The following is a 72089-nucleotide window of genomic DNA, read 5'->3' as shown; positions in this document are numbered from 1 at the left end:
GATGATGGATTGTCATCGTCATTGTCATCACCATCCAGATTCCAAGAACCATCATCCATTAATTTATGGCAAATTTTCATCGCCGCACTATCCATTTCCCAAGAGCCATCATAGTCATCCTCATCCATCAATTTCCAATCTACGATAGAGCATTTCATCATCCATTCATCAACCTTATCATTCAGTTATGAAGGGCTATCATTGTCATCATCGTCATCCCGTTTCCAAGGTCCAACATTGTCATCACCATCCCATTTCCAAGGGCCATAATTGGCACTCATCTGTTGATGAGTAATTTGTTGTCATAATTGTCATTTGTCCAAGCCACACATGGACAACGATGACTGAATTTAGTGATGATGATAATGACGATGATGATGTTGGTGAATTAGTCGCTGCCCACCAACCCTTCTTAGTTCAAATGGGATCCCATTTTCCATATCTTATCTGAGTCCAGACTATTTTTAAGTAAAATACTTTTCAAAAGGAGAATATTCTTTCGAAGTCATGAGCTCGCACCCAGCTTAACCTTTGTTAAACTTATAATTATGATTTCTGTTCTCATAATTTTCCCCTTGTTAATTTTTTGATACTATCGCTTGCATTGCTTGACCAGAGTCTGAGACTTGTTTTCTTCAAAATTTCAGATCCCAGGTTTGGTATTTCATGCTTAGGAAAAGTAAATGGAACCTTCGAGAACGACAAAGATCTGATGATTCAGTTCTACCGTTTCATCGCTATGTATGGACTTCTACCTCTTGATAAGATTTATCTTCTTTACCAACTGTTTGTTAATTAATAACAAGACATGTTTTCTTAAAAAAATGGAATGGTTCATAATTGTACTAAAAAAATTAAAATATAAATAGAGTAATAGAATGAAAAAATTAAAAATTAAAAAATATAAAAAAATAAAAAGACAAACAAAAGAAAATAATTGAAAGTAAATGACCTGACCGGTGAAGAAAGAAATACATTATTAATACTTTTTCTTCAGGGAGATTCCTTCATTCCCTTATATTTTGGTTTCTCCCAGGGAAGAGATGGCGTGTGATGAAGCAGAGCTTGAGCCTGAAGAGTTTTCTCGGAGGATTCTCTCTCACCAGAAATTGCAAGAGCAGGTAATTTATGTGATTATATATTTCCCTATTATTTAAAATATATTAATTTTTGGAATTGTCTTCTGTGTATGCAAAGGTATGTAGTTCTTTCTTGACTCTGAATTTTTTTCCTGACTTGGAAATTGTTTCAATTTGGCAGCAACTGGCGATGCTCAAGGATATGCGCAGATTCCCTCCACACAACCAGTCCATTATACTTCAAGAGGTGTGTGTGTCCTCTGTGCCTTTCAGTGCTCTTTCTCTCTCTTTCTCCCCTCTCTCTCTCTCTATTCCCATCTAGTTTCTATCTCTCTTTCTCTCTCTCTCTCTCTCTCTCTCGCTTTCATACACACATCCTCTCTTTTTACTCTTATCCTTGCTCCCTCTCTTTCGTCATCATCATCATCATCTCTTCCCACACATCCCTTCTTTCCATCCTGCTCTGTTCTCTCTTATTCTTTAATCTTTAATTTTCCATTCTCCTCTCTCTCTCTCTTCATATTTCTCTCTGGCCCTTTATTTCTCTCGCTCCCTTTCTCTCCATTTCTCTTTCTCTTTCCATCTCTCTCTTTCTCCCTGTATCTCTTCAGTTCTCTCTTTTTTTCTCCCTCTCTTTTTCTTATTTTCTATCCTCCTCCTGTCTCCCTCTCTTTCTCTTCTTTACTATCTCTCTCTCTCTTCATTTATGTCTCTCTCCCTCTCTATCTCTTCATTTCTCTTTTGATCCCTTCTTCGGTCTTCCTCTCTCTCTTCATTTCTCTCTCTTTCTCCCTCTCACTATCCATGTCTCTCTCTTTCTCTCCCCTCCCTATTCATTTCTCTCTCTTTCTCTCTCCCTCACTCTTGTCATTTCTCTTTTTTTTCTCTCGCTATCCATTTCTCTCGTTTTACATCTCTCTCTCCCACTTCATTTCTCTCTTCCTCTTTCCCTCCTCATTCCTCTCTCCCGCACTCTCTTCATTTCTCTCTTTTTCCATCTCTCTCTCCATCTCCATTTTTCTCTCCCTCCCTCTCTCCTCATTCCTCTCTCCCTCACTCTCTTCATTTCTCTCTTTTTCCATCTCTCTCCCTCTTCATTTCTCTCTCCCTCTCTCTCTCTCCTCATTCCTCTCTCCCTCACTCTCTTCATTTCTCTCTTTTTCCATCTCTCTCTCCCTATTCATTTCTCTCTCTTCATGTCTCTCTCCCCCCCTCTCTCCATTTCTCTCTCCCTCTTTTTTTGTCATTTCTCTCTCCCTTTTTTCTCTTCACTTCTATCTCTCTCCCCTCTCTTCATTTCTCTCTCTCTCTCTTACTCTTTTCGTTTCTCTCTTTCTCTTTCTCGTTATCCATTTCTCTCTTTCTCTCTCTCCCCCTCTTCATTTCTTTCTCCCTCTTTATCTCTTCATTTCTCTCTTTCTCTGTCTGTATGTCTCTTCATTTCTCTCTTTCTCTCTTCCTCTGTCTGTTTCTTTTAATTTTCTGTCTCTCTGTCTCTGTCTGTCTGTCTGTTCATTTCTCTCTTTCTCTCTTCCTCTGTCTGTCTCTTCATTTCTCTCTTTCTCTCTTCCTCTGTCTGTCTCTTCATTTCTCTCTTTCTCTCTTTCTCTCTTCATCTGTCTGTCTCTTTTAATTTTCTGTCTCTCTGTCTCTGTCTGTCTCTTCATTCTCTCTTTCTCTGTCTCTGTCTGTCTGTCTGTTCATTTCTCTCTTTCTCTCTTCCTCTGTCTGTCTCTTCATTTCTCTCTTTCTCTCTTCCTCTGTCTGTCTCTTCATTTCTCTCTTTCTCTCTTCCTCTGTCTGCCTCTTCATTTCTCTTTTTCCCTCTCTCTTTATTTCTCTCTGACCCTTCATTCTCTCTTCCTCTCTCTGTCTCTTCATTTCTCTCTTTCTCTCTCTCTCTCTATCTCCCTCTGTCTCTTCATTTCTCTCTTTCTCTCTCTCTATCTCCCTCTGTCTCTTCATTTCTCTCTTTCTCTCTCTCTATCTCCCTCTGTCTCTTCATTTCTCTCTTTCTCCATTTTATTGGTCTCTGCTGGCTGTTTCTTTCTCTCACTAACCCTGCCATACCCTGCCAGCTACGCCGAGAAATGGAGGGCTCCAAATTCGAAGGCGCCGCCGTCCTCTCACATGAACAAATTGAACAGGCCGTGCGGTCACAATCCACCTGATCCGTCTCAAGAGATCCCCAACTGATCCACAGTGTCTTGATATTTTTCAGATAAACCCCCCTCTGGAGTAAGAAGAGCTTCTATCCCCTCATTTATTTTTGTATTGTTTCTTTATTGCACTTTGATATAGATGCTGCCATTGTCTGCCCTGTAAATTCAAATCTTATTATCTTGCAAAATATTTCTTGAAAATTTTTGCTCTTTCAATAACATGTCTTGGCTGTTGTGTAATTCAGTCCACTTAATTACAACAAGGTTCCCTTTGGCTTATTTGGAGATCTTCAAAGTATAACATGAGTTTAAGTGACTGTCAAAAGGGTATTGTTGGAAAGGTGATGTTCACTGATTCTCTCTCAAATGAAGTGTATTTTAACCTTTTTTATTGGCCAGAAACATAGTGACGTGTACGACTGACACGAGTGTCGTGCTCGTAAACTTATCCAGCCGTGCCTTTGATACGACCTCGGTAGATTTTGAGTGTTCGAAATACTTGCAGGCCTGGACAGAGCGTAAATATCTCAATTTACACACAGACCCCACTTGTTTGCTTGGATATTTTAGCTTTCAAATCGAGATTATAAGATAGTAGTGTCAATATAACTTTCTGATAGTATAGTTGATTCCCATGTTTTCGCATGATTTTTGTTTAATCAAAATTATGTTCATTGAGCATCCCTCAAATGAAGTAACTTTTATGTTTGAGGTGTTTTTCTCTTCATCTAGATGATAAAATAACATGGTCAATGGAGCTTTTCATATAGTAGGGTTGGTTCCCACATTTATTAAGAAAAACAGTGATGTTCGTCAGTCATCCCTCAGATATATCATTCTTTAGTTTATCTATAGGCCTGTTTCGTCTGTCTGTATTATATAATAAGATTGTCAGTGGAAGTGTTTTATATTATACTCGAGTCCTGCGTTTTCTTATGCTTATATGCAAAACCAACTTGCATGCGAGGACAAAATATATATTAAATCTTAATTTATAATGAGTCTTGAAAAAACCGGAGAACTAGTGAACTTAACCACAAAATAAAATAATAAGTGTACCTATTGTTTTTAGGAACATAGACTAGAAACATACTCTAAAATAAGGGAACTGTTCTTTATAATTTTTTTCATTGAAGTAAAAGTAAATATGAATTATTTATCTTGAAGTTGGCCCCATGGTTTCTAGAGAAAAAAAATATGATCATTTGTCATCCCTCAAACTTATTATTTTCTGTTTACCTGCCTATGTCTCTCCTGTGCATAATATAAAAAGATGAAAGTCAAAGGAGCCTACTTTCATGCAAAGATTACATATACTTTTAACATTCATGTTTGATAATTCCTCAAAAAAAAAATTAGAGAACTACTGAAATTAACCACAGGTTAAAATACAAAACGTTCTTATAATTTTTAGGAACTTAGACTAGAAACACATTATAAAATTAGGAAACGGCTCTTTTAATACTTTTTTCAGTGAAGTAAATAGGGAAGTTACACTCGCTCCACGTATACAAACTCTAAACTTGTATAGATAAGTCTCTTATATATATATATCGAGGGCACGACTGGATTGGTTGTACCCGGCAAGAGGATACAAATTAGGAAAGTTATTGAAAATTACTTTTTCATTAAAGAAACTGGGAAAATTACATGCTGAAAAATACTTTTTTATTAAAGAAAGTAAGAAAGTTGCATGATGAAAAATACTTTTTCATTAAATTAAGTATGAAAGTTACAGTGGGCTCGCTCCACGCCTATAAACTTTCTCAAACACAACTTTTACATGTATAAAAAATTATCCAAGGCGGGTGTGTTTTTTTCGAATAAAAAATGTGACGTCACTGGATTGCCACGTGTACAGGAGGCAGGAAAAAACTACTCTTTTAGATAAGAATGCCACCCAATCGATCCAATCCCTCGTAACCAGATCACGCCACGTGGCAATGACGTCATCACGGCCCGTCTCGTCCGTCGGATCTGGAAATCGGACGGTGGACGATCGAGATCGGCGGTTAAACTAACAAAACGGGAGACTCATCTTTGACGAGGAAAAAACAAAAAAAGGAAGAACAGAGGGACTTATCTGAAAATTACCATTCCTTAAAATCCCTAGTTTTTATCTTTGTTCAGATCTTCTCTTATTCTTGTCCGAAATCGCAGAGAAATTTGGCTGTGGAATTCGATCGATCTTTTCGGAAGATCGTTGGAAATCGTCGGAAGAAGGTGATCTTTGATCGAATTGAGGATTAGGGTTTCTTGTTGATCTGGAAATGGGGCGGCAGGAGGATCTGTCCAATGTTCTGGACGAGTTCTGTGCCCTTGTTTTCAGTTTTCTGGGGGTATCTTCCAGTTCGGAGACGCGTAGAATGGTGTCAGGTGGGCGTGATTGTGGCAGGCTTCGGGCGTCGCCGGCGGGGCTTGTTTCTCTGCTGTTGGGAATGTCCACCGCTTTGATGTTGTCTGGTTCGGTGACGTTTATGATTGGATTTGTGCTCATGCCTTGGGTCATTGGGTTGGTGATGGTTCTTCACTTCGTCGGGATGATCTCGAATTTATCCGTTCTTTGGCGGTCGATCTTATGCCCTAGCCCGCCTTCTCCGATTCGCCATCGTAAGACACCCTTTCTTAATTCCCAGTGATATTTGTCTTATCTAAATTTGTTCCTGTTTGCTGGTCTTGTTTCTTGGTTTCTGATATAATTGGTCTACGTGTTTTGCAACTCATAAAATCTAAAAAAAACAGATCGGAAATAATTCCTGTGCCCAAAGTTTGCCTTCGTGGATTCGTCATCGAAAGATATCCTTTCCTAATAATCTGTTCCTTTTTTCTAACATTCTTGATTTCTGATATAATTGATCTTATTGATCATTTACGTCTGCGTTTTTTGCAACTTGTAAGAATTCAAAAAAAAGGGAAATAATCCCTGTGCCGATCCCTGCCTTCGGGGATCTGCCATCGTAAGATAGCTATGACAAACATCCAATGATATTTGTTGCGTCTAAAAATTTGTTCCAGTTTGTTAATCTAGTTTCCTGATTTCCAATATGAACAATCTCATTGATAATTTATATCTGCATTTTTCAACTTTAAGAATCTCAACAAAACTTGGAAACAATCCCTGTGCCCAAGCCTGCCTTCCCGGATTTGTATTCTTTGTTACGTCTAAAAATCTGTTCATATTTGGTAATCTAGTTTCGTGATTTCTGATATGAGCGATCTAATTCATCATTTACTTCTGCGATTTCCAACTCTTAAATTTTCAGAAAATTGCTGACTCGAACCAAAGAACATAAATCATTTACATCTTGTGTTCTGCAATTCTTAAAAGCTCAGAATTTTTTGAAACAATCCCGATCATCCGATTCCAATTTTCTTGGTTGATTTTTTTTTTTGAATTTCTTTCGTGATTGACATTTCATGTCCTCTTGGGTTACTTAGAACCAACGAAGGACAAATTCTTGGACAGGCAAGGAAACTTATGCGGCTCTAGAAATCACTCTACATGCAACTCCTGAGTCCCTTCGACCATAAGTGAGAATGATTATAAGTACATGTCAAATAAATGAAAAATAAGTTGTTTTCCAATTCTGAGCTGCATAATTCTGCAAAGATGAATGCTAAAAGAACTGTATATAGTTTGACACTTTTGTTTATATATTATCTTTCTTATACTTTCGCATGTTCATGTTGTTTTACACTTCAATTCATGGCGGATCTCTCTTGCAGGCCATCTATCATCCAAAGTTACGGTTTTCTAGCACATGAATGAGACGCTGGTCATGGCGGAGTTCGCAGGTCCTTTATTTTTTATCCACTGGGATCGCCATGCTGATATCATCAATACCATGATTATGACCATGATCATGATCATCATCCTATCGCATGAATTGGGCAGATATTAACACCCCTGTACATCTTTTTTTTTCTTTGAGATGCTCAAATTTCCCCAGAGGTCAGTTCTCGTGTTCCTTTTTGGAATTCGATGGAGATCCCTGGTGGAATAGTTGATAAACTCACATGATATTAATATAAATTTACAGCGCTCTTTCTGTGTACAAAATTTCTCCAGAACTTTCGTTCCTTTCGGAATCCAATGGAGATCCCATGTGGAATTGTTGTTGGATAGGGAATTTTCATCATTTATTGTAATTTATTATCATGATCATCATCCTATCTCATGAATTGTGCAGATATTTACACGATTGTTGGAATATTTTTGGGATGCCGATAATATTCTCTTTAGAATATTTACCTGTAATTGTTTTTTTTTAGAAGAAGAATTCATGAGTATGGGTCGGAGTTGTGTGTTCCCATGCGGAAAAGATGGAGAAAATTTTAGTTTAATGCCGGGGCCCTCGTCTCTCTAATCCTATTTTTGTTTTATACCAATCTGAATTTGGTATATTTATGTTCTTATTTCCACTTCTTCCCCATCACCTTGACGGGCATCCTTATTTTCCATGTCAGTATCCTCCAAATTCTCTCTCTCTCTCTCTCTCTATCTAAAATTCTACTTTTGTTTTTTACCAATCTGAATTTGGTATATTTATGTTTTTCTTTCCACCTCTTCCCCATCACTTTGTTGGCCGTCCTTTATTTTCCATGTCAGTATCCTCGAAATTCCATCTCTATCTCTCTCCTCTCCCTCTAATTCTATTTTTGTTCTATTTTTGTTCTGAATTTGGTATCTGTATGTTTTTCTTTCCATTTCTTTCCCATCACCTTGTCGGGCACTCTTTATTTTCCATGTCAGTATCCTCCAAGTTCCATCTCTCTCTCTCTCTCTCTCTCTCTCTCTCTCTCTAATTCTATATTTGTTCTATACCAATCTGAATTTGGTTTCTGTATGTTTTTTTCCAATTCTTCCCCATCACTTTGTTGGGCATCCTTTATTTTCCATGTAAGTATCCTCCAAGTTCCATCTCTCTCTCTCCCCTCTCTCTCTAATTATATTTTTGTTCCATACCAAAATGAATTTGGTATGTGTATGTTTTATTTCCGCTTCTTCCCCATCACTTTGTAGGGCATCCTTTATTTTCCATGTCAGTATCCTCCAAACTCTCTTTCTCTCTCTCTCTCTCTTTATATATAAATATATAGAGAGAAACAGAGACATATATAGATAGAGACAGAGAGACGTGGGTGCCCGTCCACTCGTCAAAATTTGGGTGACTTTTTTCTTTGTTGAGTGAAGGAATAGGATTCTGAGGAGTGGCCAGTTATTGCCCCACCTCTATCTCTATTGTTGTCCACACGCAAACTCCATTGACTAGATGTAGATTTATTAATGTTTAAATAATTATATGCATGGAGAAATGGACAAAAATAGTATCTGGATATCTAGATAGATAGATAGATAGATCCGTCTGGCTCGCAGAGTGGATACCGCAATAAGGGAACTCCATAGTGAAGCATGAAGCTGTGAGAGCAGTTCAGAGTGGGTGAACATGAAAGCAAGTTTGTGAAAATGACCCCACTGGGCAGAAAAAAAATGGGGGAAAAGATATATCACATGATGTGATTATACCACTTCATATGTAAAAGTTATGGGCATTGGGGAAAATATATAAAAAGAGGTAGGTGATAGATGGTAGATAGATAAATTCATTCATCAAACTCCATTACATTAAAATCTCAATTGGCCACCACCCTGAAAAACTTTTCAAAGGTCAAATATCAGTTTCTACTTCTCAGAAATTGCTTTTGAAATTTCTCGGAAACCTATTTTTGATTTAAAATTTCATTCGAAGATAAGAATTTTAAAATTATTTTTAAGCACTGAATCCAAAATCTATAACCATGCCATTGTTATCTTCTTAGTTAATGTTTCTTGGTGTCAATTTTCAGAGTGTAGCCTTAAAGCAATACATGTCAATGGGGTCAAAGTAATTTGGAAGAACAATTAATGCATTTTAATTTTTTTTTCAATCAATGGATAATCTTCCAATTTCTTCGGTCTATTCATATTCAAAAAACATATGATGTGCTGCTGAAATGATGGATCATGATCATGACTACTATTTCCAAAACGGCATATGCAATTTATAGATATAAATGTTTTATTATAATTGATTAAGAAACCTAAACACTAGATTTTTTTGATCCTATCAAATACATTCTTTCAATATATGCCACTAACCTAATAGGAGGATGCATTAGGCTTCAAATTTTATTTTTCTCATTTTAATGATATATTTTAAACTTAGTATAAAGTATTAAGGTACATAGGTTCTTGAAAATACGCAAAAATTAGGTAACATCCAAGTCACCATGTAATTTTCTTTGAACTTGGTACAGTAGAATATTAAATAAGTGATACATATACCTCCTATTTTTTTTGCTAGTCCCTAGAGTTTCCAGAAGACAATGCTTCATTCCCTGTTTGTTACTGAAAAACCATATCCAACATTATTGCAACACATCTTTTCAACACTTCACTTACCCACTTATTACACAATTCTCCTTTATTTCCTTGAGTTATCCTTTTCCAAATATCTGTGCCACATAAGCTTATACAGTTGATGAAATGCTATGGGTTCAGCTGGAGAACTTATCTAAAATGCCTTAGATTTGATTTAAATTTTTTCCCCATATTTAAGAATCCGACTTCAAGTTAGCTATCTGTTATCATGTCTCCTCCATAAGTGGGAATTCAGCTTAATATGATATTGAATTATTCTCTCTTTCATAAAGTCATAATTGATTATTGATGTATTGACCATAAAATAATTGATTCAGCCTTGTGTGCCTGTGGTGTTTATCATAAATCAGAATATACCTTATCCCTATTGAACATATAGTTCACCTCATAGTGAAGATTAATTATTGGGCTCAAGATTTTAAGCTCAAGATTTATTCCTGGAATTGTACGTTTTGATTAAAATATGAAAGATTTTCATTTTTTGGCGACATTTGTTTTGAGTTTGAACTGATGAAGTGTTTAGGACATCGAGATAAACATGAAAAAGAATGGTGCAATATAAGTAAATGACTTTTCTCTATAATATAACCAGCCTATACGAAGTGAATAAAATATTCACACATGCCTTTTTCTCTAGAGATCCAAAGAAGCGGTCTCCCATGGACACTATAAATAGTATATAGTTGCTACACAAACCTCAAGAAGGAATAAGTTATAAAATTCAAATCAACTACCAACTGTTTTTAAGATATTTAAAAATTAATTCTAAAACAACCTAGGAATTGGGATAAGAGAGAATTTTTCAATATAATCTTTTTATATATAATTGAGGTACTCCTTGATCCTGCATGGGGAATGGTCCAAGACTGATGCCTCAAACTCTTGTTATCTAGTGTCTTGGCCAACAAAGCCTATGCTCACTTGTCACACGGTCAAATCTCGAGCTAGGTCTCTTACTTGAATCTGGCGTGTGCCAGCCTCAGTGCTCGGAGCCAAACACTGAGCAGCCTTGATCTCTTGCAGCGGAAGTCTTTGAAAATGCTTAAGATCACATAGAAAGGGTTAGAGGAGATGGTGGGGACGCAGACCCGCCGGGGAATAGGATCATTGCATTAATATCGTAAAAGATTACATCATCATTGGGGACAATTACATGGGGAAGACGAGGGGTGATACAATGAACGAGACGAGGCACCTTGTGCAAGGGTAGTGTCGCCACACCGCCTCGAGGCCGTAGCTCCGCGCGCGGCGCCCGCTCTGCCACTACACAAGTGCCCTGGGCCGGGTGCCGCGCGCCCGCGGGCATGGCGATCACACATGTCACCAGCACCCGCGTCGACACCTTCGTGCGCAGTCTGCGCGACGCGCTGCATTAGACGCCCCAAGATGAGCGCTGTGCGCCCACCACTACCCGGGGGAGCACTTCGCGCCCTCTATGCCGCCTCGGCGCTCTCAGTGCGCCACATGCCTTAGTCTCCTGGCGGGATGTCTCCCTACCCCCCGCCCCACACACACAATGCGCGCGCTGCCCGCGCGGCCATTGCGTGGCACCACGCACAACTCCGTGCGCTGCACTCGCGACACGCCGCTCGGCTTGCACATCCCGCACCCGCGCGCAACGCTTCCTGCTCCTGTGTAGCGGTGGCGCCCGCGTGTGGCGCTTGGCACTGGCGCGCTCACGCCTTGTCGGCCCGCGCGCCCAGCACATGCAGACTTCACCTGATCCGTCCCGCCTTGGGCGTGGACAGGAACGTGCACCGTCTGTAGTGTATCACCACATACAGGGGCAATGGTCTGAAAGATCAGGTTTGGGCATCGCTACCCATAATGACTCAGTCCTTTAATGTCGTGAGTCTACAACGCGGACATGCCCTCCCAATAAGCACACAAGCCTTTGGGCAGGGAATGCCACCTAGTTAGGGGCCTAACATCACTATAGACGGGTGATACACCAAAACATAAATAAAATAATTAATGATTACCCTCATAGGTTCACCTCTTGATGTTGACCACCAAGGATTTTTTGATATTATTCTTCTTATCCAAAAATAGGCACATATGATTTCTAGAATATGCCCTATTGAATATCAACTCTTCAAATAAATTTCTATTATCCATTCAATTCAATCTCACAAATCTCATGATACACAACTCTTCAAACTTTAATTTAATATTATTTTATATCTTAATCACATATCCGTTTATTTACCCTCAAGATAATATAAATAAATATATAAACAAAAGTACATTCATTCAAAAATATAAACTCAATTATAATCATACTTTGCGTCCAATATCAAATGAATAAAGTCAACCACTCAATTTTCCCAATTCAATCTTAAGGACGAGCGTAAATTTAATTATTAATCAATATTCCCAATGAAATATACAAACTATCCCAGTGATATATAGTTTTATATTCAAATTAAAATGAATCAAAACCATAAAAGTAATCCTTTATTTGTATTTCTAAAATCCTTCAGTATCAGGATACACTACTTCTAATACTTCTCCCTTTTATGCACACAATTTCCAATCCCAAACCACACTATCCCAGTGATGTTGTGCGAAGAACAATAGTTTGGATCATACTGTCCAATTCTTTCACAATATAACAGTGGGAAAAAGAGAAGAATGAGGTACACTGTATATTCAATTACTATGTCCCATCAGAATCATATAGTGTGGATTTTTTCATGATCTTAATGAGACATAGCCGTGACGATTGAGAGATGAGGGATGAGCAACATCCCTGCACCAAGAAGTCCTGTCTTATTATGCCTAATAATTAGGGCTTATTGAGACTCTCCACGTTTATGCTTCTCCAACCTGTTTTTCCAATTTTCTGCCTACTATCACGACCTTTATCTTGTTCCTCAAAATACCTTTTAGTTTTTTAAAAATATATTTTTAGCTATTTCATAAATATGCTTGAATTCATTTCACACTTAATCTATTTTATTTAATCCTCTGAAGGAAATATCAAATATAAAACCATATATTTATGTATGATTGACATAGGTATAGATATACTACATGATACCATGAATTCTTTCAATCAATATAATGCATAAAGTAATGATGGACTTGTCAATGCATGACAGGTATAAATGTTAACTATAATTAATTAAAACATTTATCTATTGCCATTATTTCCTATTCTTGTTCTTTATACCTTGATTTATTCTCACATTATTTTACCAGCATGCCAATATTTCAATAAATATAATTGCATAGATGCTATATATTAAAGTCAAATTATATATTTTATATCAAGAGATTAAAAAACATCTAGAATGTAATATATATTAAACATATCTTTGTGAGTGTTACTACCATTGTTCTTGATGGAAATATGTGCATCCAGAAAACCAATCACACATTCCATATCTAGTATGTTAATTAATACAATATATTCATTATATTACACTTGTGTTTCCTAAAACGAAGTCCATGAATGCGTGATGAGATCATAATACAGATATCATTATTCTTTAATCATGTGTTCATTTATTCCTATTCAAAAGATACTTGAGAAGGAAATCAAAATATATGGATAGAATAGCAATATCTAGCTTCACTGGTATGATGAGTATGGCTGATCCCATAGCCATTACTATAGAGACACAAAAGTCAATATGGGATAATCTGCATTTGGTATAAGAGGAGATAGCTTGAGGGAAACCATAAGATGAATTCTTTGGCCAACATAGTGCAGTACCAAAGAACAGTTCTCTATTGCTTCCCAAAGGCATCAGTACTAATTTGGATGATCTATTAGACTTTGAAAGTTGCCCATAACCTAAGTCATCCTAGGACTGTGAATCGGATGAGGGAAAATACTTACATGGAAAACGATGATAGAGAGGTTCTATGGGTAAATTGGTACACTTAATTGTCTCTTCTAGAGCACAAGGTGTAGCTTTGCAACCTATAGTATGGAAAGTCAACTTATAGAGTGTGTTCAATTCATCCATCAATAGTTAATCTATATGATGATACAGATAATTTATTTGGAATCCCAAAAAATCTCATTAGACCACTGAAGTTGTTAAGGAGCTGATTAATGGGCCTGTAGGGTCACAAAATTTAGGGGCTTTATGAAAAATTACATTAAATATAAATGGGGGAAGCCTCTGAACAAAATTATCCTATGGCTTGGATTATTCAGGTGCCCACCATTCTTCTCCCTTCTTCCCTTGGTTCCTCTTCATTCCTGATGGGATCAGAGTGAAGTAATGATGACAATTGACTCCTAATGGGTATCGCCAAGATGGAGGAGGTTCAATGTGCTGAGGATCGTGTGGATACATCTTGAAAATAGACACGTGAACATCTCAACACGTCTAATTCAAGAAACTTAGAAATCATGGAAACAATCTGAAGAAAGGTGATTGAATAATTAGTTTTATGATTTTGTTATGATTCCACTCACAATCTTCCATTCCATGAATCATGTAAGTTTCTTCTTAGTCATGATACTAGTTGCATAATGTTCTTCCTTCATTTCTATCCCTGAACATAAAACACCATAAACTCCGGAAAAAAATTGGGAGTAATTTTTTCTTCATAGGTAAATTGAAAATAATTTTGGGTTTCTTTATGGACCAATTTTCAGGTGTAAGTTCCTGGAAACCCTATTTCTTTAACAAGACAACAAGTCTTATTAAAAAAAAATGAATATGAATGATTTAGAATGATTTTAGATTCAAAAGATAAATAAAAATTTTAAACTAAAATAATCAGTATTAATGTGCCCAATTAAGTATAACTCCTAAGTAGAACACCTTTGAATCAGTTAGAGATATTAATGTGTTTTAATACCCAAAATTTTAACCACCTTTAGCCATGCAGTTATGGATCGAGAGAACATTCCAAATCATCGGAAAATTCCCCCCCTTTATTTAATTAGAATAAGAGCCCCTAGATTTACAACTAAAGTATCAATTCTTATGAGGGGATTTAGTTGTATCTAACACGATCGACTAAAAATGAAGTTTCTTAATTAAAGGGTTTATACCAATATACACATTGTATCGTTCATCCAAAAGACAATTCACTAACTGTTTTATTGCATATAATCTAATTAAATAATCGTGTAAATATGTATGAAATCATTGGTGTGAGTATTAGTGTTATCATTTGTTTGGTCATATGATTTCATATTGACAAAAAAGCTTAACTAGAGATATAAAAAATAATATTCTTAATTTCTTAAAAATTCAATATCCGATCTTTAAATATTAAATCATCAAAAGAGTATTAAAAGTCAACTATTTTCATAAATATGAATATAAATATACTATCTCCATAAAATTGAAATGTCATTTTTAAATTAATTTAACAATGTTTCTGATATATATATTTTAATAATTCTCATGGATGAATTGAGCAAGGTATAACCACTCTTTTGAAGGGTTTGTGCAATTTTTATATGGACCAAAAAACGATCAGCCATTTTTATTGCATAAGTTTGTATGAAATATTCTTAATAAATATGAAAAATATTTTAAACTCCAAATTTCATCTAATATGTCTAAATATAAAAAATAATTTTTTAAAAAGAACCCATAAAGTGATTATTTAAATAAAAATTCTATGAGTTATAAAAGCAATAATAAACATAAATAAAATTTAATTGTACATTTTTAACTTACAAGTTTCTTATATCTTGGTAGATTTTTTTAAAACATTTAATTTTTTCAACGGTATCTAAGATTTATTTCGAAGTTATTATTTATTATAATTTTGAGAAAACATGCTTAATATATTTTTATTTATTTTCACAAAACTGGACGTTGTTCTAATTTAAAAAGCGTGCATATTTTGTATCAGTCAAGAAACTCTGCGTAATAGGTGTTCATATAATGAATATAGGTAAAAAATGTGAGGTCAAATTTTCATTGACTTAAAGGTGAATGAACTATCACCTTATTACTGTATACATTAGATATAGCTATTTATCATTTACATTTTAAAATATTTAGTTAATAATCAGCTTTAAGAAGGAATTTAATTTTTTTCAAGTAGAAAGTTAAAAAGGGATCGATCAATAAGTCTCGAATATCATTGTAACAGTGATAAAATTTCATTTTGAATACTTTTTGGACATTTCTATCTTGATGGATCTTTATAAAATTAAAATTAAAAAAAATTAAAGCCTTGTTGCATTTAGAAGTAGTTGTCTCGAAATCCATAAAAATAATTCGTAAAAAAATAATTAGATAACATAGAAACCTCTGTTCTATTTGATCAAGAGAAAATTTTATTTTTGATAATATTTCATAGTCTAGTAGTAAAACATTTACAATAAAAAAACAAATTTTAAAGCCATAATGTAGAGTAGCTTGGCACAGAGCATGTCAAAATATAATTTCAATGTACTTATAATTTATGATATAAATATCTATGTGAATATATTTTTTAATTATTTTTTAAAAATTATACTTCATCATAAAACTTATAGATTAATGCATTTATAAATATGAACACATGATTAATACAATTATATTATCATATTGTCAAATTATAATAGTTTTATTCTTTGAGAATGTTGAAAACTTTTTTGAGATTAATTTTTTATTATATGTTTTGGTTAAGTGTATGTATTAGTTTGATTATTTTTATTGCATGAATTAAGTTTTTTAGAATGGGGATGGTTTCTGATTTGGTTTTTTAGAAAACATCTAGAAGACAGTGTGAAGATAAATTTGGCGTAAGCTAGTTAGATATTTTTTATGTTGTTAAATAATTTGAATGATAACTCAAATGGTCATTTATGAAGTGTGAAACCATTTTTCCTTGTTTTATTGTAGCCGAGAGGCCCTACACGTGATAAGGCCCATTAAAATGTGGAAAAGAGGGATAGCTGCATAGATGAATCGTATAAAAGAATTGGAAGTTGGTTCTTGAGTGGCTGAAAAAAGCATTTGTTCTCAGTGCTAATGTTCTGTTCTCATTCTTGGAGCTTGCTCTTTGGTGCTCTTTCTCTCACCCGCTAAGGCTTTCTTGTTTCTTTGAAGATATTCAAGATCCATGATTATCTGGATATTCAAGAACATATCTTCTAATCATGGATTGTTAATTCACACATCCTGTGAAATCATCACATTTGATTCCTAAGGATTATTATGATATGTTGAAAGTATATGTGGATCCAAATTTAATATTCTAATAATCCATAATTCTGTGAAATCTCAAATCAGGAAGATTTGTTTGAAATATGCGTCCAAGTTAAGTGCATTGTAAGTGCAAGGGGATTTTGTCGATGAGTATTGGGCAGTGTCAGAAGATAATATTGAGGAAATAAAAAGAGGCATATTGGGGAAATATAAATAAAAAATTAGCCGAGTTTTGGGGATTAAGTTGGAAATTTACATCATGCTTCTTGTGATCTTCATCTAGATCCTATTGGGTTGTCTGGAGGAAAAATTATTTCAATATTTTGAGGAATCATTTGGGATCCATTTTAAGACAACTTGATAAACATATTCAATATTATCTTAAGGAATATTATTGAGAAACCTTGATTTAACTTGAACAGAGTTAAAATAGTGACACCTTTTGTGCCATCCTTGATCTCTTATTGGACCAAGTGTTAAAGTACAAGGAAATCTTTTGGAAGAAAATTAGGACTTGTGAAGATTCAATTGAGTTGTTGACCTGGAGTTTCAATGTATCTAGGGAATGTCAAAGGTAAAGAGGGGAAGTCAAAGTCAACATTTGTTAGTTTGAGCTCATCTATTTATATTTGTTAGTTTTTTTTAATTAGATAATCTTGAGAGGTCTAAGGATAGTATGAGAATTCCCTCTACTTGTCTAAGGGGGGCTGCTTCAATTACCTATGTACTCCATGTCGAGGTTGTGGTAACCTCATTCACGATGGCTAAGGGGGACAAGTGAAGTGACCTCAGTCGTTCAAAGAAGAGGAGGTGGACAAGGCACACATTTTGCAAGGCTAAGAGGTCCGGGGAGTGGCAAGTTCTTCAAAAACTTTTATTTTTCTTGATATCAATGTAAAACCCCATTTCCAAATATTTTCTTAAGTGGCTTTGAACTCGGGATAGGTATTTAGTGAATTCCAAGCAGGGATTTCCTCGAGACAGGAGTAAGGCCCTAGCCCTAAGATGAAACCTAGCAACGTAACCCTTAATGTAACCTTAAACATGAAATTTACCCCACCCCCCAGGTGTAAACCTAGAAACATAAACCAACAAACGACACATGCGCAAGGAGTCTCACTTTACAACCATATACTTAGCCAGAGTCAAGGTGATTTGTGACACTAGCGTAACCTCTCTAGTTCTCTTTTGTCTTCTAACTTTGACCAACAATGGGTCCCAAGAAAACTTGGATCCCAAAATCACTTCTTTCACGTGATCTACTAAAGAACGAGCCATTGCAATATTATTTTACATAGATTGAGGGATCTGTTTGTAGATCAACCTATATGGATGTATAAAAAAAGAGAGGCAAAAAATCCCTAAAAATTTCAGCCTGAAACTCATATATCTTCAGATATCTTGATTTGAACTTGAATCATTCTTGGATTTTGTCTCTTCTACAAATCTGATTCCTATCATTGCACATAAAGTTTGGAAAATTTTAAGAATCTTTCTTCTTTCCATTTTGATCATTGGTTTAGACCATCAAATGGTGCATGTCTTTGCCTTCTCTGAAGAGATGACACTGTAATCTGCATCATTCTCTATATACAAGTAAAAAGAGACATGTACACGTCTTCAATTATTTTCTGATGCATAAGAAAACACCTCTCAATTTCACTGAATTGTAATCCACATTATGCCTTCTCCTCAGGTTAGAAATTCACATGTATATACTTTTTTTTCTTCGTGAAGTCACATTTATTACAATTGAAATAGATGCATTTTTTTCATTGAATAATGTCACCTTTCACAATGAAAAAGAAGATTTTTGCGAGAAATGATTGGCCAATATGGCATCGTGCTTAGAGACGCCATAATGATACATTTTTTTTGAAAGTTTTTGTGACAGCCATTTTCTATAGCCAAATATTAGCTCTAACATAAATGTACAAGATTACAACATGTGGAAACACATCAATAGTTCTTCGATAATTTTATAAAATATATTCTCACTTATAAAAATGTTCTATATATATATATATATTCTGACATACAAAATCATATTATACATGATTTGAACATCAGAAAATCCTAAGAAAATATGTTCTGACTTAAAAAATAATTTTCTTCATGAATATGATGCCCTAAAATCATATAAAATACCAAAAATCCATAAAAATAAAAAAATCATATTATACATGATTTGAACATCATAAAATCCTAAGAAAATATATTCTGAGTCAAAAAATAATTTTCTTCATGAATATGATGCCCAAAATCATATTAAGTACCAAAAATACAGAAAAATATAAAATCATATTATACATTATTTTAACATCAGAAAATCCTAAGAAAATATATTCTGACTTAAAAAATAATTTTCTTCATGAATATGATGCCCAAAATCATATAAAGTACCAAAAATACAGAAAAATATAAAATCATATTATACATTATTTTAACATCAGAAAATCCTAAGAAAATATATTCTGACTTAAAAAATATTTTCTTCATGAATATGATGCCCAAAAATCATATTAAAATTTTAATTATTTTAAAATTATAAACAGGCATATATAAATATTTTAATGATAATTAACATTAAACATAAATGATATTAAAATAATAGTTATTCTGTTATCGGGGAACTTAGGTTGGTTACCAAACTGTTTAGAATATTATCTCATGGTGAGAATACCAGATATTACTAATCCCATATTTTGTATCCTCTCTAGGAGCTTGCATTATATTCCATCAACATATTCATCATCTATATTATGTTATTATAGGATTTTTGATAAGTTAAAAGCACATGGAGAAAGTTTAATTGAGATTGATGTTTGAGGTAATGTAATGATATCTCCAGAAGTGGATCCCTAGATTCAGGATTGAAAATTTTCTTCCTTGATTTTTGATTGTGCTCCATTGGTGATGACCATTGTCAACATGCCTTACATAAGCTCCATATCCTGACATGCCCCATTACCATGGCCACATCAAAAGCAGATCTTACAAAAAACATGATTTGCTTTAGATGTGGTCATGGTAATATAAAATCAGAATTTAGAAGACATAAGAATATGATACTTTAAAACACCAATTTCAACCTCCCTTACCAGTATTTTTCAGTATCACTAGTTCCAACAGAACATATGATCTATTTTTTATATTACCATCAGCCAAGTAGTTTGTTAGACTTCACATAATAATGTATATTACCTAAGTTACTTATATTAGAATTCATATCTTATGCACCTAAAATTTGAAATATTCCACTTACAATGAATTATTTATGTTACTTTCATGGATATCTATTCTAAACATGATCCCAAATCTCATTGTCCATCTTCAGGAACATAAATTATGTGTATCTCCTACCACACTTCTTAAGATCTAGGAATGAGCTCAAGAGTTATCTTGCTTCCACAATTTTTAATATGGGTCATGTGGATCAATGACCCTAGTTAGAATATCAGATAATCCTCGGATGTTGATGATCAGATCAACATATTTGCTTTAATGCATGATGTAAAAGAATTCATACTTTAAATATCATAAACACTAGGGTAAAAAAACTAAAGATATGCCTCATTTTGTGACTGACAAAGCTCTTATGGGAGTTCATGCTTAGGTATGGTTAAACCATGCTCAGTACAAAAAAATTGCCTCAGTCATTGTCCCTTTGTCGTAGAGTCAAAGACATGTGAGATATGGATTAAACATGTCTGTAACATTATCCTTGTGTGTCAGGCATCACTATTGAATGATTTGATATCAGGTCAGATTCATCATCTTCCCCAAAATAAGATATGTTATGTCACCCTCCAGTTAGTTTTCTAGATGAAAACCTTTTTTCTTTATATAATAGAAGCCTCGTAGAAATATAGATTAAAATGGAATTAATTATTATTTCGTGTAAAATATTCACTTAATAGCATACTTAAAAACACACAAATTTATGAGTCTAAATAAATATAAAAGGTAGGAAATGACTTTAAGTAAAAATATGATAAACTAATGAAAACATGTTTTCAACTCCTCTCTATCTTCTTGATAACATGACAATCTTTTTAGTAACTACCATTAATTCTGCGCTTATAAATCATGAACATATTTTTTTATCATCATAACTTCATGAATACTCTTCTGGTTCCTCTGAAAATAACTATCCTGACTTCATAGAAATCAAGGACTTTTAAAATGAATAAATATTTTTTAGTGTCATGGTTGTAAGATTACAAAAAGTAAATGGGATAATTGAGTATAGGCAGGAGAAATCCATTGGAAAAGAACAACAAATTGGCAAACACATGAATTAGGGAATTACAGAATAAAATCTCAGTAATCATCTCCTACATATAAAATCCCCTTCTTCTCCCTATGTCCTCATTCTAGATGTGCACTAGTAGATTCTGGTTTGTAGGAAAAAGGTTGTCCAATCTCCAGGTTGATAAAATTGGTTGATCTAAAGGTTTTGAACATATTACTCTTTTTAACCCTTTTTTATATATCATGGAGGACTATACGATAAGAGATGAGGTTGAGAGCTCAAGACATAACAATATATATCATAGGAACTTAGATTTAATAGGTATCCATCATCTTCATCTATTTCGTCCATTTGCCATCACTTTCTCTCTCTTAAATAGCCACTTTCTTTATCTAGAACCAAAATTATATAGCTCAATTTTTGCAAAAAAAATATAAAAGGAAACATTAACTTCCATTCCAAAAACTGCTCACTAGAGTTGCTCACAGCAACCATACTTACTCCCATCTCCCTCCATGATTGATTGCATACCCTAGGCCCACCTTCAGTCCACCTCACTCTTGGCACATCTAGATCCTATACATGCCACCAGCATATCCTACACCCACCTCTAGCATCTTGGATTCTAGGTCTGTTATTGAGGTAACACTGAAAATATTCATGCAGCACAATACTTAAAATGGAATTTTAGTGACACTTAAAACATGCTGATCAAATGGGCTACATGCAGATTGGATCCAAATTTTTTTATTTCCCCAAACAAGAAGTGTTGATCGTCTCAAGTGTGAAATCCTTGGAATGTCAAATCATCTCCATCTTAATGATATACATTATCTCTCCAACATTCTCATTCTATTGTTCCAATCACATCATGAGTGGAGAGGGGCCAAGGGGAGAAAGAAGAGGAATGATGGCACCTGAAAATTTTTTCCTAGTTGAATTTTGTTCAAGGCCTTCCCTTGTTTGTACTTAACGAGGATTTCTCATAAAAATCCTAAAATTTAATTATATCTTCCAATATCCAAAAGACCATTTGTGTGTGACCCTTGAGACCCATGAAAGACTCCAGTAACATAATAACCTTTGTTGGCTAAAATAATTAGTTGTCTATCTCATCATGTAGATTATCAACTTAACCCAACTGATAAGTTGGGTTTACAGCCCTTAGGATGCCAAGTTACACTTTGTGCTCTAGAAGATACAAATGCACAAGGAACTGTTGTTTCATCATTTAATTTTTATGTTTAGTCCCACATCCTCTTCTTACACCTAATGTTGGAAAATCAATTCAGAATTGATTTAATAAACCATAGATGGTCATATCACCTTGTTTGAGATGAAGAGAAGTCAAGGGGCACCCAGATCTGGTTGGTCGTGGTACCTAAAATGGGTGCCGCATCTATTTATACTTCTTTTGAAAATTTCACAAAAAACCCTCATAACTTAAGTTTACCCGATAGGCCATGTAGGTAATACTTAAATGACCAAATAATATTCATTGGTTAAACTTATTTAATAAACTCATCAAATAAAGATAAATAAATCAAGGATCTTTTAACCCAATCTGTAATTTGAGTTTCAGCTCATGGGGTGCAAAGATACATCTTGTGCTCTGAAGATGTAGATTAGCGATCTCCTAGATGAAACCTTTACCATCATTGGTTACTATAAATATATAATTCTTCATCTTTGTGATACTCCCAAATGACTTGAAGTGCTTTAACTTTCAAACCCTAATCCATTATTCCAATTAGTACTGATGCATACAGGGGATTATTGGTGAACATCTTCTCCAACATCTTTACTAACTTGGCTAGAGATTTAATGCATCTTCCTCCTTGAGTCAGTCCCCTCTCGTACTGAGGGCAACCAATCATATCTTGACCACTCAATCACTTTCATGTACTTCTTACTAAATCAAAACTAAGACTAGGTGATGGAGGACCATCGAGAAGCTACTGTTCAAGCTCGCCAACAACCACGACGTGACGCCCGAGCCGTTGCGAAGAACCCAACCTTCAAGTACACAGCTTGACGATTGATCGGATAATGTATGCAGTTTATTTTATTTATAAATTTATTTATGTGTAAGGATATTTAATGGGACACCTGTTTAGGCCTAGTCTTGTTCTATGTTTTAATTTGTTTTAAGTTGGCCCATTAGGGGAAGGTCTCTCAATTGGACCATTCCCCTAATGTTCCATTAAGGCACCCACCCTTATTTAAAGGGGGTATGCCCTAATGGAAGACCAGATTGGCTTTGGAAAAGTCGTATTGGTGTTTGCTTGTTTTTTTCCTGTTCAATTTCGGTGGGTCCCACTACCTATCTGTAGGAAGGAACAGTTATGGTCGACCATTCGACAGTGAAAGATAAATGGGAACTGCTACTGCTGCTATTCGACGGTGAGATCTCCACAGAAGGGTCTCTATATTGCTGAGAACAACGTCAGAATCCCTCTATTCAGTGGATATGAATTTCTCTCATCAAAATCTCCACCGAGGACCTGTCTGCCATCGTGTGGATTGAATCGATTGTCACCTTATTGCATCAACTTCAGGACGTCATTGTCCCCGAACTGATTGTTGTGAATATCCCTGATCATTGGATTTCCAAAAACCGCAATTGATCACAACAGTCAGCTGTGGCGGACAGTTCTCCAACCATATTTGACAGCGATGAACTCAGGCATCCAAGCTAAGAGCATTCTTTACTATAATCGCCAACAAACTGTTGGTTTCTATAGTCCTAGATCTAGATGAACAGAACAAAACGATGCGCAGAGGAAGTCTTTTTTGCGAATCGAACGACATCAACATAAACATTGAAACGAGTACCTTTGCACGAATCTCATTCGTGATTTCTTCAATCCCACACCGAGACGAGTCGAGCTGCTCAAGTGTGCAGCCTCTAGATGTATCCACGCGCTCCTCGGCGCGTCGGATCTCCTCCTTCTCGTTGACCAGCCCCGTTCTTTCTCCGTCGGCGTCGTTACGTCGTCTTGATCACATCAAGGATGGAGAGGGGGTGTGGGGCGAGTGGAGAAGAAGGGGAAAGGCCCCTGAACAATTCTGGCCTGGGTGAATTTCATTCAGGGCCTTTCCCTATTTATACTAAGTGGGTATTTTTCATAAAAACCCCCAAAACTTAAGTATATCTTCCAACGTCCAAAAGACCATTTGCGTGTGACCCTCTAGGCCCATGTATCAGTCTAGTTAACGACTCCAGCGGCCGAATAACCTTTATTGGTCTTCCAAATTAATTAATTATATCATCATATAGATTAATTAACGTCGGATTGATTTAACCCAATCGATAGGTCGAGACTCCAACACGTGGGGTGCCAAGCTACACCTCGTGTCCTAGAAGATACAAAGGAGTGTGTATCGACTCACATATGGAACATGTTCATCATCGGTTACCGTGTATGTATAATCCCTCATCCACTTGACACTCCTTGGACGACTTAGGGTATGGTCAACTGTCGAACCCTAATCGGTCATCCGAGTTAGTACTGATGCTTTCGGAAATCATCGGAGAACTCTTCTCCGATATTTCATTGCCTTGGCCAAGGACTTCGATGCATCATCTCCCTTGAGCTATCACCTCTTATACCGAGGGTGGACGATCCCATCTTGACCACTCAATCGCCTTCGTGTACTTCTTGATGCACCCGAACTAAGACCGTTTAGAATCCCATGATTAGAGACTCGTTGGCCATAGCCAAAGTACAATCGTCCGTCCATAAGACGTCTTTGGTGTCTCAGGTCTAAGGACCACTTACACAACCGTGACGTGAATCAACCTGATTGACAGTTCGGTATAATACCATTCAGGGATTCGTACGGATCAATTCACTGAACTCTTTCCACTAAAGAGCACCCACTATCTATCCTTAGTGTCTCCACACTAATGGCTACGGGACCGGCCATACTCATCATATGAGTGAGGCTAGATAGTGCTATTCTATCCGGATACTTCGATGTCCTTCTTGCTTATCCTTTGAATAGGAATGTTTAGAATACATGCTTAAAGACTAGTGATCTCCGTATTACGATATCATTATAATTCACTAAGTCCGATCATGTATTCATGGACTTCATTACACGCACCACACGTGCACTATAATGAATATGTTCTAATAATGCATATGGAACGAGATGTGGAATGTGTGATTGGCTTGCCCGCCACATATATTTCCATCACGAACACCTTTCATAGACGCCTGAAGTCAACCTCTCTCTATCTCTCAATTGCTGAATACGACAACTCATCGGCGGTGCATCATCGACAATTCTGATGTTTTCTAATACTCATTTTTTAGACAGCGACTCTCAGGTCAACAATACTAGGTCTTCTCTTCAAATAAGAAGTGCAAATCAAACTAATTCGGAGTCACTTGGATTGCTGCTTTCTCAAGCTGCAATCGACGAATTTGGCAACAGGCTTCTTTGGGATTGGTTATTCCAAAGTTTTTCATCGACGGCGGGGTTCTCTGCCAGCTATTCCCAAAATCTTCATCGATAATGATGTCTTCTGACCAGGTTACTTTTAATTCCCCATGTAACCCCTTTAATTTCACACCTTAGATATTTTCTTCAGTGTCGACGACATCGTCTCATTGCCGGAGAGATACCTTTCTTTTGAATTTTCATTCTCATCGTGAGAGTAGGATTCCCTTTCCTTGGTATCGGACTAGATCTGTTAAAAGCGATGTTCATGGACACATACAGGCAGTGATTTGCTTCCCTTCTTCATCGGTGTTCGTGCTGAACTAATGGGTCATTGGGAGCCTACCAGCCCTAGACTTCTCGTATCATCTCTAGATCTTCATTTTACATTGGCAACAATAAAACCTCTTTACGTTATTTTAAAAGTTGCATCCCTCAAAATCCTGGTATCGCGTATTCATCTATTCTCTGTGTTGTAAATCAATCCGACTAATTCTTTGAATTGGTTTACATCACTAGGGTGAATCATATGATAAGGGGCTCATACCTTTGATTCAAAATATAACTTTCTATCCATAATATGTGTTTAGCATCTCATGTCTAATGATTACTTATAAGACCATGACATGAATCAACATGATTGGCATTTAGGTATAATATCATTTAAGGATTCATACTGATCAATTTAGCAAATTATTTCCCTAAAGAACACCCACTATATTTGCTTAGTGTCTCCAAATTAATGGCTACATGATCAACCATACTAATCATGTAAGTTAGATAAGACCATGTGTATATTTCTATAGAGTTTGACATCTATTTTGAGTATATTCAATTAAGAATATATAGAATACATTTTTAAAGACTATTGATAAGTGTGTTATGATCACATCATAATCCACTAAGTCCTTGCATGTACTGGCTTCGTTAATAAACATCACACACAAATCATAATGATTCAACATTTATTTTCAATGAATTTAAGTATGATATAGATGTGTGATTGGCTTGAAGGCCACATAATATCCATCACCTTGGATGACTCAGGGTATGATAACCTTTCAAAACCTAATTTATCATCCAAGTTTGTAATGATGCACTTGAAACTATCCAATAATTTATCTATGATATTCCCCGCTTGGCCAGTGACTTAATTGCATGATTTTCCTTGAGATTTAACCTCTTTCATTGAGGGTGTATGAACCCATCTTGCTACTCAGCCGTCTTTGTGAAATTGTTGTTGCAGTTGAGCTAAGACTGTTTGGTATTCCATGACTAGGAACACATAAGTGATAGTCAAATTGCACTATACATTCACTAGACATCTTTCATGTCCCATACAAAGGAACACTTAGACAACTGTGAAGTGAATTAACCTGATTCACATTTTGGTACAATACCATTCAGAGATTCATATGGATCAATTAATTGAACTCTTTCCACTAAAGAGCACCCACTACTTGTATTTAGTATTTCCACACTATTGGCTGTATGATTTACCATATTTACATATTAGTGGGAATAGATTGTGATTTTATGTGAAGACACTTCAATGTCCCTCTTGAGTATATTTTGAATAAGAATTTTACTAATTCATATATAGGACTAGTGATTGTTGTCCTATGATATCATTATAATTCGCTAACTCAGGTCATGTATTCATCGACTTCATCATAAGCATCACACATGCATTACAATGAATATATTTGATAATTCATTTTTAGGGATTTTAAATTTTAATTTTTGAAATAAAAAACCCAATAAATTTATGATATTTTCATAGTCAACACAAAATAACCAAGTATAGAGAGAGAGGGACAATAGGGTCAAACCATAGAAAGGAGTGGCAATTATATGTGAATTAGGTTTTCATGATTATAATTGGAGAGGCGAGAAGATAAAATGAAGGATACATGACAAAATGGAGTGAATGATGCAGTGAAAATGATTTATATATATTGATGAATGTGAACTCCTAAATCTTGTTTTCAAGATTTAAAAATTCATGATCAAAAGTGAAAAAATGTAGGGTTTAGGAATGATAGAATCAAAGTGAAGACAAAGATAAATGGAAGAAATTATAATTCTTAACTTTTTTGAGATCAAACATCTATGAAATGATGCTCACATCAGGGATAGATCATTCGTGACATGTTTATGTCACCCAGATTTTGGTGTGTTGCATTGAACATGAAGATTGATATGACGGGGAAGAAACTTGCTTTTTGAAGAGGAAAAAACTGAAATTTGATGATATCAAGGCACTTGTTTCACAAGGCTAGGCAATGCTAAGAGTACAAAAGAAAATGTGAAAAATACTATCTTTTGCCTTATTTATAACATTGGATATGCTGGATGTTTAAGGGGTGAAGAGTTGTGTCTGCCAAAAATTTTCATCCAAAACCTCCATCAGGATCAAAACTTATCACCATTTGAATTTTCAGCATTCCTGGATGTCCATTTTTGTTATTGCTTTGATCTGATGGTGGTTTTTGTCATTGATCTTGTAACTAATCATTGGGAGGGCTAGGATTGCACCATGTTTCACTCTCTGATTGGACGAATCATTTGATCAAGATCGTAGGTGATTTAAGTTGTCCAATATCCTTCATCAAGTGTGGCATTAACTTCAACCATCAGCTTAGATAGCTTGATGATTGGATCAAGTGCGGATTGTTAGATCCGCTGGATCATGATCAAAACACATTAGATTGTGGTACATGTGCACCTACAAAACATGATAAAAGGGAATAAATCAAATCAGTAGTCTGATCGGGATATACCATCCCATGTGTGGTCATATATCAGAGTCTCTGAAAAAGAAGAAACAAAACAAATCGAGTGTTGTCATTGGATTTTCAAAGGAGCGGTCATGTGCAGCTACGTGGAAGCAATGATCCATTATCAAAAAGTGAAGTGGCACCACCTTTTTTTGATCCAGATTGCCTGGATCACATCCAAGGATTGTGTGGTCCTGATCGACCGATGCCCATCAATGCTCCAGATGTAAGCCACATGTCTCGTCCTCTCTTGGTACACCAAGTGGCATGCCTACTACATGGACCTGACATGTATGCCCTGCAGTTTTTGATACATGTTGCTGATTTATTGCTTAAAAATACATTTAAAATATATAAAAATTCTGAACATTCCTCAAATTTTTTAATGTTAATATATTTCAAAATAAAATTAATATTTGCATGAAATATTTTCCCCATTTAATCATTATCAAGTATAATTTCCACTCCATTCATAATTAAGCTCAAAATATTCTTAATTTATTAAAAAATAAGTATATAATTGAATTATACAATATTTGGGAAATCTTCATAAAAACGTGGTAACATTCATTAAAATGATGTAAAATTGCCTTAAAAACACTGAATAGGCATGGGTTATCATGTAAAAAATGCATGTTATCAATATTTTTTAATGAAAACTGAAAGATATATGTAATGTGTGGTTGGCTTACTGTCCACATATATTTTAATCACAACCCACCCTGCACCCATCACACGTATATCCTATGGCTATTGCCTCGTGTTTGTGAATGCTGCTAGAGCATCAGTGACTACCAGTCAAATATATGAGAAATTTATTATGCCAATCATCATTTTCATCATCTCCATGACATTATCTTATATAAATTAAATTAAATATATGTTAAAAATATGAAAAAATACATTTCTCTCTTTCTCAAACTTCTTTTCCCAATTCCAAACCTAGATAAGATAAGAAATTAAATTTCCACCTCAATATGGGGTGACTATTTTCTTGTACTATAATTATGGTAGAGTAACTAGGGCAAGAAAATATACATATTTTTGTTCCAGGTCAGATCCAATATATGGCTTTCTTATACCCATGGCTACATATGAAAATATCGTGATTAGACGAGATAAGAATTTAATTGGCCTTTTTGGATGGTAAATAATTTAGACACAGTCAAATGAACTTGAATATTTCATTCATGAACATAAAATATAATTATTAAATCTACTTAAAAATCAGATCACATTCAAGGATCAGAGATCTAGTAGGAGTAAAACTTGATTAAGCACTTAATGATCTTAAAGAATCTACAAGTTCATGTTATGAAAGGCTTACTGTTATGCTTATCTCCAAATATTAAAACAATTTGGTGTCAATAGATTTTTGTTTATTGATATCATTGTGAAGTATGTGATCTTAGTTTAAGGCCAACAAAAATGACATCGATTTTTCCTTCCAAAGAAATTTATTATATTGGATAAATTTTGATTCCATTTTTCGAAGGTTTTGAGGACACATCTTTAGTCAAATTCTACTCGAAGTACATCTAGCTAGTCATCATCCCTAGGTTATGGAGTTCATTGATCTGTCATCTTTCCGTCATATGATACAAAACTTCTTATCCTCAGTTGTTACATAAGAAAAAATTTAGATGATAAAGTTGTGTGGGATTTGATTTTTTAACTCAAATTTGTGATAATAAATAAGGGTTTTTTTTCCTATTCCAAGAAAAATATAGGAAGGATTACTCATACTATATAGTTTGAATGAAGTTGCATGTAAAGATACTCAAAGGAGCACTCATACTAAATTGGATTATGATGCAACTTAAAAAGGGATTAATAAAGTAAGTTATTTGGGAATTATAGTATACTTTTTCTGTTTGATGGCCAATAGGCCAGAGAACTTACTTAATACATATGTTCCCAGTTTCAAAGAAATCTGTAAAAATAACAAGATAAATTCTTCCTATACTTTATAAATCTAAAAGATACAATATAGTTAGAATTTGATATCCAAAAATAAAGAGTTAAAGTTTGGTAACTATCGCCTCTCAGAATTTTGTGGGAGTATCAGTGAAATAACTCCATAGTACATGTGCATTCCTTGAAGGATCTCTGACTTTATGGAGACCTAGAAAGAAGAAAGGCATTCATATATCCACATGAAGTACTTAGTACATAGTGAGTGGTATGGTGTTACCCAAATTTTTTTTCGCTATCACCATCTAGAAGATTAAATAATTTATTCAAAAATACTCTCATTTGTTTGAAACTTCACCACTAATTTGGCCAAGAATCTAACCATTCATTTGTAGCACAAAGCACATTGTTGTGAGACATCAGATCATTAGCAATCAAATCAATAAAGGCAATACTTGTATTAATTTTTTCAACACTTGTCTCCAACTGGATGGTACCTTCACCAAACCTTTAATCTAGGAAAGTATTATATCATTTGATGATAATTAGGCATGAAGTATTATATCATTTGATGATAAAGGTCATCCCATCCCATGCTTTATTTTTATCATTATTATTTTCATAAATTTAAATTAATTTTATTTATCTGTCAAGAAAAAATTAAATTTCATTTTAATCTCTTCATCTGGTTACACTTAGTGGAATAAAATTATCATAAATGACATTAAATTAGAAGGATCAAGTATTAATCTAATTAGTTTTTAAATTTTAATGTCAGATAATTACTTCTAATTAGTTAAAAATATAAGTAAAGTTGAATATTTTATGAATCATAAATATCAGATAATTACTTCTAATTAGTTTTAAAATTTTAATGTAATTAAAAAATTTATCTCCTAGTAGTTTCTTGATTTTGAAAACTGCTTGCGTAAGCCCTAAATTTGTTTTAAATGACCTATTTTTACTATTGAGTTTTTTCTGATCAGGTTGCTGAAAATATCAGATATAAATTTGAATTAAGAATTCTCTAAATATTTTGTAATTCAAAGTTTTGGGTGAATATTCACTTCAAAATTCAAAGTTCAAGGGAAATATATGCTTGAAACGTTGGGATTTATTCATAAATAATTATCCATCATATTTATCCAAAAACCTTCAAGTTAATTATAAGGATAAATGTTTAAGAATAAAATAAATTATCATTGAATATATATCTAGAGGAAGAGGAAAAACTCCCATCACCTTTAGAAGACAAAGTAATTACGTCCCATCTATTCAAGAAAGCATATCAGAGGTAAGTTTGTATAAAAGTAGCACCCAAATCTTTACCATGTAGGTTTAAGTGCCAAATATGAAGGAAAGTTCGATTTTGAAAGGATGAGGGTCAGTTTCAACTCCCAAATTAAGAATATAATTCCCTGGAATCGCATATATGAAAGTTTCATGGGCTAAGGGTTAGTTTGTTCAAGTAAATTGACCAGGGTTCAACCTTTATTGGATACAAAGGGTGCGCATAAGGCTAACAAGTAATGATTAGGCCAAAGTGGCCTAGATTACTAGTTTTTGTAGATTGTATAAAATTGTTCTACCTATTTATTATATAAAATTATATTTACCCAAGTATCAGGAATAATTTGAATAATTTTCTTAGGCATCAACATACGGGCCAATGTATCTTGGCATGCGGGCAAACTAAAGTGGTGAATAATATAATTAGCTTAGGCATATATTTCATGGGTTACCGAGCTGAATGCTAGTAATTTTATAATTACCTCAGATATATAGAAATATCAAAAAAAGTAGGCATTTTTTGCATCTCATGGATGATTTTATTGATAAATGAATAGAGGAAAATGTATACAGATATAAAATTAATACTTTAATTATTTTATGTACCTAAATAAGTATTATATAGTGAGGTACTATTTTAGGTGTCCATGCCAAGTAGACCTGGGTGCCCCGCTTTCTTCCCTAATGTCACTCCACTCTCTCCACTCACTCTATTAGAAAGACTTGATGGTTAGGAGATCAATCAGATCTTCAAGAAGAGTTGGAGGAAAAGAAGAGGAAATCCATTGTGATATTGATCACATTGATAGATTTAGAGATCGAACATGTGAACGGCTTGAAGAGTATTTCCTAAGGAGAAAGTCAAGGTTGGAATTGGTTCCCCATAATTTAATGTGATTATATGACCTTTATAGAATACTTATATACATGTTCATAGCTTTCACTGCATGAAAAAAGGTTTTTAAGCATTCAATCAAAGCCAAAGAACTCAAGAGTTAATAAAGTTCATCTTGAATTGTGATAAAATTATAATTTAAATAAATTTATATGAACACTTTTTAAGATACATGATGCAAGTTTATTTTAAATTCAACTCTGCTCATCTCATCAATATGTTACCCTAATATGAATCTGAATCTATCTTGCAACTACATTCAGCATAATCCCCCATTTGTTTTACAGTGATATGTCTTCCTTAGTAAATGTTTATCTGTGATATTTATGTCCCCACTTGTTTATATTTTCTTGAGTTCTTATTTATATCATACTTGTTTAAGAGTCATTCTACATAACATCACTGTATTGCTTTGGTTGGATTTTTAATCATTAGAATTATTCAAACAAAGATAAAGTCGTGAATGAGTACCTTTTACCCACTCAAAACTTGAATTTAGTGTACAGTGATCTAACAGATCAACGCACAGGAAAGGTTGATTTTGACTTTATGGAAGTTTGATAACACACTTGTGCTGTATTTAAATATTCGTTCATATCTCCTTATGGTGGTGCCAAGTGGCTGTTTCAACATGATTACAAAATTAAGTTAGATTTGATTGGGGTGTAACCCATTGAATGGTCTCCGTCTCGCTTAATTCTTGGCGGAACGCAGACCAAGTGGGAGATGATGGTTTGGTATTGGGTAAGTTGGCTTGCCCCAAGTTCAAAAACTATACACCCTTGATGGCAGTCCAAGTGGCTGGATTTTGTTAGTTTATGTAAACAAATATAGTTGTCCCATGCAGATCCTTCTAATGTGACAACCCCCCAATTAGGATGCATTGTGTGTTTGGCACGAGTTTCACGACCCACAGTTAATCCCCAAACAGATAAAAAAACATTTAAAATACTAGTAATACTTCTAATTAGGGATTTAATGTCATTAGTTACATTTTAAAGAAAAAATAAGCCATTTTATTTGATTCAAAATATTGTCATGCTAGCTCAATTTATTTTCATGGATTATTAATCTGGTAAAGCTATCATTAAAGTCTATCTAAACACTATTAAATATTGGGAAAAATATCAGGACAAACATTTTACATTATTAGCAATAATTAAATTTGGGGGGAAATGATTCTTTTACCTGTCAATTATCTGTTACAGGTTAGTACCATATCCAAAAATAATAATAATTGAGGGGGGCAGGGTTGGAGGAGTCTCTCTTGTCCAGTGCGGAAAATAAACCTCCAAAGTTATAATTATAACAAAATTAACCCAATAATTACCCATTTATTTGTTTTCAGAATCGTCAAGAAATTTTTATTGGGAGTAAAAAATGAGAAAATTAGTTATGTGCCGTCACCAAACAGAATAAATATAAAACAGATACAGAATTTAATTAATGAAACTTCCATAAAAAGAACTCCGCACATCTAACAGTTTAACATTATAACTAAGTTGGAGATCAGACTAAGGACTCAAAATGGGCATATAACTTCACTTCATGATGATAGAAGAAAAAGACCGGGGTGCAAGGAACGACCTAGAGAGAGAAAATTTCAGAGAGCGCATGATAGAAGAGAGATTGAGACACAGAAAGTTTATCTTTGTGTGTGTAAGAAAGAGAGAGAGGTAGGAAGAGAGACTGAGGCACATAGAAAGTTTTTGTTTGCGTGTGAGGGAGAGAGGTAGGAAGAGAGACTGAGACACAAAGAAAGTGTTTGTGTGTAAACGAGAGAGAGAGAGAGAGGTAGGAAGAGAGAGTGAGACACAAATAAAGTGTTTGTGTGTAAACGAGAGAGAGAGAGAGGTAGGAAGAGAGAGTGAGACACAAATAAAGTGTTTGTGTGTATGAGAGAGAGAGAAAGGAAGAGAGATTGAGACACAAAAAAGTGTGTGTGTATGAGAGAGAGAGAAAGAGAGGAAGAGAGACTGATATACAAAGAAAGTGTTTGTGTGTAAGAGAGAGAGGAAGTAAGAGAGACTGAGACACAAAGAAAGTGTATTTGTGCAAGAGTAATAGAGAGAGGTAGGAAGAGAGACTGAGACAAAAAGAAAGTCTCTGTGTGTAAGACTGAGAGAGAGAAGAAGAAGAAGAAGACGAAGAAGAAGAAAAAAGATAAAGAAAAAGAAGAAAGAGGATGATGATAGAGGGGGGATAGAGAGACAGAGAAAGAGGGGCAGAAGAAGAAGAAGGAGGAGGGTGAGTCAGGAGGAGAAGAACTGAGGGTAGAGAGAGAAAGAGAGAGAGGGAGGCAGAAGAAGAAGAAGAAAGAGGGTGAGTCAAGAGGATAAGAAAGAGGGTAGAGAGAGAAAGAGAGAGAGAGAGATGCAGAAGAAGAAGACGAAGAAGAAGAAGAAAGAGGGTGAGTCAGGAGGAGAAGAAAGAGGGTAGAGAGATAAAGAGAGAGAGAGAGAGGGAGAGAGAGAGAGAGATGGGTGTCCCCACCATGTGCAGTCGCTCTTCTTAGAATCCTGTTTCTTCACTCAACAAAGGAAGAGGTCGTCCAATTTTTATCGACGACTGCCTCTGGACGTCGTTCCTTGGCAATAATTGTCCCACCCCCTCTCTCTCTCTCTCTCTCTCTCTCTCTCTCTCTCTCTCTCTCTCTCTCTACTTTCTCTCTCTTCACCATCGCCCACACGCAAACCCTATTGACCAGAGATTGCCGCTGTCTAGGGACATCCTTGGTTCTAGAAATTCTTATATAATTAGATAAACCAACGGACAGGTAACTTAGATATCAACCCACATAGATACATACATGGGTATGTGAAGAGATAGAGAGATGGATATGCCAATCTAGATGGATTTATTGATGGATTCATGGTGTAGATTGACGACATAGAAAGATAGAGAGATGGGTTTTCCCAGATATTAGATAGGTGAATGGATAGTTCTGTAGATGCCTGCTTATATGGGCACATAAATGGATAGATGAATAGATGGACGGATTGATAGACTGGTGATGTGGACTGATGATAAAGAAAGACGGAGAGATGAGTTTGGCTTGTTGCACTTGGTCACGAGATCTGTCCTCTCTCTACCTGCCTATCCATTTATCTCTCTCTCTAGAAGTGCAGTAGCAAGAGAGACAGATCAGAAGAACACAACTTGAATATGATGACAACTATATTTTAATTACAGGGAAACCAAACTCAAACTCTCCTCTATCTATCCATCTGTCTGTCTGACTGTCTGTCTGTCAGTCTATCTATCTACCAATCTTTCTATCTATATTTTTTTATTTCTATCTCTCTATCTATCTATATGTCTCTCTTTCTATAGATCTCTCTATCTATCATCTACGTGACTCTATTTCCTCATATCTCTCTCCCTCTAACAATCATCTATATGTCTCTCTTTCCTTATATATCTCTCTCGACCTGTGTATCTCTCTATCTATCTATCTATCTATCTTTCTATATTTCTATCTTTCTGTTTCTCTATCTATCTATCTTTCTGTCTCTCTATCTACTCTATCTTTCTGTCTCTCTATCTACTCTATCTTTCTGTTTCTCTATCTATCTATCTATTTTTCTGTCTATCTATCTATCTTTCTGTTTCTCTATCTATTTATATATCTAGCTATCTTTCTTTCTTTCTTCATATATATAATATGTCTATCCATACATCTTTCTATCTATCTATCTCTCTCTCTCTATCAGTCAACATATATATATAAATTTCTCTCTCTAATTCTGTCTTCTCTGTAGGGGCAAGTGGTAGTGAAGGACGAGTCTCCTCTCTTAGCCCTTCCCCATACGGGAAGCCAAGCTCACCCTGTATCTTAATCCTGGGGCCCATCTTCTCTCTCTATCTTTCTCTCTCCTTTTTGGTCTCTATCTCTCTCTACATCTCAGCAGGTGTCCCGTCTTCCCACGGCAGCCGACAGTGTCAACGCCGTCCCCCCGTAGGAGAGAGAAAGAGGGCTGCGTGAGAAGGAGGGACACCGACTGGATCTCAGGCAAGAGAGAGAAACAGTTCGGTGGGCATTTGGAGGGACAGATCTAGAGAGAAGAAGGGGTGGGTATCTAGAGAGAGAAGAAGAGGTGGGTATCTAGAGAGAGAAGAAGAGGTGGGTATCTAGAGAGAGAAGAAGAAGTGGGTATCTAGAGAGAGAATGGGTATCTAGAGAAAAGAAGTGGGTATCTAGAGAGAGAAGGGGTATTTAGAGAGAAGAAGAAGTGGTTATCTAGAGAGAGAAGAAGAAAGGGGATACCTGGAGAGAGAAGAAGGGGGTATCTAAAGAGAAGTTGGTATCTAGAGAGAGAATGGGTATCTAGAGAGAAGAAGTGGGTATCTAGAGAGAAGAAGTGGGTATCTAGAGAGAGAAGGGGTATTTAGAGAGAAGAAGAAGTGGTTATCTAGAGAGAGAAGAAGAAAGGGGATACCTGGAGAGAGAAGGGGGTATCTAAAGAGAAGTGGGTATCTAGAGAGAGAAGAAGAAGAAGAAGAGGGGATCTATAGAGAGAAGGGGTATTTAGAGAGAGAAGAAGAAGACGAGGAGGAGGAGATCTAGAGAGAGAAGGGGTATCTAGAAAGAAGAAGTGGCTATCTAGAGAGAGAAGAAGAAGGGGGTATCTTAAGAGAAGAATAAGAAGTGGGTATCTAGAGAGAGAAAAAGAAGTGGGTATCTAGAGAGAGAATAAGAACAAGAAGAGGGGATCTAGAGAGAGAAGGGGGTATCTAGAAAGAAGAAATGGGTATCTAGAGAGAGAAGAAGAAGAAGAGGGGATCTAGAGAGAAGAGGGGGGATCTAGAGGGAGAAAGAAGAGATAGAGAGAGAAGAAGAAGCGAAGGAGATCAAGGAAGATCTCGAAGAATCGTTCAATGCCATGCTCTCTTGTCCTCAAACTCCCCCCAGTGTCTGTCGTTTCGGAAACAGGGGACCACCCCCCTTTCTCTCTCTATTATTGCCCGCACCGAAATACCCAAAATATCCCTACCCTCTATCTTCCTCTCTCTACCATTTCTCTCTCTAAGTCATTCGATCGTGGATCATTTCGACCTCAACAATCCAATAGAAATATGCCACGTGTCAAAGACAATCAAAACAGGCATAAAAGACTGTTTTAAGGGACGAGACTAAAGGGGCAGCCGTCCGTCCACATTTCGTCATCTTCACCATTCCATCATCAGTCATGTCTGGTCATTCTTTCGTGGCAAAGAACGGAACGGATGACGGAAATGACCTGGCCAGTGGATCAACTTTATGTATCTCTCTCTCTCTATGTATCCATCCATCTATCTATCTATCTATATATATATATCTCTCTCCCAACTCTCTCTCTTTCCCTCTCTGTCATTTTCTTCACCAATCATTTGGCTAATGACAGAAATGTCTTTGTCCAGACAGCCGCCTGCCTTTGTAGAATATGAAGGACGACGGATTATGAGGAACTGGATGACGACTTGTCATCTGTCCTCTAATCCTAGATCTGATCACATCTGATCCATGTCGTCATCCATCGTTTGACTAATCACATGAATGTAATTGTATTGTCATCCATTCGCCAGTGAAGACAATCACATCTGATGGATTGTGATGAAACAGACGACAATCCATCATCTGTCCTCCAATCTTAGATCTAAATTGGGTTTGATTCGTCATCCATAATTTGACCACTGAAGTAAATGTAGTAGATTAATCATCCATCCACTGGTGTAATCGTTGACGGATGACAGATTGCAAATAAAATCCCTCATCCGTCCTCCAATCCTAGATCTGATGCCATTCGTCATCGTCATTAGACTAATTACTCAAATTTATTTGTCTACTAATCAGTCCACTGGTGTAGACAATGAAGATGACAGACTATCAAGAAGCAGACGACAATCCAATTCATCATCCGCCACAAGACTAATGACATAAATGAATTTGTCCAGTCATCCATCCACCGGTAAAAAGCACACGATGATCAAATTCGTCATCCATCACTAGACGAATGACATAAATGAATTCATCCATTCATCCATCCACCGGTTTAGACAATAAGTGATGACGGATTGTGACGACACAGACAACAATCCATCCTCGGTCCTTCAATCATCGATCGGATCCAACCCGTCATCCGTCAATTGACTGTTGACAAAATTCATTTCTGTCATAAATTCGTCCTGTCATCCCGCCGGCATAAACAATGACAGATGACGGATTGTGACAACACAAACGACAATCCATCCTCGGTCCTTCATTCCTAGATCGGATCCAATTCGTCATCCATCATTCGACTACTGACAGAAATGAATTCGTCCCGTCATCCGTACACCAGCGTAAACAATGACGGACGACGGATTGTGACGACACAGATGACAATCCATCCACGGTCATTAAATCCTAGATCCACTCCAATTCGTCATCCATCAAATGACTACTGGCAGAAATGAATTCGTCCCGTCATCTGTACACCGGCGTAGGCAATGACGGACAATGGATTGCAATGACACAGACGACAATCCGTCATCTATCCTTCAATCCTAGATCCACTCCAATTCGTCATCCGTCAATCGGCTACTGACAGAAATGAATTCGTCCAGTCATCCGTGTGTAGACAACGGCAGACGACGGATCATGACGAAACCAGAGTAGACCCGATCCGTTCCGCGCAGAGCAGAGCCTTGCGTGTGGTGTATGGTGTGGGGGTGGGGGGTATAGTGCAGGGGCGCAAATCGGGACGGAAATTCGTCCTGAGCCATCAAGACGGGACGGTTCCGTCCACTCGGACGAAAACCCGTCCCGTCCGCGTTCATGCATGGGCTCCGGACGTCGGACGGGACGATATTCGTCCCGTCCCGTCCATCGTCCACGTCTCGGTCGATCGGGGGCCAAAAGGGTCCAGAAACTTATGATGGCAATTCCGTGAATAAAACAAACACGGCTGCGACCAAAGAGGGGGGCACAAAGGGGGGCGCCGTACGATCCCATTGCCACGTGGCGCGTGGAGAATCGTTTTCCCGCTCGGCTACCTCACTTCAGGAAACGTGTTCTACTGGCCCTCGTTTCTCTCTCTAGCACGCGCGCGCGCTCTCTCTCTCTCTCTAAACCATTATAAATAGCGATCTTCGTCTTCCTCCTCGAGAAAGCCCTAGTTCTCTGGTTTCTGCGAGCAATGGCGAGGTCGCAGGGGATGATGGTTAAGCTGCCCCCTGGCTTTCGGTTTCATCCCACGGACGAGGAGCTCGTCGTGGAGTATCTCAAGCGGAAGGCCTTCTCGTTCCCGCTGCCGGCGTCGGTGATCCCCGAGATCCAGATCTCCAGATTCGATCCCTGGGACTTGCCTGGTGAGTTTCTCCGATTCTGTCCGTTTTTCTCGTTTTTTTTTGGTGTTTTTGATCGGTTCTTGGCCGCGATCGGTGGTGTAGGATGCGGTTTCTTTGTTTAGATTCGTGATTTTTGGAGATTTTGATCGGTTCACGGCCAAGGTCGGAGGTGGAGGGAGCGGTTTCGGCATCGATTGGTGATTTTGAGGTTTTGGTTGGTTCGAGGCGGCGATCGGAGGTGGAGGAAGAGATTCTAGTTTAGAATCGTGATTTTGGAGGTTTTGATCGGTCAAGGCGACGATCGGAGGTGGAGGAGCCGATTTGGTTTAGACTCGTGATTTAGAGGTTTTGAGCGATTTAAGGTTGGGATCGGAGGTTGAAGAAGAGATTCTGGTTTAGATTTTGAGCGATTCGATGCTGCGATCGGAGGTTGAGGAAGAGATCGGTTAATGATTAATGATTAATGATTAGGAGGTTTTGATCGGTCAAAGGCCGCGATCGGAGGTGGAGGAGTCAAGTAGGGGTTTGTATCCATGTTTTGGAGACTTTCATCCGAATTTTGACGCGATTTGTCATCTGAATTCATTCGGGTGGACCCCTGGGACTTGCCTGGCAACATTTAACGCTGTTCCGTGAATTTCAATCGGTTTACACCCACGATCGGAGCCGATTACTGTTTACTAATTGTTAATCAGTGGATTTCGACGGATTTAGGCCGCGATCAAGGTCAATTAGGGTCGGAATGGGTGATTTTGGGGTGAGTTTAGCTCCAATTAAGCATCTGAAAAACCTCAGGAGGATCGGAGAGGGAGCGGTACTTCTTCAGCGCAAGAGAGATCAAATATCGGAATGGGAAGCGGCCGAATCGGGCGTCGATCGCGGGTTATTGGAAGGCGACGGGGAAGGACAAGCAGATCGTGGCTAAGGGAGGAAACCAGATCGTCGGTGCGAAGAAGACGCTCGTCTTCTACCGTGGCAAAGCCCCCGCTGGCGAGAGAACGGACTGGATCATGCACGAGTACCGCCTTGCCGGCGCTCTACAAGAACAACCCCTCGTAAGTCCCGTTCCGTTCTGTTTTGTCTTCGAATTCCTCCCATTCCGTTCAACCCCTTCAATTCACCGTCCGTTCAGTCATCCGTTCTGTCTTCTAATTCGTCCCATTCCGTTTAACCCTTTCAATTCTCTGTACGGTTCAGTCATCCGTTTTCTCTTCGAATTTCGTCCCATTCCGTTTAACCCCTTCGATTCTCCGTCCGTTCAGTCATCCGTTCCGTCTTCAAATTCGTCCCATTCCGTTTAACCCTTTCAATTCACCGACCGTTCTGTCTTCAAATTCGTCCCATTCCGTTTAACACTTTCAATTCTCTGTACGTTCAGTCATCCGTTTTCTCTTCGAATTTCGTCCCATTCCGTTTAACCCTTTCAATTCACTGTCCGTTTTGTCATCCGTTCTGTCTTCGAATTCCTCCCATTCCGTTCAACCCCTTCAATTCTTTGTCCGTTCTGTCATACGTTCCGTCTTCGAATTCGTCCCATTCCGTTTTAACCCTTCCAATTCACCGTCCGTTCTGTCATCCGTTCCGTTTTCGAATTCCTCCCATTCCGTTCAACCCCTTCAATTCTCCGTCCGTTGAGTCATCCGTTCCGTCTTCGAATTCCTCCCATTCCGTTCAACCCTTTCAATTCTCCGTCCGTTCTGTTACCCCTCCTGTCTTCGAATTCCTCCCATTCCGTTCAACACTTTCAATTCTCCGTCCGTTCAGTCATCCGTTCCGTCCAATTCCATAAATGAGCGGTCCTGTTCACTTCCGTCATCCGTCATCCATCAATCTTTTTCATTCAGTCTTTCGAATTCTGCTGCTCTACCCTATTTTGTTAAGGGTTGGACGTTATGTCTGGTCAGTCATGTCCCTTTGCGTGGCAATAGCGTAATTATACCACCCGATGTAGCCCAGAAGCCCATTCTCCTTTGCATCGTCTTCCGTCTGTTGCGTCGTCCATGCACTGACCGAATTGCCCAATTTGATGTGCCAGACGAGAGAATGGGTTCTTTGCCGGATCTTCAGGAAGCGGAGATCCTCGACGAGGACGACGGACCGGGCCGATTTGGTGGACTCGGAGGCCGGATCGGACGCCGAGCCAAGCTGCGTCACCGAGATCAACGGCGAGGCCGGCGACGGCGACGACAGCTGCTGTTCATCACGATGAATCATGGAGCTTAGGTTAGCCTTTCGTCATCATCATCATCATCGTCATCGAGGGCGGCCGTGGAATGGCAGGCCGCCGCTTTTGGAGATGGCTCTTCCTTCTGTAATCAGAGTCGGAATCGGAAGTTCCTAGTGTAACGGATCTGTGGACGGATGACGAACGGGACGGGACCCGATCCGTTATTATTTACGTCTATCTCGATCGTTGTCGATTCCACGGAGGACGATGAGAGGGTGATCATCGGGTGGGTATTAGTTAAGTAGGATTATTGATTGATTAATTAATGATGGTTGTGGCGTGTAGGATAACTAATTAATAGATTAATGAAATATTTAGGGAGTGGAAATAAGGGTGGTGGGGCGGGGTTGACTGTTTTGCGCGTGGGGGGGAATTGTTGGCGGTCGAGCCGACATGCCTCCGGTTGGACACGAGTCGCCCGCTGGTAGCGTAGACGTGCACGTAACCTCCCCTAAATATTCTTTCTCTCTTTCCCTCTCTCTCTCTCTTCTCATTTCTGTCCCTTTCTATTCTTCTCTCTCTCTCTCTTCATTTTTGTCCCTTTCTCTCCTCTATCTTTCTCTTCATTTTTGTCCCTTTCTCTCCTCTCTCTCTCTCTATCTTTCGCTTCATTTTTGTCCCTTTCTCTCATTCTCTCTCTCTCTGTTTCTCTTTATCGTCATTTCTGTCCCTTGCTCTCATTCTCTCTCTCTCCCTCTCTCTCTGTCTCTCCTCATTTCTGTCCCTTTCTCTCTTCTCTGTCTGTCTTCATTTCTAGCTTCTTTCTGTCTCTTTCTCTCCCTCTGTCCCTCTCTATCTCTCTCTCTCTCTTCATGTCTATCTCTTTCTCTCCCTTTCCTCTGTCTCCCTGCATCCCTAGCTCCTGGACTCTCTCTCTCTCTCTAAGTCTCTTTTTATTTCTTTCTCTTTCTCTTTCTCTCTCTCCCTTTCCCTCTCTTCATTTCCATCTCTCTCTCTCCACGTTTCTATCTCTATCTCTCTTCATTTCTATCTCTCTCTCTCTCTTCATTTCTATCTCTTCCTCTCTCTTCATTTCTGTATTCTCTCCATCACCCTTTCTTCATTTCTCCCTCTTTCTCTCTCCATTTATTTCACTCTCTCAGTTCATTTCTCCTCCTTTCTCTCTCTTTCTCTCTTTCTCTCTCTCCATTTCTTTTACTCTCTCTCTGTTCATTTCTCCTTTCTCTCTCTTTTTCTCTCTCCATTTCTTTCACTCTCTCTTTTCTCTCTCCATGTCTTTCACTCTCTCTCTGTTCATTTCTTCTCCTTTCTCTCTCCATTTATTCACTCTCTCTTTTCTCTATCCATGTATTCCACTCTCTCTCTGTTCATTTCTTCTCCTTTCTCTCTCCATTTATTCACTCTCTCTTTTCTCTATCCATGTATTCCACTCTCTCTCTGTTCATTTCTTCTCCTTTCTCTCTCCATTTATTCACTTTCTCTTTTCTCTCCCCATTTATTTCACTCTCTCTCTGTTCATTTCTCCTCTCTCTCTTTCTCTCTCCATTTCTTTCACTCTCTCTTTTCTCTCTCCATTTATTTCACTCTCTCTGTTCATTTTTCCTCCTTTCTCTTTCTTTCTCTCTCCATTTATTTTACTCTCTCTCTCTCTGTTCATTTCTCCTCCTTTCTCTCTCTTTCTCTCTCCATTACTTCCACTCTCTCATTCTTTGTTCATTTCTCCCCCTTTCTCTTTCCCTTTCTTTCACTCTCTTTCGTTGTTCATTTCTCCCCCTTTCTCTCACTTTCTCTCTCCATTTCTTTCACTCTCTCTCGGTTCATTTCTCCTCCTTTCTCTTTCTTTCTCCCTCCATTTCTTTTACTCTGTTCATTTCTCCTCCTTTCTCTTTCTTTCTCCCTCCATTTCTTTTACTCTGTTCATTTCTCCTCCTTTCTTTCTCTTTCTCTCTCCTTTTTCTTTCACTCTCCCTCTCTGTTCATTTATCCTCCTTCCCCTCTCTTCCTCTCTCATTTTCTTTCACTCTCTCTCTGTTCATTTCTCCTCCTTTCTCTCTTTCTCTTTCCATTAATTCACTCTCTCCCTCTCCATTTCTTTCACTCTCTCTCTATGGTCATTTCTCCTCCTTTCTCTCTCTCCATCTCTTTCACTCTCTTTCTCTCTGTGGTCATTTCTCGTCGTTTCTCTCTCTATTTCTTTCACTCTTTCTCCGTTCATTTCTCTTCCTTTCTCTCTCTTAATTTGTTTCACCCTCTCTCACTACATGTTTGTTTCTCTTTGACCCTTCATAGCCCCAGCTACTGGGCCAATTGAAGCCCACAAAATATTATAGGATATAAATGTTATAAGAGATATGCATAATTGATAAGAAGAGTGGATAATTAGACATATATATTGTTACATGGTCAGATATACCGCTGTTCTTATCGGAAAGATAGATAACTAGATAAACAAATGAAATGCTAAGTTGATTTATAGGCAGGTAGATGCATACATTGATGACTGAAAATCAAAGGTTGGATGACTTATTAGGTAGGTTTCTAAACAATTTTATTGGTTTATAAAGTAAAGTATGTACACTGCTGGACAGAGACATGAACATAAATGTATGTCTATCTATATATATGGATAAATGATAGAATTTGATCGTTTATGTACATAGACAAGGGGAATGCCAGAATATTGCTTTATTTTTTTTCATTTTTTCGCCCAGACAAACTACAATCATTGCTCATATCTACAAGATTTGCACTAAATCAATGATTCTATTTTAACTCCATTTATTTGCACCCATATCCCTAATCTTTACAGTTTGTTTTATAATCCTTAATTGGGCTGATAAATTGTTGTTAGGTGTCGTGGATTATGAATCTTCATTAAGCATGTTTCATTCTCTTTGTGAGTCTGTGTTTCTTGTCTATCTCTCTCTCTACTCACCCATGTAGAGAGAAGTAGAGAGAGAGACTGATGGAGTGGAGGAGAGAGAGAGAGAGAGAGAGAGAGAGAGAGGAAAGAGACATAGAAAGGGCTTAGTAACCTTGATGGGCTCCCATCATTCATGTAGCCCTCTTTGAGCCCATGACACTTATGGAGGTGCAACTGTCTCATCAAAGATGACCATGATACTCTGTGCAGGAACGTGACGGGGCCCATCCACGTATACATACTGGGGCAACATACATACATACATTCATACATACATGAACACATATATCAATACATACCAATGCAAACATGAGAAGATGTTCAAATATATAGATTTATAAGTAATAAGATTGATGGATAAAAATATAAGCATGTAGATGCAAAGATAATATACAGATACCCAACTGGAGTTATATATATATAGATAGAGAGAGAGAAAGAGGAGAGATAGATTCATACATGCAAAAGATATGTATGTTAACATATTGATAGATGAATATATTGAATGCAAGGGAAGAAATACAGAGGGGTTAAGGAGGGTTAATGTTAAAATGTTCATTGAAGCACTGAAAGATCAGTCTATGGAAGTTTGGGCTAATTTTGCTATCTAGGTACATCTAGATAGACAGAGAAATAAGAGATGGAAAAAGGGATCAAGAGATACAAGAGGAATAAATATTGATAAGAGAGCAATGGGAGAGTGTGACAGAGAGATATATATAGAGAGGGGATTTGAAAAGAAAAAGAGATATGTTGATAGATTGATAGGGAGATAGAGAGAGATTAAGGTAGATGGAGAGAGAGAGAGGGATGAGGAGAAAGAGAAAGATTGGTAGGGAGAGAAGAGAACTAAATAGATATCATAAAGAGAGAAGAGAAGGCAACAAAATAGAGAGAGAGGGTAGAGGAGAGAAAGAGTGAGAGTGAGAGTGAGAGAGAGAGAGAGAGAACAAGTTCAACCATCTGGGTTGCTAGCTCTCCTCTTCTCCCTCCAATTTTCTCCCCACATCTTGGCCTCTGCCACAGCCCTCTCCCTGTCAAAATCCCTTCTTGTCATCGCTGTCGCTGTCGATGTCACTGCCGCTGTCCCTGTCGCTGTCGCCGTCGCCAAAGAAGACGAATCCCAACGCCCGCCAGACCCGCTGGTGCCGCCCTCGTTCTCCCACCTCCCCGTCGTCCGAACTTCCCCAGGGGCCTTCAAGGCAGCGGCACTGCCCCCAAGGTCGTAGGAATGGTTTGCCAGGTAAGTCAGTGCAGTGACTACGTCACCAATCAAAGGCCGGGCTGCCGCTTCCTCATTGATGCACATGGAGGCCACGGCAAGGGACTGGTACAGGGCTCTCATTGTATACTGTCCCAGCAAACTTGGATCCACCAGCTTGGGTAGCCTTTTCCGGTCATTGAACATAGTCCTTGCCTGAAATGGATACAGATCCTAAGATCATCATCATCATCATCATCATTATCATTATCATCATTGTCTAAGACCCGGGCAAATAATGGTACTTTAAGATCATAGAAGGTCTTAAAATGAATCATCTAGGCATTTTTCATAATTGGAAAAAGTCAGATCAGGCGGATAACACTAAGTTATAACCCAAGAGAAAAATGCCAACCACTCTTGATGTTATTAAAACTCCGAAACCCTGAAAAAACTTGGAGAAAAAATACGAGAAAACGAGTAAAACACAACCAGAAAAGGCATAATTGAATACATAGAAGGAAATTTTTTTCGAGAATCATCAGAAAACCGTACAGTGTAGCCACAGAGCTAAAACGTTTCCATTAATCGGGGTAGCCAAACAACCAGGAAAAGGTAAATTAGAATCCATAAACAAAATATCAAGACAGTAAAATAAAGAAAATGTGAATAAATTACCCAGGATACAAGATTCTGCTCCCCATGAGCCTTGGTGCTGTCAATGGCCTTCCTCCCGGTGATGAGCTCCAGGAGCACAACCCCAAAGCTGTACACATCGGATTTGACCGTTAGCTGCCCCGTCATTGCATACTCCGGAGCGCAGTACCCGTAAGTCCCCATGACCCTGGTTGAGACATGTGATTTATCTCCAATGGGCCCAAGTTTTGCCAGCCCAAAATCTGATAGCTTGGGATGATAACTCTCGTCCAAGAGGATGTTTGCAGGCTTGAAATCTCTGTAAATGACGGGCGGGTTTGCCTTGTCGTGCAAGTACTCCAGCCCCTTTGCTGCGCCGGCAGCGATCTTCATCCTTGTGTTCCAGTCCAATGGCTCCTTTCCCGGGGGCAGATCTGTCATTATGAGTTAAGATGTATGGTTAGATACAAAGATGGTGATAATCTGGTACACTTTTTTTCCAAGGTTAGTGGACTGTAATAAAATTAAAAGAGCATTCAACATGCCTCCAGAAGTTGATAGCCATTGTACATAATTTTCTATATTTTGAATCCAACTTGTTTGGTAGGCGGAACAAGGTGTTGGGGATAGATCCAATCCACACATAATTTGTTTGTGGTCAAGGTATGTGTGTTTGTTACAAATTTTAGATCAGATCAAAACAGTGGCCGTAAGAGAGAAAGAGGGAGATTTAATCATGCCCAACATGTGGCAACACCCAATAGGATTGATGCCAGTTACAGGGATGACGAAACGGTCGACCATTATCAGCCCTCTTGATCGAATCTGATTGAGGAGCCAGTCATGATCAGGACATTTTGATCGATTGGAGTGGATTGATCAGATAAATAATCTGGTGTCTAATTGATTGAATTTTTTATCATGACTCAGATCCGATCTGATCTCAGACCCCTAGATGGAACTTCGTTTTGAGTTCACATAACTAATTACCACGACACTTGAGTTCACAAGGGATATTGAATCTACAGTCACTTGATAGGCCCTAATAATCCACAAGCACTAGAGCACTCTCTCACAAAGAAAAATAACGCAAAAAGAAGTCAAGTTCTCAGAAGGGACAGTACATAAATCCAAAATAAAGTCCAGAGAGGAACAAATAAGAAGAATCTCTCCCCCACATACACAATAGATAAGTCAAAACTCTCTCACCGACAGTTTTGTTGAGCAAACAACCGAAGTTCTTGGTAGATAACATTCCCATCAAAGGATCTGAGCCTTTCTTAACCAACAAAAAATAGTATTCCTAAAATTAGAGGATCGAAGAGGTTTGCACAGTCCCAGCTTTTGCAAGAGATGTTTCTGAAAAACTGGCATGAGTTTCACTGAATGATTCAACATCATGGTTTGTAGGATGACCTCAGGAATCAACATAAAATTTGTTAAATGATTTAGACTTTAGTCAACGATTGCAGGGTTCAAAGTGGCTACAGGATTTAAAAAGATGAAACATAGACGATGACTCAAGCCTAGGAGAAAATCCAGAAGATAGCGATCAGGAACATTAGAGAAACGTATGGTGAACCAGAATCTTATATGGACATATCATCGCAGAAGAGATTTTTTAAAATATTCCCAATAATTGCTGCTGGCAAATGCTAAGTTACAAGGTTTCCCCGCTTAGAGTTATGATATGAAGAACGGTAAAAAGCAACAAGTCATATATATTATGTGTACCATGGAGATGATCTTCTAATGAACCAAGGGGCATGAATTCATAAACTAATAGCCTTTGATCTCCATCAGCGCAGTAACCAATTAGATTAACAAGGTTGGGATGATGCAACAGGCTCAGCATCAAAACCTCCACCAGAAATTCTCTGTTTCCTTGCAGCCCATTTCGGTCCAATTGCTTCACTGCAACAACCTGACCAGCACCATGTACTGAACTTTAGCTTTGGAATAAACTTAGGGACTTCATTTGCATATATTTAAATTGACATTGCGGAATTTTGATAATTGAATAGGATGGAAGCGATAAAATTCTGATTAAGATATCTCCAGACCAATGTATCCGAAAAATAAGAAAACGTTGACTTCTAATATCAAGATGACCCAGAAATCAAACAAAAAAATTCAAAATTAAAAAATAAATCAAACTGATGCAGAATTTATCAGGTTGAAAGCTTGAATCGGATGCTTTTTCATGATAAGGAAACATCAATGGAAAAACTGGGTATCTCTGGGCCAATGTATCCGCAAAAGTAGAAAATATTGTCTTGCAACTCCCGGATGACCCAGAAAATAATGGAAGAAAGATAAAATTAAACAGAAAAATCAAACAGACGCGGAATTTTTTTACTTGAAAGTTTGAATCGGATGGTATTCCATGTCCAATCAAGGAGAAAATAATGGACAAACTGGGAATAAAACCGCCAAAGGCAGAAAACACTATCCTGTAAAGTTTGAACAACCCAGAAATTCTCAGAAATTTTTTTAAAAAAAATCTAACCGATGCGAACTTCTCAGAAAAATTAGAAAAAAATCAAACCGATGCGTAATTCACCTGGTTGGTAGTTTGAATCCGACCCCTGTAAACCCGCCCAAATCCTCCCTCTCCCAGAAAACACTCTGGGCTGAAGTTCTTCGTCGCCGCAGCGAGCTCGCGAAGAGGAAACACATGCGCTGATATGTTCATCCCAGCTCCATCCTTTTGAATCTGGACTTCCTTCTTGGCCCCCGCATTGCTCTTCGCTCTTTGCCTGTCCGCCCCTGCAATCCCACGATGAGATCTCTCAATTCCAAGTTACAAACGCATGATTTTGAGCTCTTACAGACGCAAAATTCAATTGGCACCCAAATTCCACGGCAAATTGAAGAAGAATTGAACCCGGCGAAAGATCTTCACCTGTGGAGACCCGATGAACTTGCGGAGGAGCCATCGGCGATTCATCTCGTCGGTCGTCTGCCTTGTTTTGTGGGTTCAGCTGCTCGGCTTCCTTGGTGTCAAAGCAGGAAAAACACCTCATGGCACACGACAAGAACTTCTTTCAGTAGAGAAAGATGGAGAAGAAAAATGGGATTTTTTTCCTTCAAATCAACATCTTCCGAAGCTACCCAACACTGAAATCTTTGATGGGTACGCGTTAGATCGAGCCCCGAGATGGTTTCTTCTTCTGGGTCTTGGTGGGCATCCAGCAAAAGAGAGAACGGAGAGAGAGATAGAAAGAGAGAGATCGTATCGCCTTGTAATTTATGGAGGATGGTTAGCAGAGAAAAGAGAGCGTTTTTTGTAGGAAGATGACTGTATTTGTGAACACCAATTCACTGCGTTTGGTTGGTATTTTGCTCACTGTAGTCGACTTTTCACACCATTGCCAGAAGATGCGGCTGTTTTGGGCTTGTTTGCTCGCTGGATGAACAAACCCGGGTGTAATCAGATCATTTTACATGTTGATTAATTTTTTTCTAAAGTTTATTGTAAAAAAGTTGAAAGTCATGCTTTTCTTTGTATCATGGTAGAGTTCTATGTCCAGGTGAAATCATAGCATTTAGATTTGGGTTAATTTTTTTCCTCAAGTTTATATAAAAAAGTTGAAAGTCATGCTTCTCTTTAGATCATGGTAGGATCTTATGCCTGGGTGTAATCAGATCATTTTCCATGAGTAATTTTTTTCTAAAGTTAATATAAAAAAGTTGAAATACATTCTTCTCTTTAGATCATGGTGGGATCCTATGCCCAGGTTTAATCATAACATTTATATTTTGGGGAAATTTTTTTCTCGAGTTTATATAATTAAGTTGAAAGCCATGCTTCTCTTTATATCATGGTAGGATCTTATTCCCTCTTCCAAGGGCGTCTTGGTCAGTTCTCCTTGAAAGGGTATTTTCTTAGTTTACTTTTAGGATGGTTTCCTTTACTTGTTGTATTCACTTTTTCTTTTGAGAGTAGGTGCACATGAGTAGAAGATGTGCATTTGGTTTGAGAACCACTTTTATTGATAAAAATTACACAAAAAGGTTCTATCATTTCATGGATCCTTGCACATTTAATGATAATTGTGTCTTTTATGAATAGCTGATATGTATTGGTCATGTAGCTTGATGCAAGACAACGGAAAATTGGAAATATTCCATGGATATAAAAACAATCAAATCACCCAAAGGAAAATATTTGTGGGATTAGCTATCTATATATAAATATGTGTGTGTGTGTAAGGCATGTTAGTTTGATTACAGAAAAGTAGATATTTTGAACCCTAATAAATATTCATCAGATGACTATGTATAGTATACTCATCATGGCTATTAAATCAGAGAATGTTGGGTATGAAGGTTCCATTTAGTTACTGAAAGCAAATTCTACCGGATGAAGATTATCATAACTCGTAGAAGAGATGAATGTGAGATTTTCTAATAAATTCCAGAAAAATAAATGAGGAAACATTAATGAACCTTCTCCTCGACCACTTAAAAAAATTATGCACGATGGATAGCTAAGGTGCATATGGTGAAATAGTAAAAAATATCAATATAAATGTCCATGACCCATATCTCAAAACAAGAGAGAAATGAGACTTACAAGTCACTATTGATCAAAATCACAAAGAGAAGATCATAGCATTAGTACTGTAAGATATTGGGCCATGATTCACAATCCAAAAAGATTTGTGCAATGGGACAAAATGAATTTGCAAGACCTTTTTAAAAAAATTGAACAATGATCCAATTACCTTATATGAACTTGAAACCATTACTGTTGGATTCCTTAAATGATGAATCTTCATGAGGTGCATAGGTGTCTGACCTCTAGGCATATCCTCATGGCAATCAAATATATTTAATGATTGATCTATTTAATCCCGTTGATAAGTCAAGTCATCAATACATGAGGTGTCGAGCTACACTTTATGCTCTATAAGGTACGAAGGAGCTCATCAACTCTTTCATAGAATCTCTATGGTATTTTCTATCTTGCACAAATAATTTCATATTTTTGTGACATTCCTAAAATGACTAATGTCATGGTTCACTGTTAAATCCTTATCAGACTTCTTAGCTAGTATTGATGCACTGAAAAATCATTCAAAAATATTTTCTTCTGATATTTCCATGACCTTCACCTAGGAGTTAGTCACATGATATTGGTTGAGCTCTCTCATCAATATGGAAGATGATTCCATATTGAAAACATTATCACCTTCTTGAACTTGTTGTTGCATTAGAATTAACTGTGCGGAATTCCATGATTGGGGATGTAGAGATCATATTCAAAACATAACCATCCATCCAAAATATGTCCATGGTGTCTCAGATATGAGGGTCACTTAAACAATTTTGACTAGTATTAATTGGTTGACAATTAGTTTTAAAATTATCTAGGGATTTGTACTTATCAATTGATTTAATTATTCCCTTAAAAAGCTCACATTTTCTCTTCTTAGTGTATCCATATTAATAGAAAGGGGATCAAATATACTCATCATATAAATGCAGGCATGTGTTTCTATCATATTAGTATATTTTTCTTCTTAGTGCATCCATATTAATGGTAAGGGGATCAAATATACTCATCATACAGATGCAGGCACATATTTCTATTCTATTAGTATATTTCTATTTCTATACCTCTCTCAAATATTTTATCAGTAGAAGTGTTAATTATGCATGTTAAAATATAAATAAAATGTATTATGGTCTCATCATAATCCATTTATCATTCCAAATATCAGTCGACTTCATTATAAACACCACACTTGTATAATAACGAATATGATTTTTATTAATGAATGTTGAAGGAGATGTGGAATGTGTGATTGGCTTAAATAACATGTATGATTCCATCATAAAATCATTCTATTAACTCCTTATTGCGTTACTGGTGCAGCTTTAGTCTTATATAGCAAAGATATCTTTAAAAATCCCATATTTCCTCTTGGAGGCTTTAATAGAAGGACATAAATAGAAATATTTTAATTTAATTGTGGTTGTAAATTTAATTTGATAAAATAAAAATACTCACTCAAATGTATAATGGGAATGAGGTCGTCTCCACAGAGACTGGCCTTTAGAGATTTTTTAAATAGTTGAGTTGTTATTTAATAGGAGTAAAAATAATAAGACGAAATAAGTAGTAGTAAGTAGATAGAAACTAATAGGTTAATAAGAAAAGTTGAGAATAGAGAATATCTGATATTATATGTATATGTATTTTATAGGTACTAAGAATAATAAAAAATTAAGATAATATATATTATAGTTAAAGATGGTATTAATATAATTAGTGAAGAAGCATAGAGTACTTAAATAAGAGAAATTAGAAAGGGGATAGAAGAAGAGTTAGGTATATGGGTATATATATACTAGAAAAGTAGAGGGGTTAGAGAAGTATTTTTATATATATACCAAGAATATATATAAGGAGAGAGTATTAAGTAATTATCCAACAAAAATATACTAAGCAAGAGTTTAGATAAGCATAGAGATATATTAAGGATTAAAGAGATAGTAATAGAAATTAAGAGGTATTTATATAACTATAAGATATACTATAATTATATAATACTACTTATATAGATAAGATATTTTATTATAGGATTAATATAGGTAGTTTTAGATGTTTTTTATTATTTATATATTTTATATGATTTTATATAGTTGATTTAATGAAATAAAGGGTGATTTGGTCAAACACTCGAGAGGTGTTCGACCAAATCCCCGAAAGGAGATCGAAATGTAAGGGAGATGTGTAGTACTTAATTTATAGTAAGTTTTTTATGATATTTATATTATATTTTATAGATAAAATCAAATATAAGAGGGTTTTTCTGTCAAACGCCCGTGAGGTATTCGACAGAATGCCCGATAGAAGATAGAATAAGGGGGAATGAATATTTTTTAAATTTTTTTATAAGATTGATAAGGTCGAACTTAGATAAATCAATAAATCTTCATTGAACACATATATGTTCGATGACATGCCGCAAAGAGTATGCGGTACCAATTTCAACCAAAACTCAACTCCTAACTAAATTTAACTAATTATAAAGCATCCAGATGAAAGAAAATATACAAATCAACCTTAGATATCCATGAACATACCTGAATTGCCTGAATTTGAAGACAAGAGTGGCGGCGGTGAGCTTCGGTTTTGAAGTTCCCTCGTTCTTCTCCTCCGTCTGAGTGCGAATACAGGGACGCTCAGACTTCTCTCGATGACGCCTGGAGGTTCTTGGGCAGGTAGGAGGTTGTCACAACCCTCCTTCGGCTCTCGCCGCCGCTGGATGGGATCCCTGATAAACCCAAAATGTATCATGTAATTACACATATTTTAAAGTCATTTTGGGATAATTTCATGTGTATTTTGTCCAATTTTACAAGATTTGCATCAAATGCACTAAATAGAGCAAGTTATAAAATAATGCATTTTTATGTCATTTTCTTGCATGTTCTACAACTCTAAATATTTCTTAGAAAAAATATGTTTAAGACCTTTTTTAAAATTTTAATGTTCTATTTAGTATGTATGCTATTGCAGGGAAGAAAAGGAAGTTGGAGAAATAAATAGAATAAAGAAATAGAGAAAATTAATGAAGAAGAAAGAAACATATATATACATATAAAAAGGGGTTATTATGCCAGCTAAGGAGCCAACCAGGCGCATAGAGCCCAAGCCAGCTGCAGGTCAGCGAGCGCGAGGCTCAAGCCAGCCCACAGCCGGCAAGGCTCAAGCGCCTGTTCGGAGTGCCCAGCCGGCCACAAGCAGAACATGCCCACAAAGAAGCGAGGCCCACAAGGGGGAAGAGGTATGGCTTTTATTTTGATTCAAAATCCACGTACATTTATATAGCGCCTCATTTTTTAAAGATTTTAAATATGGGATTTAGATCCCTTGTCTATTTTAGAACTGCAGCGGGCCAGGCCACAGAGCCAGAAATGATCGCGGTGCAACAAGCCGCGATCTAAAGATTATAAGAAGAAGGAAAGACTAGGCTTCGAGTCATCCCAGCCCAAAGCCCTGTCTTTTCGGGTTTATTATTTTCTATTTCAGTAAATATAAAAAGAAGAAGAGACGGATATGATCTCGTCCATCCAATCTTCTGTAAGAAGATTGGACGGTGAGATCGAGCCGTCATATTGAACTATTTATATTTTCTATTTTAGGCCTCCCGATTGGCCGGCAGCGCTAACGCGGATCATGAGACCATCCTTAGGTGAATCAAAAGAAGCGTTGATGATGGGGCCGCAAATTGGGCGTGCTGATGGGGCACTGACGTGGCGACGACGGGGGTGCACCGTCAGGGGGTCCACGGTTGGACGGCCAAGGGCATTTCCATCCAACTTCACCCCTGGCCGTCGAAGCCGCGGGCCGGAGGCTGTTTTGGCCAGTGAGGGGGGACCATCAGGCAATCCGACGGCCCGGGAGGACCCCCAGGGCCGTCCCCCTCCATCGAATGGCCTTTGGGAACCCTCCTAGGCCGTTAAAAGGGGCCAAGAGCCCCCAATTTGAGACATATTTTGACCTTAAGTCCAGAGTGACGATGGGGATCCCTCTCGGAGTCGGAGGCAGACTGCGGCGTAGTGACAGCGCAGGCAGCTGCAGAAGAACTCGTGGAGGCTTCAAGAGGGACTAGGGAAGCTTGGATCCGCACCCACACGGAGGAGAAGAATGAGGGATACCTTAAACCGAAGCTCAGCGGCGGATCAGTGAGTTTTTCTAGTCACTCTTGTTGATGTTAGATAGGAATTCATCATTGATTTGAACCCAATCAGTTTAATTAGTGATTCAATCCATTTTGATAAAAAAATTATTACCGCGATTCTCTGTGGCATTTCATCGAACACGTGAATACATTTCAATTTATACAAGTTTTACTATCTCAACTTTACAAATTTTGAAAAAAAATAGATACAAATATCTTACACGACTTTTATTGGACATTCTGTCTAACACCTCACGGGCGTTCGACAGAAATACCCCTTATTTTCCATTCTCTCAACGAAACCTATATGAAATACTGACAAAATCATAGTATAACCAATCATATACTATACATCTGTTTGTTTTCGACCTCCTATCGGGCATTTGATCGAACATCTCTCGGGTGTTCGACTAAATCAACCCGTTATTTCATTAAATCGATTACAAAAACTATATAAACATATATAAATAATCATATGAACACTATAGAAACTATATATAACTCCTATCTCGACCCCGTCTAGGGCATTTGGTCGAACACCTCTAAGGTGTTCGACTAAATAACCCATTCAACACCCTAAAGTTAACTACAAAATTATAAAACTACTAGAATAGATATACTAACTATAGAATAAATGTTATACTTATATAAGTCATATTATACAAGTTTAAAAGAACCTATACTAGTATACATACTTCTTACTTTCTAGTACTATTATATCTATCCTCTTCTAATATTTCTATACCTATCTAACTACTTACTTAGTATATTAAGATTAGATAGTCTTTAAATATTTCCCTATCTAGCTTCTTAAAATATAATTTCTACTTCGATTCTTCTTCCCACTTATTACCCATTACTCTATAATTCTTCACTAACTATCTATAACTATAACTATAATATCTTATCTCTCTTCTATACTTATCTTATTAAACTAATATTTTCTCTACCTACTAATTACTTATCTCTTCTTATACTTATCATCTTTAGTATTACTATATCTTAATAACTAACAACTCGATTTTTGAATATATACCTAAAGGACAGTCCCTGTGGAGATGAGCTTACTCCGACTAATACAGTTGAGTTTCTATACTTTATTAAATTTATTTGACTGTAGGAAAATTAAATTTACAACGACAAATTAAAATTTAACTATGTAATTTGCCTCCTTCAATCCCCGCTGTCGTGTGGCTTATGGTCAAAAGATGGATGAAATTGGGGCCTTTGGGCCCCTTTTAATGGCTTGGGAGGGTGATCGGCTCAAAAAGACATGGCCTTTAGGCCAGGTTGGCTCAAAGCCTGGTCTGACTTTTCTTTTTGTTTTCTTTAGATCGCGGCCCGTTGGGCCACGATCTATTTGTTGCTCATCAATGGCCCGGCCCGCTGCGACAATAAACAATATATTGGGATTCTAAATCCCATATCAAAAATTTTTTGAATACATGTTGCTATATAAATGCGAACAACTCTTATTGACTGAATCAAAATGCCAGACCTCTCCTCTAAATGATGACTTGCTTCCTCCCCATGGGCCTGGTGGGTGTTTGTGTACATTATGTGGTCAGTTGGGTTTATTGCCAAGCGCGCTACCCCTTGACAGCTATGGGGGGGCTTGAGCGCTCACGCTCGCCTGCCTTGTGGCTGGCTTGGGCGCTGAAGCGCCTAGTCGGGCCCAGCTTGCCCAATAAGTCCATTTTTATTTATATATTCTTCTTTTTTTCTTAATTTATTTCTCCTTCAATAATTCTTTCTTTTACTTCTTGACTTTTTCCCTGCAAAAATATAGACTGACATACAAGATAGAGCATCAATCTGATAAAAATTAACAATGCCTTAAACATATTTTTACTAAGAAATTGTTGGGCTTGTAAAACATGTGAAAATTACATTAAAATACATTGTTTTATCATTTTCTCTATTTAGTGCAGGAAATTCAAATTCTTGTAAAATTGGAGATAATACAACATGAAATGATCCCAAAATTTCCTTAAAATGTGTATGATTACTGGTTGATTGTGGCCAACATAGGGTAACCACCCCACACAATCATTTAAAATCATCATTTTCTGTGTTTCTTTGTTTTATGTGTGTAAGCCTAGGAATACCCGAAGAATATCCTCTCACCAGATACACTTTTGTACTTCATAATTAGCTCATTTATGATAATTAAAATGGATAAAATATTGGTTTGCATTGCATCCAATATGCAAGACTTCTTTGGTGGGAAACTTATTTAATTAAAGAGCTTTACATTCATTTTAAGTCCTAGTATCCATGGGATTTTTATTGGAAACATTAATCTTTGTTAGTCTTGAGGAATAGGAATATAGTAAAGATGGATTAAGATTAGATTAAGTGAATCCTAATTTTAAGATTATTTTATGTAAATTTTCTTGTTTAAATCATGGTGACTCTTTGCTCAATATTTTCCCTGTTAGAAATCTGATTCACTTCCTATTTGTAGAAGGAGACCTGTCTCTTTGTCCTCTTTCAAAAAAAATATTATTCCTCTTTGTCTTAACATGACTAAATGAATAAGGGATTGTTTTTGCCACAATTTTAGCCAAGAAAATGATCTTAAATTAAGTGAATTAGTCCTGAAATTAATCCATATTAACTTAAGTAGTCTTAAGTTTTACAATAGTACAAAAATAACTCAAATATGATGACAGATGAAACGATGTGTATGACACAGTAGAGAGTGGTCAACTGATAACATGCATTTTTAGTACCTTCTATGATCATATTTACACATTTATCTACATTAAATTACTTATATTTTCATGTTATCAAGCTTAAAATGATTAAATCTATTTTCAGGAATGAGAGTTCATGTGTCTTTGATCACCATAGCAAGAAAAAAAGAGCATCATGGGAGACGATGCATTGTTTCTGAAATAGTGAACATTTCTATGAAAATTTCCCAGATAAATTGGAATAAAGAGGTTTGAGAGTTCAAAGGCCGACAATTTAGTCGTTGAACGAACATCAGCAAGAGAAAAAATAGGAGGAATCATGGTATTGTGATCGAAACCCAAAAAAAATTAAGATTTTTTTCTCGCACATATTCACATAAATAAAACACTTTAAACTTCGATTACAACTCCAAGTCCGGTAAGAAGTAAAACTACTGGAATAACCACAAGTTATCAAAGTATACTACAAAAAACTGAACAGCATAATATAAACCCTTCAGCCACACTATCGGTTGATGCATTGTCGACTCTCTATACGCCGATTGAACGACTATTACAATAAATCCAAGAGATATAATTTTCAAGATATAATATGGTTTTTTGGCATTTTTTGACATTAAATTAGCTTAGTTAATGATTGGCGTCAGCCAATCATTAGGCGAGCAATCATCGCTTTGCTATTCACGAAGCGATGGTTGCATTTATGATTGACGCAAGTTTCTTTGGCACAGGATGACGTGGCCCAATAAAAAAAAGGCATTTTTAAAAAATAAATGCGCGCGTAAGTTGAGGGAGAAAAGACAAAAAGCAACTTTTCATTCTGATTTTTTCCTTTTGTCTTGGTATAGTGGCAAGCGACATGGCCGCATCATGCAAGGCCACGTTTACACATGGCCCGCGAACAGCAACATGGTGCGAACATGGCTCTTGTTGAGAGGAGGAAAAGAAGTCCCCCGCTGATGTGGCGCATGCTGATGCACCGCCACATCAGCTACAAGGATATTCCTTTTTATCTTTTTCTTCTTCTTTCTTCCTTTTGTCTTTTTGTCTTCTTTTTAGGTACACGTGGCGTGGAATACGAAGGTTGCCCCCACAGAATACAAAAAGCATAGAATGTAAAGTGGTTTGGCTTCTTAACTGTTGCGGAAAACGATGACACTGATGAGGAGAGAGAAGGAAATCAAGGGCTAGAATTGGCTCAACTTCAAACGGCCATAACTTTTGATCTACCACTCCGAGTGAGCCAAAATTTTCAGCTTTGGTTCATCTTCCCCTCCTCGTTCTACATACCCTCTGATCTTTAAATAGAGGCCTGGATCATTGTAAAATTCATCTTGAACTTGCTTCCCACTATTGTGGACTGATTGAAAGATAGTGAGTTTGAGATCCATCAAGAGTGTTCTAGGTGTCCTGAGTGTGTGGGAAGAAGCATTGGAGAAGAGGGGGAGCTTACCGACACTCGTAAATCACCATGATTGGCGGAATGTAAGAATCTAAGGTAAGTGCCTTCACCTTACATTGTCTTTTTCCTGTCAATATAGTTAACATAATTAGGGTTTATCATCGAACTTGCACTCTCAATTTACTCTCGTTTCTCGTCTCTCCATCCTCGCCATCATACTACTCCATATCCAACCACTATCCTCGTTCATCCGTCGTTCATCGTCATATCCATTACAATCACTCACTCTTCTCTTTAAATTAATTTAACTTATAAATTACATAATTTTTATTGATATCACAAGCTAACGTCCTCGAATCTTGTTTTCGTCAATCTTCTCGTCAATCATCACTAGTATAAGAAAGTAATTCCTTAATCATTGTTCCCTGTGGAGAGGATCCGTACTCATCACTAAGTATTTTCAAGTATGGTTAAATATATTTTTATTGAATAATCTCAATTACCAACGATCAATTTTAACCCTAAAATTTATTGATTTTAATTATTTTAATATTCCTAATAGGAAAAAAATCAATTGATTTTATTAATAAAAATAAAATCAAAATTAATCTAGACCACTAATAAAATTAGGAATCAACCCCAAACTTTAGTTGGTGGAATTTGAACTTCTCGATAACATTTGACACTACTACTAATACTAACCAACATCATCTTAAATTCCAATTTCACATATAAACAAAGAAAAAACTAAGTATCCTTATTCCACACAATATTGTATAAAATATATTTTTTAGAAAATATTGAATTTAGGCATAATAATGTTATCCCTAAAATTAGCATGGAATTTTACTTCTATAATTTGAGTTAAAATTAACTTTCAATGATAAATTATTAATTAATAAAATTATTACAATAATTGGATAGTGTACTTTTCTTATAGATTTTAATTCTAATTTGTTGAATTAGGTCATCAAAAGGGACCAAAAACAAGAGGAAGAAAGAAATTAACGAATGAATATATGTTGGGAGTATAGGAAATTTATGTGGCATGCAATCCAATGTTCATTGATAAACTATATATTCATTACAATGCACACAGAGCTTATAGTTGAAATCCATGCAATAACTAAGTGAATTATTGTGGAGAGATTAAGGACAACTATTGAGTGCTTTTTGGATAAAGAGTAAACTAATTGATCCATATGGTATTATACTTTTTGCCAATCAGGTCAATTTATATCACAAGTGGGTAAGTAGTCCTTATACTTGGGACACCAAAGATGCCCTGTAGATGGACACTTATACTTTGACTATGATTTACGAGTATCTAATCAAGAGATTCTAGATCATCCTAGCTTGTATGCAAAGACAAGTTTGGTAAAGGAAATGGAAATGTCAGAGAAGTTTTTTTCAATAATTTTGTCATGCATCAGAACTAACTATAATTAACTATTAGATTTTGGTGATTAAATGTACCCTAAGTCATTTGGGAGTCTTGTGGGGATGAAAGATTTTTTACATAAATGGTAACTAATAATGATAAAGATTCCATGAGACTATTGGCATACTCTTTTGTATCTTATAGGAGATGAGGTGTAGCATGATACCCCACTAGCTGACACCTTAATCAATCGATTGGGTCCTTAACTAATTAATCTACATATGATATAATTACTTATAAGATCAAGCCAAGAAAGTTATTGGGCCCGTTAGGTTATTAACTAGACTGATATTTGGGTGTGGAGGGTCACACACACAAGGTTTTCTGGAGTAGGTGGATATACTCTAAGGGCGGGGATTCTTGCAAAAATTTTTCATGGACTTTAATACAAATTTCCCCATACAGTATATGTAGAAGGGGGCATCCTCATTTCATACCTATGTGAGTAAATTTATGTGCAACCCTCTTTCTTCGCAGAAGTTTATGTGCGAAATCGCAGGAGTTTGTTCTTGCGATTTTCGGCTACAAATTGTGGGAAAACCGAAATTCTCCCAAAAAAATTTCTTGATTTTTCGCGCAAGGTTTGAACGCCTGTCTTCCTTGCAGACTCAGGAACGCCCTGGAGCAGATTTGAAGCCACAATTGAAGCCATTTTCGTCGATCCGAGCTCGTCAAGTTTCCACACTCGTCCCAAATCCGGAAGTGGCAAATCTCCGGATCTTGATGCAGTTTGTTGCGCGAGGATCCTTCAAGAAGGTCTTAAAATCTTCCTCCTTGAATCCCAGGCACTTCTATCATAGTTTTAACGCATAATTAGGGTTTAATTCAAAGAATTTGAGTTGAATTTTATGATATTTGACCATTTCTTCGATTTTGACTTTTCTTCCAAATTAAATCAAAAATTCTCTTCAATTTCGATCCAATTCGACTCATGATGTTTCCCTAAACCTAATAACATAATTTCGATCAAATTATTCTCCAATTAATCACAATAATTAGCATAATTAAGGCAAATTTGGGATTCTTGACTAGAATTCCCAAATTTGACTTAATTTTGACCCAAAAAAAAAACATAATAAAAGTAAAATTAATTCCAATTCTGACCTTAATTCAGACTCAGTGACGTAAATTGCCGTCAGCCTCCCTTGGGTTCAACCCCTTACCTAACCACTAAGGGAAATTAAAAATATTATTGTATAAGCGCGAAAAGCCCTAAATAACGACGAATTTAAACGCACTTTTCGAGCTTATCATAGGGTTAATTTAATCTTCACTGAAAATCAAATTACCCTAATTATAAAAAGAATTTGGAAAGGAGGGTAGAGGAGAAGGGAAGAATATAAGAATTAGGGATTGTCTAAATTGACTTCTTTGATCCAATAAAAAGGATCAAGGTAGTCAAATAGAGGGATTAAGAAGAAATTTTAGTGTTAATTAGTTTTTTGGGGAACTGGGTATTCAAACTAGCTCACTAATATCTCATAAACCTAATCTATTCTGACCTAAAAATTAAACTCCTTTTCTGTTATTTTTTTTGTTCTTAATGTGCATGTGAAACAGTAAGCTCAATTCAATAATCACTCCTCATAATCCTACTGAGGCTTTTACATGAGGCTCAAGCCAAGCGATTTAGAATTACAGACTAAGACCAGGAAGAGAAACAAGAATTTCACTAAAATTAATCCCAAATAAACTAAAATTCAAATACAATGAAGTAAAAATACCAAATAGGTAAAATTACCATTTTACCCCCAATACTTAATTAATTTTTATCCATAGATATAGGCTTGATCTGATTGATCCAACCAGTTAGATATAAAGAGGAGGTCAAGATGAGAAAACCCAAAAAATTTGAGTTCAATCTGACTTCAGGATAAAGAGTAATTAATAAATGAATATTGAACGATCCTAGCCGTTGGATCAATATTTCATTTATTTAATTACTTTTTTATTTACTCAATCTTTGTGTCAAATTCTGATCGGGTGGCACAATTTATATAGAATTTGGCAGGTTTGCTCTTGGCGTGCCACATACCCCCTTGCTGAAAATAAGAGAACACATCTATACTACTATAATAGGAATACATGTGCGCTTCTGGCCTCTGATTGGCTGACAAAATTGTGAGAGAGAAGGGAGAGAGAAAGAGAAACGGTTGAGAACAGTTTTATCGTCGACAGCTTCAGGAAGTTTTTGATGGAGAAGTTCTGATTTTGTTTATCGAGAAGTCCTATTTCGTCAAGAGTTGCTTCGAGCAAAAGATGAACATTCATCCTATGTCCTATTTCGATCAATTTTTATTTTTATCTTTTCATCTTTTCATCAAAAATTAAGAGGTCGAGAAAAATTATGATCGATGGACATCAAAGTTCTCCATTGATCATAATCTTTTCATCAAATCTATATTCGGACCGGGAGACTGGGATCTCAGTCTCATGAACTCAGCCAATTTTGAGGTTCTCTCAAATTCGATCTCTTCGTCAATCAATTTCAATCTCCTCATCAATCAATTTCGATCGACCGGGAGACCGATCTTGAATTTGAGAAGTCCTATTTTTATTTTGATCTAGAAGTCCTATTTCCTCGACAGTTGCTTCGAGCAAAATGTGAACATTCATCCTATGTCCTATTTTGATCGATTTTTTTATCTTTTCATCAAAGATGAAGAGATCGAGAAAAATTTTGATTGATGGACAACAAAGTTCTCCATCGATCAGAATCTTTTCATCAAATCTAAATTCTGATCGGGAGACTGAGATCTCAGTCTCCCGATCTCAGTCAATTTCGAGATTCTCTCAAATTCAATCTCTTCGTCAATCAATTTCGATCTCTTCATCTATCAATTTCGATCGACTGATTGGTGAAATTTAGTTCTGATGTCAGACTGAGACTGAGATCGGGAGATTGACTGAGATCAGAATCTCAATCTCAAGATTGACTGAAATTGATGAAATTTTCGACGTTTTGTCAATCAATTTCAAAATTTGATCAGCCAATTTCAAATTTTCAATCTCGATCTCAGAATCATATGATTTTGAAATAGGACATATGATCTCGACCATCCCCGATTCTCCTTAAGAATTATTTTACTCAGAATCAAGCGATCTCAGAATCACTATATATTTTTCTGATCTCGGCTGCCGTTTCTTCGAATTCTTTTAATTGAATCTATTTTCAATTGAATCTATTTTCAACTGAGATCTCAGTTTCCCGATCTTAGTTAATTTCAAGATTCTCGTAAATTTGATCTCTTCGTCAAACAATTTTGATTTATTCATCAATCAATTTCGATCGATCTGGAGACCAATCTCAAATTTGAGAAGTCCTATTTTTATTTCATAAGAGAAGTCCTATGGCCAAAGTGAGCATTGCGAGCGGGCCCCACTAGTAAGTACATAAAGATTTACACTTACCTGTGTTTTTTACCACAACACCCACTCAGACGTTGCCACACCGTCTCCCATGCGTGCTTATTTGTATGTAAAGCATGGGTGGTGCACTTACCGCTCTCAAGAGATGCTGATGCCAATGCATTGAATCCGCCGGATTCTTTTCTGAAGGACTAGATCTTGCCACATGGCGCCGCTACTTGACTCATTTGAAAATTTTGTGCAAAAGCCCATGCTTTTATTCGCGCTTGCAAATCGACGCCACCCGATAGTAATTAGAAATACGCCCCTCCACACACTCTCTCCTCCATACTTCCCGAAAAAACCATATAAAAATCCAGATTAATTCGATAAGACTCCAAAATTATTTTTAATTGGATAAATATGCTTACACTGCACAACCGAGAGCTTTTTCAACCAAATTATACAAAAAAGTCCCTCAACCTTTAGAGATTGCCTAAAACTCCTGCTTTCTTTAATATTGTATCCTATTTTCTATTTAAAAAATCATTTCTTTCTCAAATAAATTCCCAAAAAAATTAATAGAATGCTAGAAAAATCTAGAAAATTCATAAATTCATCCCCACATTAATTAACATTAAATTTAGTTTTTAAACCTGCCATTTCCATTTAAATAGAGTTATTCCAAGCTTAAATAAATTCCATAAAATTCATAAATTAACAAATAATTAGGATAATGTAAGAATTCACTTGAAATAGTAGTTACCATGTAAATATATGATAAAAACCTTGTTTAAAACTCTTTAAATGGAAAAAAATTTCCAATTACTTGAATTAAACAACGAATTTAGGGTGTTATCAGTAGTACACATTTGACAGATCACCATTTCCCATGCATGTGTGGCATTTGGCATTTACTCATTGTGCCCTTATATTCAATATGAAATTGATAAATGCAACAGTTTGCTAAATATTAAAATGTGCATTCAGGGTGCTTTTATTGTTATATCTTACTATGCATTACCACGTGTTTGTCTTGTTCCATCCCATCATTGTGATTTAATCTTTGGATTATGTAGAAGCAAGGTGTGTTCCTTTGTGTTTAATGAAACCATTTCATTGGCACCATTTTTCAGAGGGGGAAAGTTGGTTCCTCGAGTGATGTATTATGGCGTCACAAATTAAAATGTCATAATGAGACCATTTATTTATTCTTCACCACAGCCAATGTCTGTTCATCACTATATATTGGTCACAATCTGGATAAATCTGAATGCGACACTTGGTGCAATGAAATTAAATCATATAAAAAAGCTTCTTTCAGTCCATAAGACCTTTTAAAAATGAATTTGAAAATATATTCCACATAATAAATTATTTTACTTTATAAATTATGCATTTGAAAATTCTATAAAAAATAAAACTCATAACATTACTCAAAAAACAGAATTAACCATTCTAAGTTTGATAGCATGCATATATGTCACTTTTATTTCAAATAAACATGTAAAATCATGAGATTAATGTGTGTGTTTTTTGCTTGCTGCCATGGAAGATAAGTGATGTGTGAGAGGGTTTATGACCAAAACAAGTTGTGAATTATTAACCTATAAAATTTGGTATATTTTTTTAATCACAATGAGAGAAAATATTTGAACACTAATATCTGAATTAATGAGCCAGTATGTTATTTAATGACCTACCAGGAAAATATTGAATTTACTTCTTCACACAGTGTATTATACTTGAAAGCATGCAAGCTTATAGTTGCTAAAAGAAACTTAAAGCTACCATAATGGTCTGATGCACCAACCTTGAGAGAGGCCTTACAATTAACAACCCCATAAAATATTTTTTCCCAAATGTATCATATGATAGAAAAAAATCCATGTACGAATATATTAAATTGGGCCCAATGCCCTACTGATAGCATGCTAAATACTATACTAGTATCAATATTTTTTACTTGCACTAGTGGGGCCCGCTCGCAATGCTCGCGTGACGTAGAGAGAGAAAGGTGAAAAGCAGGGCCATTATCATCCTGAACTGAAAGTCTTGATGTTTGACAGAGCTCGTTGCGGAGATGAACTGAAGATGGGAAATTGATTTAGGAAAAACATTTTGTGCTGCTGAGGTGATATGTAGTCCAGTAGATGATGCTGAGTAATGGTCTTGGCATGCTGTGCTGAGCAATGTATTGTAGGCCCCAGTAGAGTGTAACGGAAAGCTGTCGCATTTAAATGATGAAAGAGAACTCCCTCAGCCTGACCTTCCACCTGAAAGGAAGGAAAGAACAAATAATTATGTGGATTGAGTTGGATGGAAATTGTTGAGTTGGCTTTGAGAGGAAGACATGATTCAAAGAAGGAACCAAAGATCAGGGAAAATTTTGACTTGATTTTGGCTCGATTATAAATTGTAAATTTTGCCCTGTTTTCCACAGCGAAAGTGAGATGACCAAACTGAGTAGACTGAATTGGGAGAACTCATGATTTCCGAGAGGGAAAAGAGAAAGTGCAAGATGACATTGAGTTAGATAAATGTGTATTTGAAGACGCATGTTGTTTAAAACAGCGAGGATAATTTATATCCTCCAACAAAGGAAATTCGTGGAGGATAATTTATATCTCCAAATGTGGTCTCCGACTGATCATTGAAGAACATATTTAGAGGAGAAACGACCAAAAAATCTTAACAGGTTATATTTGGAATATTATCCTCCACAATTTTACCATTTATATCTCGCAATGAGGTAACCGCCTGATCACTAAGGACATATTAGAGCACTTGCAATCCCCAAAGTTCCACAGCGGCAGCCAAAATCCGCCACGATTTTACTGATTATACCTCGAGATGTGCGCTCCGCCTGATCATTAAAGAACACATATTAGGAGAACAGACCACCAAAAAACCTGATTTTTATTTATTTGTTGACAGAATTTTTCTCATCCAGAATTTGCTGACAGAATTTTTCTCGTCCAGAATGCAAACGGGCATGAGAAAATCCACAGGGTTCATGACAAAACTAATCGAATAGCCAAAAACCAGGATTTTTTCGGAATTAACAGATCAAATCTTTAAGACTTTTAACAGAAAAATTGAAGAACACATTAGGAGAACAGGCCACCAAAAAACCTGATTTTTATTTATTTGTTGACAGAATTTTTCTCGTCCAGAATTTGCTGACAGAATTTTTCTCGTCCAGAATGCAAACGGGCATGAGAAAATCCATAGGGTTCATGACAAAACTAATCGAATAGCCAAAAACCAGGATTTTTTCGGAATTAACAGATCAAATCTTTAAGACTTTTAACAGAAAAATTGAAGAACACATATTAGGAGAACAGGCCACCAAAAAACCTGATTTTTATTTATTTGTTGACAGAATTTTTCTCGTCCAGAATTTGCTGACAGAATTTTTCTCGTCCAGAATGCAAACGGGCATGAGAAAATCCATAGGGTTCATGACAAAACTAATCGAATAGCCAAAAACCAGGATTTTTTCGGAATTAACCTTATCCTTTCACGTTCTAACGGCCATGAAAACACCACTTGACAAACAGATCCAGAGATAAGATCAAAAAACCAACCGTAAATAAAGGAAACAATCAGTCGATAGTCAAAATGGAAGGAACTGATGATAAGCGAGACATTACGGCGATGATCATTCTCGAAGCTATGATTCTGGCCAATACAGACATGCTTTGATTTGATCGGCATGAAATTATTTTTCTAGGATTTGCCTCCAATCAATTTTCTAGGATCGGCATGAAATCATTTTTCTGGCCATTACCGACACCTGGCCAATACCGACATGCTAGGATTAGACTCCAATTCCGCATAAAGGGTCATTTTTCTGGAGATTTGATCGGCATGAAACGGAAAATTTTCAATCGTAACAGAAAAATTGCGAGAGAGGAAGAGATAGCAGAGAGAGGGAGGTAGAGGTCAGGCGAGAGGGAAAGGAACTTGCTTGCACGATGAATGCAGATAAATCCAAAACAGTAAGGCCCAAAAAAAAAGTAACTTGCTTGCACGCTTAATTACGACTCTTCTCAGGCCAAAAATCAGCTCCACTTGATCCCGGGCAGATAAAATTCTTAAAGATTTGATCGGCATGAAACGGCATGAAATGAAATGAAACGAAAAATTTTCAATCCTAACAGAAAAATTGACCAGGTGGATCGTCAAAATAGAGAAACATGAATCTTACTCTCACAAAAAAAGAAAGTAACGTTGCACTGAATACGCAGAAACCTGGATTTGACTGGCCTCCAAATCCACAGAAAGGGTCCTTTTTCTAACGATTTAACAGGCGTGAAATGGAAAATTTTCACTCGTTGTTGTAAAATCAACAGGAGGATCGTCGAAATGGGAAAACATGAATTATACACTCAGGAAAAAAGAAAATAACGTCGCCTTGAATACCCAAAAACCATAATTTGTCTGGCATCAAATTCCGAACAAAGGGTCATCTTTCTACCGATTGAAATGCTCACAATTTAAAATTTTAAATTCAAAATTTCTCGCTGTTTTCTTGCTCATTTCAGCGATCTGTGAGGATTTGAATCGTTTCTTGCTCTAAACGAACGTTCCCGCTGATTTCTAGGTCATTTCGATCTCTATTCCATCGCGGAAGAGGAAATGAAGAGCGTGCATTTCGAATATTCTTACTCTTCTTTAGCTCATCTTAAGGAGCGTTGGATTCAAAATCTCTTCTCAATCATCGCAGATTTAATCGGATTTGCCAATTCAGACATTCTTGTTGGTTTCTAGCGACTGAAATATCTCCTTGACAGGATTGGTGGATCAGGAATCGACGTCCGCAGCAAATCGAGGGCGAGGAACAAAGCCTAAGATCGTTAAACTTGATCTATCTAAGATCAAGATCATCGATTTTTTACTGAAACTCGTTCTCAAATTCGGAACAAAGGGTCATCTTTCTAGCGATTTAACCGGCATAAAACAGAAACATTTAGCTCGGAACAGTGAAATCGGCCAGGCTTGACAAACAAAGAGACTGATGATAAGCGACTGATGACAAACAAAGAAACATATAGGAAGAAACTGATGATAAGCGAGACAATACCCTTTCACATTCACGTTCATTCTCGAAGCTATGATTCTGGCCAATGCCCTTTCACGTTCAATGACATGCTTTGAATTTGGCCAATACCGTTCGTGATTTGAGAACGCAGCGGGAGAACGGGGAAGGAGAACGCGGCTGGGAGCGAGAGATGTGGAGATGTAAACGCTCAATGATTTCATATTCCACAAAGCTGATGTAGATCCTTATAGTTAAGTTGAAGCAGAAAACCGTTCAGATTACCAGAAAAACGTTCAGGCGATCAGGGACGAAGTGGTGAAGCAGTCGCCCTACGCTCGGGCGATCAGGGACGTGGAGGACGAAGAAATCCGGAGCTTCTTCTACAGCATGTTCCCATGGCAGGTGATCTTCTTCCGCAATTTCTGCTGATCGTATCCGCGAGCTTGGTCGGGGAGGGGCTGTTCTACCGCGCCGCGATCCAGTTCAGAAATCAAATCAAAAAAAAAAACCCGGAAAATTGGATTAGAATTGCGTTTAGGAAGCGATCGAAAAAGAGAACCAGAACGAAACACATCGAGAAAACCCAAAGAGACCCAGAAAACCCAAAGCGAATGAATGAAAAACCCAAAGGGAATACCGTTCGAGATTTGAAGAAGACCGAGGAGAAGAGGCTGATGGTCTCTGTCATGCGAGAGATGGGAGGTCGATCGAGAAATGCTGTTTTTCGTTATGAGGAGAAGCTTGATCCGAGTAGAAGAGGCTGGGAGCGGGAGAAGAGGAGATTTGGAGATTTGGGGAGCGGGAGAAGCGAATGGAAAACCCAAAGGGAATTGCTGTTTTCTCTCTCTTCTCTCTCCCTCTCTTTCTCTCTTCTCTCTCCAACTCTTCTCAGCCAATCAGAGGCCAGAAGGGTACACGAATTTCCTTTATATATATAGAGATTTAAATGATAATATATGGATGTTATCCAGGTTAAAATGATTAAATCCATTTTTTAAATGATACCCTAATTTCTTTGGATTTTTGGTATTTTCTGGGATTTTGGGGTTTTATAATAATGAAGAAAATAATGTTTTAATTCAGAATATGTTTTAAAGGAATTATATAAATGGTTTTATAAATTTCAAAATGTCATTTACAAAGATTTAACACAGTTAGCCGATGTGTTGTAAACTTATTTCTTGGGATAATGTCTGATCACTTGCTGTAACCAATGTACAGATGTTAAAATCATTATAAAAATGTGTCATTATGTAATCATGATCCATGATACCATAATGCACCAATCAAATTTTAATGTTTAACCCTATTCAATGGTAAGCACAAATAGACATGTCTAGCACATGGCAACATAATAAAATACAAAAAATCAAATTGCAGTACATTTAATTAGAATCAGTCACATGTCAGCATTAGGAACTTTATTGATTCAAATTGCAATTAATGTTGACATTAGGACAACACAATCAAGCACACATGGTATAATGTGTTTTAATGAAACGAGAAATGTAATTAAATATGATAATGATCCCTTATTATTTGAAATCTCTTTTGGGAACATGTGGTGGCACAATAATGGAAGATCAAGGCTTATTCAGCATTCTGCACCAATGATGGGGGACCATCCAACTGCAAAGACCCCGTCGAACCAGTTCGTCAAGTGAGGGTTCAAGCGCGAGAACCAGCTTTCGGAGTACCCAGCCTAGTCAACGGGCTACAAAGGTTTGACGTTATCTTTCCTTACATTTTCCTTGTTTAGTAGGCCGTTTATGTCGACCACGTATGTGTTTGTTTTTGTTTGTCCGCACGTGTTTGGACTGTTGTATGGACCTACACGTTTGTGCGTGTGTGAGACCATGTGTGGGCGTGTTAGGGGTCTCTAATAACATGCAAGTAAGAGCTGATAAACTGTTAATTTCATCATATTTTTGGGCTTTTAATGCATACAACATTAAATTTTAAGCATGTTATCATGATTTTAGGTTAAAATAATAAATTCCTTAAATTTCAAGTTAAATAATACTTTTAATCAATATTTAGGTCAATTGTTACATTTTAAATGTTTTTTAAATGAATTTTAAATGAAATTAAATGATTAATTGACCTATTTCTATAAATAAAAATAAGAGAATAAATAAAACGAACTTTAGAAAATAATAAAATCATTTTTAGGTATTAATACATATTTTTTGGGATTAATTTTAGGTGTTTTTCCTTTTAAAAATATTTTTTTATGAAACTGGCCCTTATTGGGCCAGTTTAAGCGCTAACATGTGTTCAGTGCGCAGCGAGATGCATCGAGGAGAGCGTGGACGAATCACAAGCTGCACTCACCCTTTGGTGCATGACACGCACTGTCGCGCATCACGTGCAGCACGGAGCGCACGGCACGCGCTGTTACGTGGACGAATCGGGTGTCACTTAACCCTATCCCATGCGACACTATGTGGACGAATCAGAGACCAGACCGGATTATAACCGTCTTCAACATCTCGTGCGTTTCACATGCACGCCCGACTGGGCGCACAACACACAGCCGTCCACTGCGCCACGTGGCCTGACCGCGCTGTGTCGTGCACATTGTGTACAGTACGCAGAAGATGACAGCCGTAACGGAAACGGAAGAACTTGTTCTTCTGATTCCACGGTGATAAAAGGGTAAAATCAAAAAATTAAGCAGCATTCTTGATTTTTAAGCTCGAGGATTGATCGCTTAGTCTCCTCGAAGACTCAAGATTCAACCATGAAGGATTTGGAGCTCGATTCGGGAAGAAATTCGCAGACCTGTCGCCGTAATTTTCAGCAATTTCAAATCAAATTCGTGGAAAATC

General features: G+C 36.8%; 3 protein-coding genes and 1 long non-coding RNA gene across 5 annotated transcripts in view; 2 read left to right on the top strand and 2 right to left on the bottom strand.

The window, feature by feature from the left end:
* Positions 1–3442, top strand: part of LOC144716093 (plant/protein) — a 4439-nt gene extending 997 nt beyond the window's left edge. The window contains exons 4-7 of the mRNA XM_078591131.1: positions 648–741; positions 1037–1121; positions 1261–1326; positions 3158–3442. Of these exons, the coding sequence (XP_078447257.1) occupies positions 648–741; positions 1037–1121; positions 1261–1326; positions 3158–3250 (338 nt within the window). The 3' untranslated portion in view covers positions 3251–3442. The remainder of the gene's footprint in view (positions 1–647; positions 742–1036; positions 1122–1260; positions 1327–3157) is intronic.
* Positions 3443–39487: 36045 nt separating this feature from the next.
* Positions 39488–42078, top strand: LOC144716192 (NAC domain-containing protein 83-like). The gene is made up of 3 exons (XM_078591268.1): positions 39488–39695; positions 40470–40729; positions 41710–42078. The coding sequence occupies exons 1-3, from the start codon at positions 39524–39526 to the stop codon at positions 41881–41883; spliced, it is 606 nt and encodes a 201-aa protein (XP_078447394.1). The 5' UTR covers positions 39488–39523; the 3' UTR covers positions 41884–42078.
* A 3542-nt stretch (positions 42079–45620) lies between these two features.
* On the bottom strand, positions 45621–49906 carry LOC144716191 (serine/threonine-protein kinase PBS1-like). Its single transcript, XM_078591267.1, has 5 exons — positions 49528–49906; positions 49186–49391; positions 48357–48546; positions 46665–47056; positions 45621–46202 (listed from the first exon to the last, which is right to left on the bottom strand). Exons 1-5 carry the CDS (start codon positions 49646–49648, stop codon positions 45741–45743), a joined length of 1371 nt encoding a protein of 456 aa, XP_078447393.1. The 5' UTR covers positions 49649–49906; the 3' UTR covers positions 45621–45740.
* A 16154-nt stretch (positions 49907–66060) lies between these two features.
* Positions 66061–70112, bottom strand: LOC144716248 (uncharacterized). 2 transcript variants are annotated; one of them, XR_013584864.1, is made up of 5 exons: positions 69896–70112; positions 69541–69721; positions 69301–69435; positions 66944–67077; positions 66061–66487 (listed from the first exon to the last, which is right to left on the bottom strand). It is a non-coding gene; the product is annotated as an uncharacterized LOC144716248 (long non-coding RNA). The 2 variants fall into 2 exon arrangements; XR_013584863.1 differs by having other exon boundaries at positions 69541–69716; positions 69896–70108.
* Between the last annotated feature and the right edge of the window lie 1977 nt (positions 70113–72089).

Source organism: Wolffia australiana, chromosome 20, assembly GCF_029677425.1.
Source record: "Wolffia australiana isolate 7733 chromosome 20, ASM2967742v1".
NCBI lineage: Eukaryota > Viridiplantae > Streptophyta > Magnoliopsida > Alismatales > Araceae > Wolffia > Wolffia australiana.
The sequence above is the reverse complement of the archived record's forward strand: the minus strand, read 5'-3'. Positions and strand labels throughout refer to the sequence as shown.

What these genes read in the sequence shown, in the direction of transcription:
- LOC144716192 (XM_078591268.1), top strand. Translation starts at nt 39,524, where the DNA reads ATGGCGAGGTCGCAGGGGATGATGGTTAAGCTGCCCCCTGGCTTTCGG. An exon ending in CGATCCCTGGGACTTGCCTG is followed by an intron (nt 39,696 to 40,469) that starts GTGAGTTTCTCC and finishes GAAAAACCTCAG; the next exon opens with GAGGATCGGAGAGGGAGCGG. An exon ending in CTCTACAAGAACAACCCCTC is followed by an intron (nt 40,730 to 41,709) that starts GTAAGTCCCGTT and finishes TTGATGTGCCAG; the next exon opens with ACGAGAGAATGGGTTCTTTG.
- LOC144716191 (XM_078591267.1), bottom strand. Translation starts at nt 49,648, where the DNA reads ATGAGGTGTTTTTCCTGCTTTGACACCAAGGAAGCCGAGCAGCTGAAC. An exon ending in AGTTCATCGGGTCTCCACAG is followed by an intron (nt 49,392 to 49,527) that starts GTGAAGATCTTT and finishes GTGGGATTGCAG; the next exon opens with GGGCGGACAGGCAAAGAGCG. An exon ending in ATTAGAAGATCATCTCCATG is followed by an intron (nt 47,057 to 48,356) that starts GTACACATAATA and finishes TCATAATGACAG; the next exon opens with ATCTGCCCCCGGGAAAGGAG.